Raw genomic sequence first — 72,089 nt, 5'->3', positions numbered from 1 at the left:
GGAAGATGTACAAGGATATTAAGAAACATTTTTGGTGGCCAGGTATGAAAGCCGATATTGCTAAATATGTAGGAGAATGTTTGACGTGTTCTAAGGTCAAAGCTGAACATCAGAAACCATCAGGTCTACTACAACAACCTGAAATCCCGGAATGGAAATGGGAAAACATTACCATGGATTTCATTACTAAATTGCCAAGGACTGCAAGTGGTTATGATACTATTTGGGTAATAGTTGATCGTCTCACCAAGTCAGCACACTTCCTGCCAATAAGAGAAGATGACAAGATGGAGAAGTTAGCACGACTGTATTTGAAGGAAGTCGTCTCCAGACATGGAATACCAATCTCTATTATCTCTGATAGGGATGGCAGATTTATTTCAAGATTCTGGCAGACATTACAGCAAGCATTGGGAACTCGTCTAGACATGAGTACTGCCTATCATCCACAAACTGATGGGCAGAGCAAAAGGACGATACAAACGCTTGAAGACATTCTACGAGCTTGTGTTATTGACTTCGGAAACAGTTGGGATCAACATCTACCGTTAGCAGAATTTTCCTACAACAACAGCTACCATTCAAGCATTGAGATGGCGCCGTTTGAAGCACTTTATGGTAGAAAGTGCAGGTCTCCGATTTATTGGAGTGAAGTGGGGGATAGACAGATTACGGGTCCGGAGATAATACAAGAAACTACCGAGAAAATCATCCAAATTCAACAAAGATTGAAAACCGCCCAGAGTCGACAAAAGAGCTACGCGGACAGTAAAAGAAAAGATATAGAGTTTGAAATTGGAGAAATGGTCATGCTTAAGGTTTCACCTTGGAAAGGCGTTGTTCGATTTGGTAAACGGGGGAAACTAAATCCAAGGTACATTGGACCATTCAAGATTATAGATCGTGTCGGACCAGTAGCTTACCAACTGGAGCTACCTCAACAACTCGCGGCTGTACATAACACTTTCCACGTCTCAAATTTGAAGAAATGTTTTGCTAAAGAAGATCTCACTATTCCGTTGGACGAAATCCAAATCAATGAAAAACTTCAATTCATTGAAGAACCCGTCGAAATAATGGATCGTGAGGTTAAGAGACTTAAACAAAACCAGATACCGATTGTTAAGGTTCGATGGAATGCTCGTAGAGGACCCGAGTTCACCTGGGAACGTGAAGATCAGATGAAGAAGAAATACCCGCATTTATTTCCAGAAGATACGTCAACACCTCCAACTGCTTAAAATTTCGAGACGAAATTTATTTAACGGGTAGGTACTGTAGTAACCCGAACTTTTCCATGTTTATATATATATTAAATGAAATTGTTATTTACATGATTAAGTGTTTCCAACATGTTAAGCAATCAAACTTGTTAAGACTTGATTAATTGAAATAGGTTTCATATAGACAATTGACCACCCAAGTTGACCGGTGATTCACGAACGTTAAAACTTGTAGAAACTATACGATGACATATATATGGTTATATATATAGTTAACATGATTTTATTATAAGTATGTATCTCATTAGGTATTTTAACAATGAGTTATATACATAAAAATGAGACTATTAATTTAAGAAACTCGAAAACGATATATATAACGATTATCGTTATAACAACGTCTTACTAGGTACATATGAATCATATTAAGATATTGATACACTTGGTTAATTATGTTAAATGATAAGTAAATATATTATTAAGTATATTAACAATGAAATACATATGTAAAAAATAAGACTACTAACTTAATGATTTCGAAACGAGACATATATGTAACGATTATCGTTGTAACGACATTTAACTGTATATATATCATACTAAGATATATTATATATCATAATATCATGATAATATAATAATTTAACATCTCATTTGTTATAATAAACAATGGGTTAACAACATTCAATAAGATCGTTAACCTAAAGGTTTCAAAACAACATTTACATGTAACGACTAACGATGACTTAACGACTCAGTTAAAATGTATATACATGTAGTGTTTTAATATGTATTCATACACTTTTGAAAGACTTCGAGACACTTATCAAAATACTTCTACTTAACAAAAATGCTTACAATTACATCCTCGTTCAGTTTCATCAACAATTCTACTCGTATGCACCCGTATTCGTACTCGTACAATACACAGCTTTTAGATGTATGTACTATTGGTATATATACTCTAATGATCAGCTCTTTGCAGCCCATGTGAGTCATCTAACACATGTGGGAACCATCATTTGGCAACTAGCATGAAATATCTCATAAAATTACAAAAATATGAGTAATCATTCATGACTTATTTACATGAAAAAAAAAATTACATATCCTTTATATCTAATCCATACACCAACGACCAAAAACACCTACAAACACTTTCATTCTTCAATTTTCTTCATCTAATTAATCTCTCTCAAGTTCTATCTTCAAGTTCTAAGTGTTCTTCATAAATTCCAAAAGTTCGAGTTTCATAAAATCAAGAATACTTCCAAGATTGCAAGTTTACTTCCAAGTTTTCTAAATCCATTCCAAGTAATCATCCAAGATCAAGAAACCTTTGTTACTTACAGTAGGTTATCTTTCTAATACAAGGTAATAATCATATTCAAACTTTAATTCAATTTCTATAACTATAACAATCTTATTTCGAGTGGAAATCTTACTTGAAATTGTTTTCGTGTCATGATTCTGCTTCAAGAACTTTCAAGCCATCCAAGGATTCTTTGAAGCTAGATCTATTTTTCTCATTTCCAGTAGATTTATCCAAGGAACTTGAGGTAGTAATGATGTTCATAACATCATTCGATTCATACATATAAAGCTATCTTATTCGAAGGTTTAAACTTGTAATCACTAGAACATAGTTTAGTTAATTCTAAACTTGTTCGCAAATAAAAGTTAATCCTTCTAACTTGACTTTTAAAATCAACTAAACACATGTTCTATATCTATATGATATGCTAACTTAATGATTTAAAACCTGTAAACACGAAAAACACCGTAAAACCGGATTTACGCCGTCGTAGTAACACCGCGGGCTGTTTTGGGTTAGTTAATTAAAAACTATGATAAACTTTGATTTAAAAGTTGTTATTCTGGGAAAATGATTTTTATTATGAACATGAAACTATATCCAAAAATTAAGTTTAAACTCAAAGTGGAAGTATGTTTTCTAAAATGGTCATCTAGACGTCATTTTTTCGACTGAAATGACTACCTTTACAAAAACGAATTGTAACTTATTTTTCCGACTATAAACCTATACTTTTTCTGTTTAGATTCATAAAATATAGTTCAATATGAAACCATAGCAATTTGATTCACTCAAAACGGATTTAAAATGAAGAAGTTATGGGTAAAACAAGATTGGATAATTTTTCTCATTTTAGCTACGTGAAAATTGGTAACAAATTTATTCCAACCATAACTTAATCAACTTGTATTGTATATTATGTAATCTTGAGATACCATAGACACGTATACAATGTTTCAACCTATCATGTCGACACATCTATATATATTTCGGAACAACCATAGACACTCTATATGTGAAAGTTGGAGTTAGCTATACAGGGTTGAGGTTGATTCCAAAATATATATAGTTTGAGTTGTGATCAATACTGAGATACGTATACACTGGGTCGTGGATTGATTCAAGATAATATTTATCGATTTATTTCTGTACATCTAACTGTGGACAACTAGTTGTACGTTACTAACGAGAACAGCTGACTTAATAAACTTAAAACATCAAAATATATTAAAAGTGTTGTAAATATATTTTGAACATACTTTGATATATATGTATATATTGTTATAGGTTCGTGAATCAACCAGTGGCCAAGTCTTACTTCCCGACGAAGTAAAAATCTGTGAAAGTGAGTTATAGTCCCACTTTTAAAATCTAATATTTTTGGGATGAGAATACATGCAGGTTTTATAAATGATTTACAAAATAGACACAAGTACGTGAAACTACATTCTATGGTTGAATTATCAAAATCGAATATGCCCCTTTTTATTAAGTCTGGTAATCTAAGAATTAGGGAACAGACACCCTAATTGACGAGAATCCTAAAGATAGATCTATCGGGCCCAACAAGCCCCATCCAAAGTACCGGATGCTTTAGTACTTCGAAATTTATATCATGTCCGAAGGAGGATCCCGGAATGATGGGGATATTCTTATATATGCATCTTGTTAATGTTGGTTACCAGGTGTTCACCATATGAATGATTTTTATCTCTATGTATGGGATGTGTATTGAAATATAAAATCTTGTGGTCTATTGTTACGATTTGATATATATAGGTTAAACCTATAACTCACCAACATTTTTGTTGACGTTTAAAGCATGTTTATTCTCAGGTGAATTCTAAGAGCTTCCGCTGTTGCATACTAAAATAAGGACAAGATTTGGAGTCCATATTTGTATGATATTGTGTAAAAACTGCATTCAAGAAACTAATTTCGATGTAACATATTTGTATTGTAAACCATTATGTAATAGACGTGTGTAAACAGGATATTTTAGATTATCATTATTTGATAATCTACGTAAAGCTTTTTAAACCTTTATTTATGAAATAAAGGTTATGGTTTGTTTTAAAAATGAATGCAGTCTTTGAAAAACGTCTCATATAGAGGTCAAAACCTCGCAATGAAATCAATTAATATGGAACGTTTTTAATCAATAAGAACGGGACATTTCATCATCCAATCAGCCATCCCCAATTCATCTGATGGGTTCGTAGCCGACTTAGTCAATGGAGACGCGAAGAAGGTGATCCCTTCCACCAACCAAATTCACCTCTTGGTGAAGAACCGGAAGCACTTACCGGCGAACCTATCCGAAACACCATTTTCAACCTCATTTCCAGAGTAGCTCGACAAGATTATATTCTATCCACAATTCTAAACCTTATTCATTCGCTTGTTCTGACTGATAATCATCCCGGAGTAATCGAAGAAGTCAACGAACTTCGCGCCCGAGTTGTAGCCTTGGAAAATATGGTTCAAAACTTACCAGCACCAACATTGTGACGACCCAGAAATTTCTGACCAAATTTAAACTTGATCTTTATATTATTCCGACACGATAGGCAAAGTCTATAATGGTGAGTCTTGAAAATTTTGAAACTATGTTCATATAATCATTTACCCTTTGACGGTGCTCGGCGATTCACGAACATTTATGTGTATATAGATGTGTATATAATATATAATTATATTAATTGAAAATGTTAACAAATATTAGATGTATAACACTTTACATGAACGTAATTGTTTTAATATATATTTAATATATTTATCGACGGAATTAAAAGATATTAGCAAATGATTGAATTATCGGATGTATTGTGTTATTATGATAAGTCTCTATTGAGAGGCCCATTATGATTTGAGAAATCTTTCCTTTTTAACAATATTCGGAATGAATGGTAAAGTGAATTACATGCGAGAACAAAGTACCAATTATCGATAGTTAGATAAAAGTTAGTGGTGGTTCCTGCTTAACTTTCAACGTGTGCTTTACAATAATTTCTTGTGTATATTGGTAAGATAATCATTAGAAAGGAATACGTAAAATAAATATACAAAGTAATAAAGTTACTATTAAAATGAATATATATATATATATATATATATATATATATATATATATATATATATATATATATATATATATATATATATATATTAATATTATGAATTTATATATGATTTCTATTAAATATATATAAAATGTATAAACAATAATTATTCAGTAAATGTTATCATAGAATATAATATTACATATATAATAAATAGCATTGCATTAAATTAATTACAAGTTTGAATATAATTGTTATATTAATATTAATATTATTACTGGTATTATTGTTAATATTGATATTAATAGTTGTATTATTAATATTATAATTTTTTTATATAACATATATATATATATATATATAATTAATTATATTAATATTATTATTATCATTAATGATATTAATATTATTATAACTAATAGGATTAGTATTATCATTTTTATGATTAATTATTATTATTTTTTATCATCATATGTATTATTATAAAAACTATCATTTTGTTATTAATATTGTTATTACTATTATCATTATCATTAATTTAAATATGAAGTTTAGTTATAGATATAATTATTATTAGTATTAGTATTATTTTTATTAATATTTTATTTTTTTATCATTAATATTATTATTATTTCTATATTTATTATTTTTAGTATTTTATTATTATTAATAATACTAATTGTATTATTATTATTATTAACAAATTTGCATTTATATTTAATAATTATTAATATTAATATTTAATATTTAATATTAAATATAATATAAAAGGACTTATATTACGCGTGATCTGTTAGACTTTAGCAGAATTATTTTTTTTTTTTTTGTTTCCTTCCTTCTACTCGTTCATGAATGAAAGGACCCGTTCATATACATTATAAATGATTCACAATAGTTGATTACATTGCGAGGTATTTGACCTCTATATGATACATTTTACAAACATTGCATTCGTTTTTAAAAGACAATCTTTCTTTACATCAAAAATTGACAGGCATGCATACCATTTCATAATATCCACTATCCAACTATAAATTGATTTAATAATAATCTTTGATGAACTCAATGACTCGAATGCAACGTTCTTCGAAATATGCTATGAAAGACTCCAAGTAATATCTTTAAAATGAGCAAATGCACAGCGGAAGATTTCTTTAACACCTGAGAATAAACATGCTTTAAAGTGTCAACCAAAAGGTTGGTGAGTTCATTAGTTTATCATAATCATTTATTTCCATCATTTTAATAGACCACAAGAATTTCATTTCCAGTTCTCATAAATATACGTCCCATGCATAGAGACAAAAAATAATCATTCATATGGTGAACACCTGGTAACCGACATTAACTAGATACATATAAGAATATCCCCTATCATTCCGGAATCCTCCTTCGGACATGATATAATTTTGAAGTACTAAAGCATCCGGTACTTTGGATGGGGTTTGTTAGGCCCAATAGATCTATCTTTAGGATTCGCGTCAATTAGGGTGTCTGTTCCCTAATTCTTAGATTACCAGACTTTAATAAAAAGGGGCATATTCGATTTCGATAATTCAACCATAGAATGTAGTTTCAATTACTTGTGTCTATTTCGTCAAACATTTATAAATGCGCATGTATTCTCAGTCCCAAAAATATAAAGGGTAAAAAGGTAAATGAAACTCACCATACTGTATTTCGTAGTAAAAATACATATAACGTCATTGAACAAGTGCAAGGTTGGCCTCGGATTCACGAACGTATCAATATTGAGATTCAATATTGCAGGAAAGGTACGTAGATGTAACGGAGATGATAAACACTATATTGACCTCACGAGCATACCCATGAACCATACCCAATCACCTCCATAGCTATAACCCATAATTTCCTTAATCCAATCCCATTCAAAAAACGATTTCGAAATCACTCGGACAGCACTCTGACGTAATATTTTATGTATACTAATAATATCTTGAAATAATACGGAGTAAATATATATATGTAAATCGATTGAGAGAGTTTAGAGAAAAATATTTTCAAGTTTCTATGAAATAATGAAACCTATTGAATTCTATTTATAATAGATTTTTAAATTATTAAAGTGAATTATTAAAGTATGAATTATTAAAGTGAATTATTAAAGTATGAATTATTAAAGTGAATTATTAAAGTATGAATTATTAAAGTGAATTATTAAAGTATGAATTATTAAAGTGAATTATTAAAGTATGAATTATTAAAGTGAATTATTAAAGTTAAAGTAAAGTAAAAATAAAGTAAAGGTAAAGTTTAAGTATAGTAAAAGTATAAAACTATGTACGTATAATACGCGTATAAATATATATAATATTAATTTAAATCGTTATATATATTTAATAAAATAAAATATAAATATCGTTATCTTTATCATACTGGTTAAGTAATGAGTTATCAAAAGTGGTTCTAGATATTTATAAAAGTTATATACGTTTTAATAATAAAGTTCTTTTTAAACTGAAAATATTTTTGTACGTTTGAAACTAAATCAAATAAATATAATAATTTTGTTTTCCAAAACCAAATATATTTTTAAGAATCATTTTGTTTAAAGGTTAAAATAATGGAAATCGTTATATCATAAAATGTTTTAGAAAAGTAGAATCATATATATTCATAATAGGTTTCAAGTTTTTAAATTACAGTTTGTTGGTGAAGCATGAGATAAAGTTCAAAGGTTAAATAAACGTATGAAATCATCTTAATGAAAAATGTCGAGTTACTTAACTTGTCGATATCCAACATCTAAGTTATTTACACTTCACGTTCTTACTTATAAATCACTTTACCATTTTCCGAATGTTGTCAAAAAGAATAGATTTCTTAAATCACAGTGGACCTCATAACATAGACCCGTAATCATATCATAATGTATCTGATAAATCAATCATTTGATATTATCTTCTAATTCCATCGATAAACATATTGAAATAAATACGTTCATGTAAAGTATTATACGTTTAATACTTTATTAATATTCTCAAGTTATAATATATATATATATATACATATTTATTTATATATAACGGTTCGTGAATCGTCGAAATTTGGTCGAGGTTATAATGAATGTATGAACACAATTTAAAATTCTTGAGATTTAACTTAACAAACTTTGCTTATCGTGTCGAAATAATATAAAGATAAAGTTTAAATTTGGTTGAAAATTTCCGGGTTGTCACAGTACCTACCCGTTAAAGAAATTTCGTCCCGAAATTTGAGTGGAAAGGTCGTGAATGATAATAAGTATGTTTTCATGATGCATACAGGCTGAAAATTAGAGTTTTATCATCAGCGAATAATTTAGATAAACAATCCATTTATATGAAGAGTACGAATGAAGCTAACATAGAAGAGTGAAATGTGTAAGTGTAGATTCATCTTATCATTTGACGTAGATATGATTGATTTCTAGATTTCAAGGGATTTGAAGAAAATCTTTGTAATAAGATTTGATTCTCCGGTAACAAAAGGAATTAGGATTCGCTTTAAATGCGATCGTCCATTTTAATTGTTCCGTCGAAGATTTTCTTATAAATTCACCTCCTTCTTTTTCTTACAACTCACACCTTCTGTTGATGCATTTTATGCAAGTCCCTAGACATCTACCCACGTCCATTGCAGGTACAACAGTTTACAGGCCACCATGATTGTTCGTTATTATCCTATCCGTGTTTGTATGTGGTTACAGCAACTGCAGGAACGAGATTTGGATGTTTGACTATGTTAGACTTAGTCAGACGTCCGAGTGAAGCCTCACTCGTACGGCTGATAGGCTCATACGCACGGTTGATACTGAGATAAGTCACAATTACAACCTAAATGAGAAGACACGAGTGAGTGATCACCCGTACGGCTGATGAAGCCAACTCGTATGTGTGATGGATGAATCGTACGGGTGAGTCAATAGCAGGGGTATATAAAGTCTTATGTTTTTCATTTTAGGTTAAGCCTCTCATTTGTTACACACACTCAGATCTGGTGAGCTCCTCCGATTCTCTCTCAACCCAAATCACCCAGGTAGTGAATAATAGCTCTAGGTGTTGATCTAATCACACTTGATTTAGTTATGGTATGACTAAATTAATCCCAAAAAGCTTAACCTATTTACTAGAGGGTTTGATTCACTTATTCCGTCATTGTGTGAGTTAAATCTGTTAATTTCTAAGTTCCTAGTCATGTTTGATCACCTTCTATTCTTTCCCCCTCAACTCATATTTTAAAGTGTTCATCAATATGCTCCATCCAGTTCTGATTCTCGATATACTTATAACTTTCATATCGGTCATTCTTCTTTTTCATCTACCGCCGGAAGAATCTATTTACTTCTACTATACTCTTGGGTTTATAGTGTTTCTAGTTCTCCCGTGTCTTTATATTGCTATATGCATCGATATATATGGTTTATAATTTTTGGTTTGTCGTTGGGCTTTATATCTTCCCTTATATTTCAAAGTCTCTGTTTCTATCTTCTATAATCATTGTCATCCACAGTTAATGCTCTCTTTTATTTGCTGCAATTTATACCCCAATTTCTATTTCGGAGTTTTGTCCTTTCATTTCTTCTTCTTGCGATTAAGCACCGCTTGTAATGGTCCAGAATTCACAGATATGAATTTCGGAATGAACATTGTTAATGTTCTAGGAAGGAAATTGTGATGGCACGATCTTGACTTGTCAAATTACTAGAATACCTTGAAAAGGGCCGAATCATCAAGAAATATTTTCTTGATATTTTAGAGGTTAAATAGAATACAAGAGTCGTATAACATGGCACATGATGATGTTATGATCTGTGAATCATCACGTTCCATTTAGAAACTCAGCATGAATTAATGTAATATAATCACGTTGATCAAGTGTCATTATATTATACTAACTCATGCGTCAGTTTCCAACACTACTTCAAAAACATTCATATTTTAAACTCAAAGGTTTACAGAGTACAGGAACTAAACAGTTGCCTTTTTGATGTAATACAGATAGCGCAAAGAGATAAATGATTCCAGATAAGAATAGTTATGGAAATATCTTCAGAAATATGGAGGATATTTATAATGAAAGATACGATGATATCTTAGAATTTCTAATATCAGAGGATGATAAAGAATATTGTCTGTAAGGGTTTAGTGTCAGGAGCAAGGTATTCGTTAATGACTTCAGCAGACACTGAATCAATTGGATTCTTTGAAGGCAGGTTCAGTCTTTGTGATTTGTCCACAGCATCCTTCATACTTTGCTCAATCCGTTTTCCAGTTCCAAAACTTCTCTATTTCTGAGCTTTGTTAATACACTAATCTTTATCATCAAACTTTTTACTGCTAAGGTCGTTTACAGTTTTTGTTGCTTCATCAGCATTTCGAGAACTAGTTCGCAGTTCAGAGTGTTTTTCAGAAACTTCACATTCGAAGTATGTAAGCCTTGGAAATAGACGTTATGTATAACTGTTGGCGTCAACATGCTGTGAGATTTCAAAATACTGATTGCTAATTCCCAATGATTCGTATGGCAATTCTCGTTACAAGAGGCAGATGAGTAAATGATGAGGTTTCGATAAATATAAAGATTCTTCGGAATGCCCAAGATCAGTGAAGTTGTTGGTAAGTTTATTGCTAATGTGGTGGAATATGAAAGGTTCTCCGGTAACAAAAGGGTAATCACATATATCAAAATTATGATAAGGCTACTCCGAATGAAAAAATTGAAGTTGTCTTGCTGGAGCTGTGATATAATTTGCTACTTTGCAAAGGAATTGCAAGGTTATTTTTTTGCTAATAAATGCCAAAAGATCTGACACAGATATGTGTTGAATTATGACTTTGGTTTCGAGAGCTTTTTAAGTACATAACTGTGGGTAATATGTGGTTAGATCATCATCTCGATTGCTCATTATTTGAAGTGTCTTCAGAGATTTTCGAAGGGTTTGAACACATATTGTAATTGTTTGTATACATTTGATGTTCTAACACACTTTTGAAGTCAAAGTATAGTTTTGAAAGATGTAGGAATCTAAAAGTGATGGTACCGGTTATATCTCGAATTGAATTCTGAGATTTTAAAATCAGAATATGTAATTGGGTTTGAATGAGTATGGTTGTTTTGATTTCTATGAAAGAATGTATATTATTGTGAAAGTAGGAAGTATAATTGATAATTTGCTTAATCAGATTCGAAGAATGTAACATATTAATTGTGAATTTATATATATCTCTCGGGTATTACCTACCCGTTAAAAAATTTTCACAATTAATATTTTGTACATAAGAATTTTATTACAGTCTTTATGAAAATATATATGTATATATTCTCCTCAGATGTAACATAGATTTTAATGAGTTAATACTAAATTAAACTCATTCGATTTACGGTTGGAACTAGAATTGAATAATTCCTTGAAGGCTTTAGAGGTTACATAAGTATTTCTTCAATAATATTGAAATTATGAATCAATACTTCGTTATTTGTTGAGATGTGATGTTGGTTTTCGTTAAATTCTTGTGAACTTCGCAAAGTACGAATGATGTTATCTGAAAAGTTTCGGTTACATCAATGATGAAGTGTAAAATCAAATATATACTTGATTTATTAGGAATTGGAATTTGTTGAATTGAGACAGAGATTGTAGTTAACGATGGTTAAGTCGCGGGCGAGGGATGTACATTATTGCATATTTGTAATATGAATTAACCGAGTAGTTAAGATTCACACACAATAGCTTAGCACGGAAAGATTTATTTTTTATTTCAAAATATATATATATAAAATATATATATAATTTCTTCAGAGGGAATGAGTTAATTCTTCATAACTTGTTGATACAATATACACGTTATTGATTCGTAATGATGTCCACAGTGATTCTTGAACTGACGGAGTTTGTGATATTACAGGTGTTGTTGATTCTGATGTTGACTGTACTGACGATGCTGGTGACTTTGACGGTACTGTTGATGCTGTTGGTAAAACATGTTTAACTTGTTAATCACACACCATTTTTGTCAGGGTTTCTACTCTTCCTTCTATCATTTTGGTTCGCTTAACTGATTTATGGTTAGTGCTAGATTAGATAATCTCTAAGACATTAGAGATTATATAATCACCGCGGAATGTTTCTCCAATAAAGTTATGAATTAATGCTTCGTCAGTTATTGTTGTTGGTACTCCTTGGTATCTATGGTGCGTATGACGTTGATGCTAGTGGGACAGATTGTGAAGTTGAGGTTTACAACGCGGTTGTGGTTGGAGGTGGTAATGGTACTGTTGGCATTGATGATGGTGGTACTGGTTATGCTGCCGGTGCTGCTGCTGGTGTTTGTAATCTCTGCACCATATTCTCCAAAGCCACTACCCGAGCGCGAAGTTCGTTGACTTCTTCTATTATTCCAGGATGATTGTCGGTCGGAACGAGAGGATAAATAAAATCTAGAATTTGATGTAGTATATAATAGTGACGAGATACCCTGGAAATAAGAGAGAAAATGGTGTCTCGAACAGGTTCGCCGGTAAGTGCTTCAGGTTCTTCGCCAAGAAGGCAATGTGGTGGATGGAAAGGATCGCCTTCTTCTTGTTTCCAATGATTGAGGAGGCTACGAACCCATCCCCAATTCATCCAGAATAGGTGATGACTGATTGGTTGATCCATTTCGGTCACACTACTTTCGGAGCTTGAGTGAGATTCCATTTCGGAATCCGAGTGACTTGAACTGATGAAAAATTCCATTTCGTAAGATTGAATAAAGGATTTTCAATATAAAATGATTTTTCGGCTATCGGGTGGTATTCTATTTACATAGGATATCTATATATAGAGATCAAAAGATTTCATAGATTATGGAGGAATTTGCGGGATATGTCAGGCAAAGTTTAAAGTAACAGATACGATAAGATATGATTTAGCAAATACGCTAAGATATGAATTTTGTCTATACACTACTCATGCAATTAATGTAGCAAGACGTGTCTAGACTAATAATAATAAGCAGGTAATTTCCTATGGATGATAAGCAGATGATTTTCGACTAGAAATGATAAGCAAAACTTTTGACATGCAGACACGGTCGAAGTCCAGACTCACTAATGCATCATAACGACTTATCAGTTAGACACACTAATGCAGACCTGGTTCGCTAAGACCACCGCTCTGATACCAACTGAAAGGACCCGTTCATATACATTATAAATGATTCACAATAGTTGATTACATTGCGAGGTATTTGACCTCTATATGATACATTTTACAAACATTGCATTCGTTTTTAAAAGACAATCTTTCTTTACATCAAAAATTGACAGGCATGCATACCATTTCATAATATCCACTATCCAACTATAAATTGATTTAATAATAATCTTTGATGAACTCAATGACTCGAATGCAACGTTCTTCGAAATATGCTATGAAAGACTCCAAGTAATATCTTTAAAATGAGCAAATGCACAGCGGAAGATTTCTTTAACACCTGAGAATAAACATGCTTTAAAGTGTCAACCAAAAGGTTGGTGAGTTCATTAGTTTATCATAATCATTTATTTCCATCATTTTAATAGACCACAAGAATTTCATTTCCAGTTCTCATAAATATACGTCTCATGCATAGAGACAAAAAATAATCATTCATATGGTGAACACCTGGTAACCGACATTAACTAGATACATATAAGAATATCCCCTATCATTCCGGGATCCTCCTTCGGACATGATATAATTTCGAAGTACTAAAGCATCCGGTACTTTGGATGGGGTTTGTTAGGCCCAATAGATCTATCTTTAGGATTCGCGTCAATTAGGGTGTCTGTTCCCTAATTCTTAGATTACCAGACTTTAATAAAAAGGGGCATATTCGATTTCGATAATTCAACCATAGAATGTAGTTTCAATTACTTGTGTCTATTTCGTCAAACATTTATAAAAGCGCATGTATTCTCAGTCCCAAAAATATAAAGGGTAAAAAGGTAAATGAAACTCACCATACTGTATTTCGTAGTAAAAATACATATAACGTCATTGAACAAGTGCAAGGTTGGCCTCGGATTCACGAACGTATCAATATTGAGATTCAATATTGCAGGAAAGGTACGTAGATGTAACGGAGATGATAAACACTATATTGACCTCACGAGCATACCCATGAACCATACCCAATCACCTCCATAGCTATAACCCATAATTTCCTTAATCCAATCCCATTCGAAAAACAATTTCGAAATCACTCGGACAGCACTCTGACGTAATATTTTATGTATACTAATAATATCTTGAAATAATACGGAGTAAATATATATATGTAAATCGATTGAGAGAGTTTAGAGAAAAATATTTTCAAGTTTCTATGAAATAATGAAACCTATTGAATTCTATTTATAATAGATTTTTAAATTATTAAAGTGAATTATTAAAGTATGAATTATTAAAGTGAATTATTAAAGTATGAATTATTAAAGTGAATTATTAAAGTATGAATTATTAAAGTGAATTATTAAAGTATGAATTATTAAAGTGAATTATTAAAGTATGAATTATTAAAGTGAATTATTAAAGTTAAAGTAAAGTAAAAATAAAGTAAAGGTAAAGTTTAAGTATAGTAAAAGTATAAAACTATGTACGTATAATACGCGTATAAATATATATAATATTAATTTAAATCGTTATATATATTTAATAAAATAAAATATAAATATCGTTATCTTTATCATACTGGTTAAGTAATGAGTTGTCAAAAGTGGTTCTAGATATTTATAAAAGTTATATACGTTTTAATAATAAAGTTCTTTTTAAACTGAAAACGTTTTTGTACGTTTGAAACTAAATCAAATAAATATAATAATTTTGTTTTCCAAAACCAAATATATTTTTAAGAATCATTTTGTTTAAAGGTTAAAATAATGGAAATTGTTATATCATAAAATGTTTTAGAAAAGTAGAATCATATATATTCATAATAGGTTTCAAGTTTTTAAATTACAGTTTGTTGGTGAAGCATGAGATAAAGTTCAAAGGTTAAATAAACGTATGAAATCATCTTAATAAAAAATGTCGAGTTACTTAACTTATCGATATCCAACATCTAAGTTATTTACACTTCACGTTCTTACTTATAAATCACTTTACCATTTTCCGAATGTTGTCAAAAAGAATAGATTTCTTAAATCACAGTGGACCTCATAACATAGACCCGTAATAATATCATAATGTATCTGATAAATCAATCATTTGATATTATCTTCTAATTCCATCAATAAACATATTGAAATAAATACGTTCATGTAAAGTATTATACGTTTAATACTTTATTAATATTCTCATGTTATAATATATATATACATATATATATACATATTTATTTATATATAACGGTTCGTGAATCGTCGAAATTTGGTCGAGGTTATAATGAATGTATGAACACAATTTAAAATTCTTGAGATTTAACTTAACAAACTTTGCTTATCGTGTCGAAATAATATAAAGATAAAGTTTAAATTTGGTAGAAAATTTCCGGGTTGTCACAGTGAATCTGGTCAATCACTTTATACTATAAACCAAGCGAATTGTGCAGTAATATGGACTACCTCATTCACCTCTTTCATCTCCATTATCAATTAACAATTACAACAGCCTCCATTATTTGAATTAAAACAAGAAAATCCTTTTAAACAGAAGCAAGCACTCTGTACCGGTAACTTTTTACTCAACTCCCAATTTTGTATGAAATTGAAAAATCCTTAAATGCAGATTTGTTAGGAATTGTATATGTAATCTGTCTGAAAACTTTCAAATTCCAATTCCTCAAATTGAGTCTTAATTTGAGAGTCAAACTTTTAATTTAAAAAGTTGAACGTAGTGTTCTTTGTAAAATTCAAGCTCATTTTTAAGGTTTCTGTTTCAATTGAGGATTTATAAAGTTTTTAAGAAAGGATTAGAACCTAGTTCATGTTACAAATTTTGTCTAAAACACCCTAGAATTCAAAAATGGATTTGATGTTCTTTGTTTTATTCGAACAACAGGTTTAGTTTTTTTATTTCTTTTGTTAATCAATAATAACCACAGTAGTTACTTCTATTTTCCTTAATAAATTAAAACATGTTTTGTTGATCTGCTGTTATGATCCTTGATTATGAGATTGATCGATTGAAATTTTAAGAGGATGAAGAGGAGAATAGGAATAGATTACTAAACGGGATAAATAAATATGGGTTTAGTAATAATCAGAAAAATGACAGTTGGAGGAGTGGTTTATGTGTGTGTCGGGGTAGCGAGAGGTCTTGGGTTCGAGCCCTGGCGATGGCGTTTATTTTTTTTAAAGCTTGTTTGAGGTAGTTCCCATTACCAAAATTTTTATTATTATTATCATTATTGTTATTATTAATTATGTTATTATTATGATAATAATTAGTGTTACCCCTAATATTAACATAATGAATGTTATTATCATTAAAGTAAATAATATTATCATCCTCATCATTCTTATTATAATTACTTATTAGTATTATGTATTATTAATTATTATCAATATTATTATTAATAACATGATTACTAAAATTATTATCATTAATATCATAACTAGTATTATCAATAGGTATTATTATTATTGTTATTATCAATATTTTTAATTATATCAGATTATTAGTAATATAAGTATTGCTATTATTATTATGAATAGGATTACGAATTGATGTTATATCAGCTTTAGTTATTAGTTTAAAATTTAAACATGAAGACTATGATTATAATTAACATAAGTATTGTTATGAATATTGCTTATTATTATGTATTGTGTGTTATCATAAAAGTTACTATTTTCATTATTATTACTATTAAAATTTTCATTTTATTAAAAATTACTGTTATTATCATTATTATAATATTTATTATTAAAATTAACATTAATATTATTATTAATTGAATCATTAATATTATTATAATTAATATTATTATAATTAATATTATTATTATTCTATTCACTACTAATATTATTTGGTATCATTATTACTACTATTTTAGCAAATGATATATATATATATATATATATATATATATATATATATATATATATATATATATATATATATATATATAATATTTAATACACATAACATAATAAAATTTATATTTTTATATATAAAAATGAATATATAATAATAATGAAATATATAAGTTATTAATATAAAAATTATATCACTATTAATAATAATAATATATAAATTTGTTCGATTACAAGTATATGTTTTAATATATATATAGATGATATAGGTTCATGAATCCGAGGCCAACCCTGCATTGTTCAGTTGTTCAATATCTTCATGTGTATTTTTACTACAAAATACAGTATAGTGAGTTTCATTTGCTCCCTTTTTAAATGCTTTTGCAATATATATTTTTGGGACTGAGAATACATGCACTGTTTTTATAAATGTTTGACGAAATAGACACAAGTACTTAGAACTACATTCTATGGTTGGATTACTATACCGAATATTGCCCCTTCAAGTCTGGTAACCTAAGAATTAGGGAAATGGCCCCTAATTGACGCGAATCCTAAAGATAGATCTATGGGCCTAACAAACCCTATTCTGAAATTTGGAATGCTTTAGTACTTTGATTAAATGGTGATTGCGATTGCCAATATTTATGGCACACCTGCGAGTATGCGGGGGATATTCTATATGCATTATGTTAATGTCGGTTACCAGGTGTTCATCATACGAATGATTTTTATACACTTGAGAGTGTAAGGTTATTTAATTGAAATGAAAATCTTGTGGTCTATTAAAATGATGGAAATGAATGATTATGATAAACTAATGAACTCATCAACATTTTGGTTGACACTTGAAAGCATGTTTATTCTCAGGTATGAAAGAAATCTTTCGCTGTGCATTTGCTCATTTTAGAGATATTACTTGGAGTCATTCATGACATGTTTCATAAGACGTTGCATTCGAGTCGTTGAGTTCAACAAGATTATTATTAAATCATTGATAGTTTGGATATATTATGAAATGGTATGCATGCCTGTCAACTTTCGATGTAATGAAAGTTTGTCTTTCAAAAAACGAATGCAATGTTTGTAAAATGTATCATATAGAGGTCAAGTACCTCGCGATGTAATCATATGTTATTGTATTCGTCCTTATGGATTAGGACGGGTCGTCTCATGTGATATCAGAGTGGTGGTCTTAGCGAACCAGGTCTTGCATTAGTGTGTCTAACTGATAGTTGTTTAGATACATTAGTGAGTCTGGACTTCGACCGTGTCTGCATATCAAAAGTTTTGCTTATCATTTAGTGTCGAAAATTACATGTTTATCATTCTTAGGGAATCACTTGCTTATCACTCTTATTCTAGACACGTCTTACTGCATTGATTGCATAAATAGTGTATAGACAAAAATTCATATCTTAGCGTATCTGTTACTGCAGACTTTTCCTGACAGCTTCTGTAGATTCCTCCGTAACTTATGGGATTTTAGTATTATATATGGATATGTCAATCATGTATTGCAGGGTACTAATCTACATCCTATAATCTATTTCATATTGAAAATCTTTTATCTGATCGTACGAGATGGATCCCTCCACCAGTTCGAATTCCTTAGATTCCAACAACCATTCCAATATGAATTTTCACTCGAGCTCCGAAAGCAGTGTAACCAGAATGGAACAACCAATTAGCCATCATCAATTCTGGATGAATTGGGGATGAGTTCGTAGTCGACTTAACCGATGGAGACTAGAAGAAGGCGATCCTTTCCATCCTCCACATTCCCCTCTTGACGAAGAACCTGAAGCACTTACCGGCGAACTTATCCGAAACACCATTTTCAGCCTCATTTCCAGAGTATCACGTCATGATTATATACTATCTCGAATTCTAGATCTTATTCATCCACTCATCCGAACCAACAATCATATCAGTATAATAGAAGAAGTCAACGAGCTTCGCGCTCGATTAGTGACTCTGGAGAATATGGTGCAATATCTACGAGCATCAGCAGCACCAGCAGCATAACCACTACCACCAACAGCAACATCCTCATTCCACACTTCAACATCACAATCTATACCTCGAGCATAATTTTCGTTCAACATCTTGTTCTACATCAATTATCTTCGTTCTACATGAAGATTATATGATCTCTAATGTTTTAGAGATTATGTATTCTAGTTCTAACGGTAAATCAAATGAGGTTAATATCATAATTGACTCATTAAATCAATGATTACATCTGAAGAAAATATATATGTAAGTATATTTTCATAAAGGTTGTAATTAAAAATTCTTTTGTACAAACTGTTAATGGTGAAAATATTTTAACGGGTAGGTAATACCCTAGAAATATTTAGATTTCACATTAACAAGTTACACTGTACGTTCTTCCAATTTGATTCAACAGTCATTTACTATCCTATTTACATCCACAGATATACGTATCCGTTCACCGCAGAATAAACATTTTCATTCAATTTCATATTTGGATTTTGACCTACCAGAATTCAACAAGTGGCATAATGAAGAAAACATTGGACAAAATAAAATTTGTTAGAAACAAACAATTGAACTGTGAGAAATTTTGTTAAGAAACCACGCTAACTGTTCCTAGCTAACTAATTACATTTATTTATCGCAATTTTAATTCTTGCAATTTTATTTATTGTCATTTAATTTCTGTTATTTATTTTCCGCACTTTAAATATCGGGACACGTATACAAGGTTTTGACATATCATATCGACGCATCTATATATATTATTTAGAATCACCATAGACACTCTATATGCAGTAATGTTGGAGTTAGCTATACAGGGTTGAGGTTGATTCTACAATAATATATATACTTTGAGTTGTGATCGAGTCTGAGACACGTACACGGGTCACGATATGTATTAATTAATTCGAATATTATATATTAATCTATATATGAATTTTTGGACTGTTAACTGTGGACTATCAACTGTGGACTTCCAATATTGGACAATTAAAATGAATTAAAATATTGATTATAACATATGAAACTAAACAATTCTTCAAGGTTGCCACTTGATTTCATCTTAAACCTCATTTGTATCTTGACGATTACAATCTGCGTTCAAACCTTTCATAATTCTTGAAAACACCACAATCGAGAGGATGAACCACACTTCATCTACGAAATAAGAGATTGATGCATATAGTTATGAACTTGAAAACACTCGGAACCTGAGTAAATGTTTAACACGTATCTGTGCTAGCTTCTTTGGCATGTTATTACCAAAAATAACCGTGCAATCCCTTTCGAAATTAGCCAATTTTGTCACAGCTCCAGCAAGACAACTTCGACTTTCATTCGGATTAACCTTATTATAACTGTGATATATAAGTTACCTTTCATTATCGTTAACGGGGAACCGTTTATATCTCACCACATTAGCATAAACCCACCAGCAACTTCATTACTTATCGGCTTAAGTCTCTCCAAAGAACCATTATATTTGTTCGTTAAAACCTATTCATATACTCATCCACATCTTATAACGAGAATTTCCACATCAATTACTGGGAATCAGCAATCAGTATTTTGAATCTCGTAGCATTTCCACATCAACAATTATATGTATACATATAACCTTTATCTCTTAGAATTATGACCTTCCATTTTGAAATTCTGAAAAGCACCCCAAACTACGAATTAGTTCTCCGAATTTTTGGAAAATGCTGATGAAGCAGCAAAAACTGTAAACGACCTTAATAGTCAAAAGTATGATGGAGTGTTGGAAACACTCACTAGAAAATTTAATACCGAAAGGCGGATTATACGAAATTATGAAGAAGGCTATAGACAATTCACAGAGACTAAACCTGCCTTCAAAGAATCCAAATGATTCAGTACCTGCTGAAGTCATTAACGAATACCTTGCTTCTGACTCTAAACTCTTGCGGACAAATTTTCTTAATCATCCATCGATATTAGAAATTTTAAGATATCATCGTATCTTTCTTTATTAATATCCTCGATATTTTTGAAGATATTTTCATAACCATTCTTAGCTAAAATCATTTATCTCTTCGCGATATTAGTGTTACATCAAAAAGGAAACTGTTTTTAGTTTCTAAATTCTGAAAGATTCGAATTTAAAATATGAATGTTTTTAAAATAGTGTTGGGAACTGAAGCATGAGTTAGTATAATAAAATGACACTTGATCAACGTGATTATATTACATTAAGTCATGCTGAGTTGCTAATGGATCTTGATGATTCACAGACCCTAACATCGTTATGTGCCATGTACACGACTCTTACATTCTACCTAATCTCTAAACATATCAAGAATATATCTTCCTGATAATTCTATTCTTTCTCCTGAATTGTGGTAATTTAACCAATCAAAATTGTGTTATTACAATCTCTCTCTTTGAGCAACAGTCATGTTCTTTCGAAACTCCATACCTACGAATTCTGGACCACTATTTGCTTGACCTAAAGTCGGGAAGAGAAAACAAAAGGATGGAACTCCATAATATAAAGGAAATGAAGAGGGTGGATTTATAGTGAAATATCCGACAGAGTAATCGAAACAGATTATCGAATTTAACCAAAGAGGATCTTAATGTCCCTAATTTTCGAAGAACAAAATCTCATTACGAAGATTTTCTATAAATCCCTTAAATTTCGAAAAGCAACCGTGACTACGTCACCGGTTAAGTCAAACCTACAATTACTCATTTCACTCTTTCGTGATAGCTTCACTCGTACTCTTCACATAAACGAATTGTTTTATCCATATTACTCACTGATAATAAAAACTCAAATTTCTAGCTTGTATGCGTCGTGAAAACATACTTATTGTCAGCCATGACCATCCCAATCAAATTTCGGTACGAAATTTCTTTAACGGGTAGGTACTGTGACGACCAGGAAATTTCCGACCAAATTTAAACTTGATCTTTATATTATTCCGACAAGATAGGCAAAGTCTATAATGGTGAGTCTTGAAAATTTTGAAACTATGTTCATATAATCATTTACCCTTTGACTGTGCTCGGCGATTCACAAACATTTATGTGTATATAGATGTGTATATAATATATAATTATATTAATTGAAAACGTTAACAAAGTATTAGATGTATAACACTTTACATGAACGTAATTGTTTCAATATATATTTAATATATTTATTGACGAAATTAAAAGATATTAGCAAAGGATTGAATTATTGGATGTATTGTGTTATTATGATAAGTCTCTATTGAGAGGCCCATTATGATTTGAGAAATCTTTCCTTTTTAACAATATTCGAAACGAATGGTAAAGTGAATTACATTGTGAGAACAAAGTACCAATTATCGATAGTTAGACAAAAGTTAGTGGAGGTTCCTGCTTAACTTTCAACGTGTGCTTTACAATAATTTCTCGTGTATATTGGTAAGATAATCATTAGAAAGGAATATGTAAAATAAATATACAAAGCAATAAAGTTACTGCTAAAATGAATATATATATATATATATATATATATATATATATATATATATATATATATATATATATATATATATATATATATATATATATATAGTAATATTATGAATTTATATATGATTTCTATTAAATATATATAAAATGTATAAACAATAACTATTCAGTAAATGTTATCATAGAATATAATATTACATATATAATAAATAGCATTGCATTAAATTGATTACAAGTTTGAATATAATTGTTATATTAATATTAATATTATTACTGGTATTATTGTTAATATTGATATTAATAGTTGTATTATTAATATTATAGTTTTTTTATATAATATATATATATATATATATATATATATAAAATTTGATATGTATAATTAATTATATTAATATTATTATTATCATTAATGATATTAATATTATTATAACTAATAGGATTAGTATTATCATTTTTATGATTAATTATTATTATTATTATTTTTTATCATCATATGTATTATTATAAAAACTATCATTTTGTTATTAATATTGTTATTACTATTATTATTATCATTATTTTAAATATGAAGTTTATTTATTAATATAATTATTATTAGTATTAGTATTATTTTTATTAATATATTATTTTTTTATCATTAATATTATTATTATTTCTATATTTATTATTTTTAGTATTTTATTATTATTAATAATACTAATTGTATTATTATTATTATTATTATTAACAAATTTGCATTTATATTTAATAATTATTAATATTAATATTTAATAGTTAATATTAAATATAATATAAAAGGACTTATATTACACGTGATCTGTTAGACTTTAGCAGAATTATTTTTTTTTTTTTTGTTTCCATCCTTCTACTCGTTCATGAATCTGGTCGATCACTTTATACTATAAACCAAGCGAATTGTGCAGTAACATAGACTACTTCATTCACCTCTTTCATCTCCATTATCAATTAACAATTACAACAGCCTCCATTATTTGAATTAAAACAAGAAAATCCTTTTAAACCGAAGCAAGCACTCTGTACCAGTAACTTTTTACTCAACTCCCAAGCACTCTGTACCAGTAACTTTTTACTCAACTCCCAATTTTAAGTTACATGTCAATTACTAAAGAGGTAGTCATTTTCGTCGATAGAACGACATCTTGATGACCATTTTGAAAAACATACTTTCACTTTGAGTTTAACCAAGATTTTTGGATATAGTTTCATGTTCATATGAAAAATCATTTTCCCAGAAGAACAACTTTTAGATCAAATTTTATCATAGTTTTTAATTATCCAAACCAAAACAGCCCCCGGTTTCACTACGATGGCGTATAACTGATTTTATGGTGTTCATCATGTTTCCAAGTTTTAAATCATTAAGTTAGCATATCATATAGATATAGAACATGTGTTTAGTTGATTTTAAAAGTCAAGTTAGAAGGATTAACTTTTGTTTGCGAACAAGTTTAGAATTAACTAAACTATGTTCTAGTGATTACAAGTTTAAACCTTCGAATAAGATAGCTTTATATGTATGAATCGAATGATGTTATGAACATCATTACTATCTCAAGTTTTCTGGATAAAACTACTGGAAATTAAAAAAATAGATCTAGCTTCAAAGGATCCTTGGATGGCTTGAAAGTTCTTGAAGCAGAATCATGACACGAAAACAGTTCAAGTAAGATTTTCACTCGAAATAAGATTGTTATAGTTGTAGAAATTGAATCAAAGTTTGAATATGAATATTACCTTGAATTAGAAAGATAACATACTATAAATAACAAAGATTCCTTGATCTTAGATAATTACTTGGAATGGATTAGAAAGCTTGGAAGTAGACTTGCAAACTTGGAAGTATTCTTGATTTTTATGAAACTATACTTATGGAATTTATGAAGAACACTTAGAACTTGAAGATGGAACTTGAGAGAGATCAATTAGATGAAGAAAATTGAATAATGAAAGTGTTTGTAGGTGTTTTTGGTCGTTGGTATATGGATTAGATATAAAGGATATGTAATTTTGTTTTCATGTAAATAAGTCATGAATGATTACTAATATTTTTGTAATTTTATGAGATATTTCATGCTAGTTGCCAAATGATGGTTCCCACATATGTTAGGTGACTCACATGGGCTACTAAGAGCTGATCATTGGAGTGTATATACCAATAGTACATACATCTAAAAGCTGTGTATTGTACGAGTACGAATACGGGTGCATACGAGTAGAATTGTTGATGAAACTGAACGAGGATGTAATTGTAAGCATTTTTGTTAAGTAGAAGTACTTTGATATGTGTCTTGAAGTCTTTCAAAAGTGTAAAAATACATATCAAAACACAACATGTATATACATTCTAATGGAGTCGTTAAGTCTTCGTTAGTCGTTACATGTAAGTGTTGTTTTGAAACCTTTAAGTTAACGATCTCAATTAATGTTGTTAACCCAATGTTTATTATATCAAATAAGATGTTAAATTATTATGTTATCATGATATTATGATGTATTAATATCTCTTAATATGATATATACATTAAAATAACGTTACAACGATAATCGTTACATATAAGTCTCGTTTCGTAATTCTTGAGTTAGTAGTCTTGTTTTTACATATGTAGTTCATTGTTAACACACTTAATGATATATTTAAATATCATTTTATCATGTTAGATATAGTGTATCAATATCTTAATATGATACATATGTATTTAGTAGACGTTATCATAACGATAATCGTTATATATATCATTTCGAGTTTCTTAACTTAGTAATCTCATTTCTTATGTATATCACACATTGTTAATATACTTAGTGAGATACTTACTCATCATAATCTCATGTCACCATATATATGTCTATATATACCACAACATGTAGTTTTTATAAATTTGTAACGTTCGTGAATCGCCGGTCAACTTGGGTGATCAATTGTCTATATGAAACTTATTTCATTTAATCAAGTATTAACAAGTTTGATTGCTTAACACGTTGGAAACATTTAGTATTGTAAATATCAATCTCAAATAATATATATAAACATGGAAAAGTTCGGGTCACTACAAATAGGTATTATTATTATTGTTATTATCAATATTTTTAATTATATCAGATTATTAGTAATATAAGTATTGCTATTATTATTATGAATAGGATTACGAATTGATGTTATATCAGCTTTAGTTATTAGTTTAAAATTTAAACATGAAGACTATGATTATAATTAACATAAGTATTGTTATGAATATTACTTATTATTACGTATTATGTATTATCATAAAAGTTACTATTTTCATTATCATTACTATTAAAATTTTCATTTTATTAAAAATTACTGTTATTATCATTATTATAATATTTATTATTAAAATTAACATTAATATTATTATTAATTGAATCATTAATATTATTATTATTATTATTATTATTATTATTATTCTATTCACTACTAATATTTTTTGGTATCATTATTACTACTATTTTAACAAATGATATATATATATATATATATATATATATATATATATATATATATATATATATATATATATATATATATATATATATATATATATATATATAAAATATGTAATACACATAACATAATAAAATTTATATTTTTATATATATAAATGAATATATAATAATAATGAAATATATAAGTTATTAATATAAAAATTATATCACTATTAATAATAATTATAATATATAAATTTGTTCGATTACAAGTATATGTTTTAATATATATATGGATGATATAGGTTCGTGAATCCGAGACCAACCCTGCATTGTTCAGTTGTTCAATATCGTCATGTGTATTTTTACTACAAAATACAGTATAGTGAGTTTCATTTGCTCCCTTTTTAAATGCTTTTGCAATATATATTTTTGGGACTGAGAATACATGCACTGTTTTTATAAATGTTTGACGAAATAGACACAAGTACTTAGAACTACATTCTATGGTTGCATTATTATACCGAATATTGCCCCTTCAAGTCTGGTAACCTAAGAATTAGGAAAATGGCCCCTAATTGACGCGAATCCTAAAGATAGATCTATGGGCCTAACAAACCCCATTCTGGAATTTGGAATGCTTTAGTACTTCGATTAAATGGTGATTGCGATTACCAATATTTATGGCATACTTGCGAGTATGCGGGGGATATTCTATATGCATTATGTTAATGTCGGTTACCAGGTGTTCATCATACGAATGATTTTTATACACTTGCGAGTGTAAGGTTATTTAATGGAAATGAAAATCTTGTGGTCTATTAAAATGATGAAAATGAATGATTATGATAAATTAATGAACTCACCAACCTTTTGGTTGATACTTGAAAGCATGTTTATTCTCAGGTATGAAAGAAATCTTTCGCTGTGCATTTGCTCATTTTAGAGATATTACTTGGAGTCATTCATGACATATTTCAAAAGACGTTGCATTTGAGTCGTTGAGTTCAACAAGATTATTATTAAGTCATTGATAGTTTGGATATATTATGAAATAGTATGCATGCCTGTCAACTTTCGATGTAATGAAAGTTTGTCTTTCAAAAACGAATGCAATGTTTGTAAAAGGTATCATATAGAGGTCAAGTACCTCGCGATGTAATCATATGTTATTGTATTCATCCTTATGGATTAGGACGGGTCGTCTCAAACATCAATACCAGTACCACCAACAAGCTAAGTTTCAACATCACATGTCTCAATATCACAATCCATATCTCGAACTTAATCATTGTTCTACGAATCGTTCTACATCATTTATCTTCGTTTTACATGGCGATTATGTAATCTCTAATGTTTTAGAGATTATGTATTCTAGATCTAACGGTAAATCAAATGAGTTTAATATCATATTAACTCATTTAAATCCATGATTACATCTGAAGAAAATATATATATAAATATATTTTCATAAAGATTGTAATTAAAAATTCTTTCGTACAAACTGTTAATGGTGAAAATATTTTAACGGGTAGGTAATACCCGAGGAATATTTAGATTTCACATTAATAAGTTACACTGTACATTCTTTCAAATCTGATTCAATGGTCATTTACTATCCTACTTACATCCACAGATATACGAATCCGTTCACCACCGAATAACCAGTTTAATTCAATTTCATATTTGGATTCTAACCTATCTTAATCCAACAAGTGGCATAATGAAGAAAACATTAGACAAAGTAAAATTTGTTAGAAACAAACAATTTAACTATGAGAAGAATTTTGTTAAGAATCCACGCTAACTGTTCCTAGCTAACTTATTACATTTATTTATCGCAATTTAATTATCGCAATTTTAATTCTCGTAATTTTATTTATCGTCATTAAATTTCTGTTATTTACTTTACGCACTTTATTTATCGTCATTTAATTTATGTTATTTATTTTACGCACTTTAAATATCTGGACACGTATACAAGGTTTTGACATATCATATCGACGCATCTATATATATTATTTGGAATAATCATAGATGAAATATCCCGTTCATATGGATTATAAACGTTCCATATTAATTGATTTTGTTGCGAGGTTTTGACCTCTATATGAGACGTTTTTCAAAGACTGCATTCATTTTTAAAACAACCATAACCTTTATTTTATCAATAAAGGTTTTAAAAGCATTACGTAGATTATCAAATAATGATAATCTAAAATATACTGTTTACACATGACCATTACATAATGGTTTACAATAGAAATATATTACATCGACATATGTTTCTTGAATGCAGTTTTTACACAATATCGTACAAACATGAACTCCAAATCTTGTCCTTATTTTAGTATGCAACAGCGGAAGCTCTTAGTATTCACCTGAGAATAAACATGCTTTAAACGTCAACAAAAATATTGGTGAGTTATAGGTTTAACCTATATATATCAAATCGTAACAATAGACCACAAGATTTCATATTTCAATACACATCTCATACATAGAGATAAAAATCATTCATATGGTGAACACCTGGTAACCGACATTAACAAGATGCATATATAAGAATATCTCCATCATTTCGGGACACCCTTCGGATATGATATAAATTTCGAAGTACTAAAGCATCCGGTACTTTGGATGGGGTTTGTTAGGCCCAATAGATCTATCTTTAGGATTCGCGTCAATTAGGGTGTCTGTTCTCTAATTCTTAGATTACCAGACTTAATAAAAAGGGGCATATTCGATTTCGATAATTCAACCATAGAATGTAGTTTCACGTACTTGTGTCTATTTTGTAAATCATTTATAAAACCTGCATGTATTCTCATCCCAAAAATATTAGATTTTAAAAGTGGGACTATAACTCACTTTCACAGATATTTTCTTCCTCGGAAGTAAGACTTGGCCACGGATCGATTCACGAACCTATACAAATATGTACATATATATCAAAGTATGATCAAAATATAATTACAACCATTTTTATTATGTTTTAAAGATTTGAGTATATTAAGTCAGCTGTCCTCGTTAGTAACCTACAACTAGTTGTCCACAGTTAGATGTACAAAAATAAATCGATATATATTATCTTGAATCAATCCACGACCCAGTGTATACACGTCTCAGGCTAGATCACAACTCAAAGTATATATATTTTTGGAATCAACCTCAACCCTGTATAGCTAACTCCAACATTACTGCATATAGAGTGTCTATGGTTGTTCCAAATAATATATATACATGGGTCGATATGATATGTCAAAACATTTGCATACGTGTCTATGGTATCCCAAGATTACATAATATATTAGAATACATGTATAATACAATATAAGTTAGCTAGGATATGATTTGTATAGATTTGTTAAACATTTCCCGTAGCTAAAAAGATCAAAAATATCCAATCTTGTTTTACCCATAACTTCTTCATTTTAAATCCGTTTTGAGTGAATCAAATTGCTATGGTTTCATATTGAACTCTAATTTAAGAATCCAAACATAAAAAGTATAGGTTTATAGTCGGACCTTTTAAATTAGCCAATTTTATCACAGCTCCAACAAATCAACGTCGACCTTTCATTCGAATAAGTCTTATTATAACCTTGATATATAAGTTTGTCTTCCGTCATCGTTACCGGAGAATCGTTTATATTCCCCCACATTAGCAGTAAACTTACCAACAAATTCATTAATCTTTGATTTTTTTGAAAAATCGTTATATTCATTGAAACCCTATCATGTACTCATCTACATCTTATAACGAAAATTGCCATACCAAAAACTGAGAATCAGCAAATCAGTATTCAGAATCTCGCAGCGTTTCTACGTCAACAACTATATGTATACATATAACATCTATCTCCTAGAATTACGATCTTCAATTCTGAAATTCTGAAAAGCACTCTAGTCTACGAATCAGTTCTTTGAATTTTGAGAAAGCTGGTGAAACAGCGAAAACTGTTGATGACTTTAACAGTCAAAAGTATGATGATAAAGAATGGAGTGTTGGAAACGCTCAATAGAAAATTTAGTACCGAAAAGCGAATTATGCAAAACTATGAAGGAGGCTGTGAACAAATCACAAAGACTAAATCTGCCTTCAAAGAATCCAAATGATTCAGTAATTGCTGAAGTCATTAATGAATACCTTGCTTCTGATTCTAAACCTTTACGAACAAATCTTATTCATCATTCATCGATATTAGAAATTCTAAGATATCATCGTATCTTTCATTATAAATATCCTCGATATTTCTGAAGATATTTTCATAACTATTCTTATCTGAAATCATTTATCTCTTCACGATATCAGTGTTACATCAGAAAGGAAACTAATTTAGTTTCTAAATTCTGAAAAATTCGAATTTAAAATTTGAATGTTTTTGAATTAGTGTTGGGAACTGAAACATGAGTTAGTATAATATAATGATACTTGATCAACGTGATTATATTACAGTAAGTCATGCTGAGTTTCTAATGGGACGTGATAATTCACGGATCATAACATCATCATGTGCCATGTTACATAACTCTTTCATTCTGCTTAACTTCTGAACATATCAAGAAAATATATTCTTGATAGTTCTATTCTCAGTGATTCTGGTAATTTAACAAATCAAATCGTGCAATTACGTTCTTTCTTGTTTAGAACATTAAGTTCATTCGAAATTCCATACTTACGAATTCTGGACCATTACTCGCTTTACTAAAGGTCGAGAAGAGAATAAAAAGGCAAAGAGCTCCAAAATATAAGAGAAAATATAAAGCCCAATAACAACACAGAGGTTACAAACCGTGGATATTAATACGAATAGCAGTATAAAGACACGGTGGAATCAAGAATAGTATCACCCCAAGGTAATAGTAGAAGTAAACAGATTTTTTCTGATGAAAGATTGAAAAGAAGGATGACAGAAATGATAATTAGGAAAATATCAAGGATTAGAACGGGATTAAGCATTTTCACAATCTTTTGAATGTATGAACTAAGAAATAAAGTATAGAAATGGTGAAAGTAATGGAACGGAAGAAGTAGATTTATAGTGAAAATATCCGATAAGAGCAATCAGGACTGATAACCGCATTTAATTATAGAGATCCTAATTTCCTTAATTACTGAAGAATCAAAATTTTTAGATTTCGAAGATTTTATTTTAAATCCCTTGAATTTCGGAATTCAACCCTAACTACGTCAAAAGTAAAGACGAATATCTATTACCTTATCTCACTCTTTTGTGATAGCTTCACTCGTACTTTTACATAGTCAAATTGTTTTATCCATATTAATCGATGATGATAAAACTCTATTTATCAACTTATATTCGTCATAAAAACATTTTTATTGTTAGCTATGACGACCACGATCAAATTTCGGGACGAAATTTCTTTAACGGGTAGGTACTGTGACGACCCGGAAATTTTCGACCAAATTTAAATTTGATCTTTATATAGTTTCGACATGATAAGCAAAGTCTATTTAATTGAATCTCAAAATTTTGAACTGTTGTTATACATTCAATTACCCTTTGACTATTCCCGACGATTCACGAACAATTGTTTGTAACTAATTCAATACATAAATAATATTATATATATTGTAATATATATAATTTATAAATATTAAATATTCAAAATATTATAAAATTGTAATATTAATATAGTAAAAGTAATTATAAGTTAAAATATATTTGTTATAATAAGATTATTATTACTTTCATTATTATTATTAATACTAATATTAATATTAACAATTAATATCAGTATTAGTTATACTATTATAGATAATAAATAGATATAAAATTTAATGCATTTAATTTGTTACCTTTATTAATATTTTTATTACTTCACTACTATTATTAGAATAAGTATTTAATATTAATAACAGTGTCATTATTATTATTTTGTATAATACATAAATATGAAAATTGATACAATTGATTTGTTATATAATTACTATTATTATTAGTATTGTTGCTATCATTATTTATATTGTAATTAGTAGTGAGATTACAATTTTAGTTACTATTAATGATTATTATTATCTTTATCAAGATGATGATTATTAATATCATTATTATATTAGTATTTATTAATAGAAATTAATACAATCTATTATTTTTATCAATAATAATATAATTATTATAATTTTTAGGATTATTAGTATCTTTAATATTTATTATTATTATTAATATAATTGTTATTATTAATAATACAATTACTAATTATTAGTAATTCTATTATTATTACTTAGTATTCTTAATATAATTATTAACTTGTATTAATATTACTAATATATTTATTTATTTATTAATAATAATTATAAAAGAAAATTAGAAAAGGTGTACGAATCAGTTGCACATAACTATCACCATTGTGTTAATTTCTTGTTTCTGTCGAATTGTTATCTGTCCACTTCAATTCTTCACTAAACAATAACCTGGAGCAATTATATATACAACATTCAATTTATCTGTGAAATAAATAAAAAAATAGAAAACTGATTCCTTTTCCCACTGTTCTTGTTTCATTTTTACCAAATCTCGAATTTGAATCATATTCTAAAATGTAAAAATGCAGAGTTGTTAGGAACATTTTACTCAAACTTCCTGCAAAAATCGTAAGTTCCAATTCTTCCTAACGAATTTTAATTTCGAAGTCAAAGTTAAGTTTTCAAAAGTCAACTGTTTTGTTCTTGAAGAAATTCGAATTCGTGTTTATGTTTCAAGTTAAATTGTTAATTCAGAAAGTTTCCAGGATTGATTTAGAACATATTTCATGAAGAAATCGTGGTCTAAAACAATCTTAATTTCATAATCAAGATTTGAGTTTTAGTGTTCTTGGGTCAAATATTCAAAAACTAGAAATTCGAATTCAATTGCAAAAATTAATAATGTAGTGTTGTTAGAAATCATCCACTTAAACTATCTGCAAAGTTTGAGCTTCCAAATCCTCGTAACGATTTCCAATTTTGGAGTCAAAGTCAAAATTCAAAAAGTCAAAGATTTTGTTCATAGCGGAATTCGTAATCGTGTTGAAGTTTTTAGATCAATTAATGATTCAAGGAGTTTCTAGGAACGATTTAGAGTATAATTCATGTTATAATCTTAAACTAAAAGCGACTAGAAATCGAAAACAAAATTTATTTATTTTCTCAACAGCACCGAAGCTGTTTTCATTTTTTTTTTTTTTCGTGTACCTTGTTGATAAACTTCACCACTTGATAATTCCTGGATTGTTTTAAGTCTTAAACAAAACTATAAACTCGTTCCTATAGCTTTGGTGTTTGATAGATAGAGTAATTAATTGATGAAGATGAAGATCACAGAAATAAAAAGGGTTAAAGATAAATGGGTTTAGCTTTATATCAGAAAAACAGAATTGGTGCTATGGTCTAGAGTGTTTGCGGGTGTGCGAGAGGTCTCGGGTTCGAGCCCGGGCAATGGCTAATTTTTTTAAGGAAGCTTATAGGATCATTTTTAAGGTAGTAATATATCTCTTATAATCATTATTATTATTATTATTATTGTTATTGTTATTATTATTATTATTATTATTAGTATTATTATTATTATTATTATTATTATTATTATTATTATTATTATTATTATTATTATTATTGCTATTATTAAGTTAATGGTTATGACAAACATTAGCAATATGATTATTAGTATAAGTAAAAAATTTATCATTATTGTTATTATTAGTTATTGTTAATATGATTAGTATTATTAATCTTATTATAAATGATACAATTTATTAGTACTTTCATAAATATTAGTATTTATACCATTTTATAAATAATAGAATTATTATTATTAACATAAGTATAATATTAATGTTATTATCATTATATTTATCATTACTAATATTAACTTAGTATAATTAGAACTACTGTTTTGATAAACAAATAAAATATATATATAAATATATTAAACACATATAACATAACAAAATATTTTTAAAAGGAATATATGAAACATAAATATACTATTAATATAAAAATGATATAACTAATAAGTTATATATATAAAAACTTATTCGATTACGATTATGTGTATTAATACATATATGAATAATATAGGTTCGTGAATCCGAGGCCAAACCTACAGTTGTTCAATGTCGTCATATGTATTTTTACTACAAAATACAGAATCGTGAGTTTCATTTGCTCCCTTTTTAATTGCTTTTGCTATATATATATTTTGGGCTGAGAATACATGCAATATTTTATAAATGCTTTACGAAATAGAGACAAGTGATTAAAAATAATATTCTGCGGATTGATGTGCTAGGTAATTTAGTTATATGTTATAAGAGCATATAAGCGCGAATCCTAAAGATAGATCTATCGGGCTTAACACCCCCATCCCGTAGGCTGCACTAGACATAAGAGCTAGTGGGCGGATGTTTAGTACTTCGAGAATTATTTATATACTTGCAAGTGTACATATCCATCTTTACGAAGATGACTTATTATATTATTGTTAAGGTTGGTTACTGAGGCCTCAACATAAGCAGAACGGTTTTATACACTTGCGAGTGTACATATATTTATAAACGGAAATCTTGTGGTCTATTAATATATTGAAATGATTGTTATGATAAACCTATGAACTCACCAACCTTTTGGTTGACACTTTTAAGCATGTTTATTCTCAGGTATGAAAGAAATCTTCCGCTGTGCATTTGCTCATATTACATGGAGTCATTCATGGCATATTTAGGACAGCACCTCGCAATGGAACCAAATGTTGATGACTTCGTCCAGGTGGATTAGGACGGGTCGTTAGATATACCTACTCAATTCACTCTTTTGGTGATAGCTTCACTCGTACTCTTCACAAAAATCAAATTGTTTTATCCATATTACTCAATAAAGATAAAACTCTATTTATCGACCTATATTCATCATGAAAACATTTTTATGGTTAGTTATGATGACCATGATCAAATTTCGGGATGAAATTTCTTTAACGGGTAGGTAATGTGACGACCCGGAAATTTTCGACCAAAATTAAAATTTAATCTTTACATCATTCCGACACGATAAGCAAAGTTTGTTAAGAATTTTAAACTATGTTCATACATTCATTTAACCTCGACCAAATTCCAATGATTCACGAACCATTAGATGAACAGATATGATTATAGATATATATGTGTGTATATTATAACTTGAAAACATTAACAAAGTATTAGACGAATAATACTTTACATAAACGTATTTGTTTCAAAATATATTTAGAATAATTATCGATGGAATTAAAAGATAATATAAAGAGATTGAAATATTAGATACATTGAATTATGATTACGAGTCTCTGTTAAGATGTCCACTTTGAATTAGAAAACCTTTTCTTTTTAATGGTATCCAGAATATTTGATAAAAGTGATTTACAAAAGTGTCATTAACTAGAGTTAGTCAAAAGTTAGTAATCATTTCCGTTTAAATTTCAAAAGTGTACTTTACCTTGATTAACTAGTGTCCCTTGATAAATCAACCATTTAGTTTTTCATATTAAAAACATTGTTTGGTAGAATAACTACTAATATTTAAAAAGAGTTAAATTATATAAAACGAACTTTGAAATATAATTGGTTTTGAAAGACTAAATATTATATCATTAGATAAATATTTCGAACATATATATTATGTACAAATTTACAATTTTAAATAAATATATATATATATATATATATATATATATATATATATATATATATATATATATATATATATATATATATATTTTAACTTAGTCATAAAACGTCCTGATTTAAAATAATATATTTTGATAAACAACGAGTCACTGATTTATAGAAGCAAATGACCACAACGCTCAATTTTATAAACTACATTTTTTATAAGGTAATTTATTGATGAGTAAGTCAAATTATTAATAAGGGTACACGTCGCGTAACGTAACAGGCTAGTTTTCTAAACATACGAAAGTGCGCTCGAAAAACCGAAAGTGGAACATGAGTCGAGTGACAATGTACGAGTCATTTGAACAAAAATTACATTTTTTCTATGCACGTAAATATAATATAATATTTAATTAATTCTAAAGATTAAATATATTATATATTAAATAATATATATATATATATATATATAACTTAAGTTACAATGAAACCGTCGGTGGATGAAATGAATGCGTGTGAGCTGTTATGATGTCTCATGCACTCGCATGAGCTCTCCACACACTTCTCATGCGAGTGCATGAGGGGTTAGGTGTGGTTCACTCCTTTTAAAATTCGAACGTTTTCATTTCTTTGCACACACACAAATATCACAACTATCTCTCTGTCTATAATACTCCGTAATATTTATGTTATTTATATTATTATTATTATTATTAATATTAAATTAATATTATTACTAATCGTATTAGTAGTATTATTAGTATTAAGTATTATACATAAAATATTACGACGAGGTCATGAGCAAGTTATTTCGAAACGGGTTTTATGAGTAGGATATGGCTAAGGAAATTATGGGTATTAGCTATGGAGATGATGGGTAATGTTCATGGGTATGCTCGTGAGGTCAAACTAGTATTTATCATCTCTGTTGCGTCTACATACCTTTCCTGCAATATTGAATCTCAATATTGATACGTGAGTACTCATAAATTAACTTTTATATATTAATAGTGTATCCCTGACTAGTACTCGAGAATATAGGATTATGCATGCTTGTACTTTTGATATTGCCATTAGATAGGATATGTTGAATCCTGAATTAGTTATATATGCGGTTGAGATAAGGTATAAGATATGCATGTCGTTGGAAAGCTAGAGAAAAATTAAGAACTTTTCATTAAGATATCGAATGGTTTCGATGAACGGATTTGAAGTTATAGTCAATTGAAATTTGGTATTATTATTAAAAATGATTATTATTATCATAGTTATTATCGTCGTTATAGTTTTTATCTAATTATTATTATTAGTATTATTATTATTATTATGATTATTATTTTTATCATTATCCATAAAAAGTATTATCATTAAAAAATTTATTTTATTATTATTAAGTCAGGACAGAGACTCTTAGCAAGTTCATTGTAACAACCCAAACCGTAACCGACCAAACACGACGAAATTTCAAACAAAAAAAAAATTGTTGTTCCAGGCCATCGGCGCGCCGCGCCAAAAGGGCCGCGCGCCGCGCCAAACCCCTGCTGTTGCCGGAAAGTTTAAATGCGAAAAAGATGAACGTGTTCCCGGCATATTTAACCAAAACGCTTTTAACCATACATTCATATATGTAAAACTAGCACATAACTAAGGTATGAACAAGTTTTACAAGGTGGGGCCCACACGTGCCCAAAACGCCACTAAGTTTAAAATACAATGTTTAATACAAATTAGAGTTTCGACCACAAAAAGTTTAATTGCCAAACGACACAACGAGCATGGTGTTTGGGGTTAAACTACCCAAGTCTCGGTCAAACTCCAAGCCATAACCCAAAAGTGCTTCCTAATCATCGAAGCGGGAAACTCAATCCAAGGTAATGCCCTTACCCTTATCCACACACGAACCTATAAAAAGGTAAACAACGAGAGGGTAAGCAAAGCTTAGTGAGCACAATAATTATACATACACATATATAATCTACTTACTCGCATCACTTACACAACATCATATTCGAGTTTAACAATTCATCAAGCATGCTACATTAATAAGCATATACCAATAATTTACAATCCCACAAGTAGCTAATAGTACAATAGCATACGATTCATAGATTAATACTTCCAATACATAATTCACATAACCTTGGTTAACCAATTCGAACACGGGAAGCGGTACTTACAAGACCGTTGGAGTTCATAACGTCCACTAGTGTTACTTACACACCGCGTAATCACTAGTCCCCGGGTGATGTCTTAAACACCGCGACTAACTCACCCTTACAACAATGTGGCGTCTTAAACACCGCGACGAATCCACACTTCATTCGATACAATGAGTGGTGTCTTAATCACCGCGACACTTCCACTCCCATGACATTGTGGTGTCTTAAACACCGCGACAATACCACAAGTCAATCATACCATGAGTAGTGTCTTAAACACCGCGACAATGCTACTCGTTACTTAGAATGTGGTGTCTTAAACACCGCGACAATACCACATTCGTGCAACACAAATAAATACATTATATACACATACGCATAATTATTCCACTCACCTTATGCCTTCGGTGATTATTAAACCAAGCTTGAATTCCAAGGTAACGTACCTATTTCACAAGCATAATTAATCAATCAACTTGGTCTAATCTCATAACACACACCATCCTAGGTCATCTTGACCCATTTTGACAACTAACCCTAAATTGGGTCGTTTTCACCAAAAACCCTAACACTTGGCACTCATGGCCTTCACGCACAATAGAACACTAGGTTTTAGCACAAAACACTAATATTGACCCATCTTGGTCCATTTTGACCCATTTGACTCGATAAAAGTCAACACACCCATTTTTGGGTCATTTATGCCCAAATCACACCCATTTACACTTCCTCAAGGTGTTCTAACAACTTACTAGCCAATTAGGGTTTCATAACAACAATTTATACATTTAAAACCCTAGCTTACACATAATTGAGTCTACATGATCCAAATTACCCAAGAACACCCAATTTACTTAAAATGGGTCTTAATGTTCATCTTTAACACAAACCCTAACCCATACACAAAATCAAAACAAGAATTGAAAGTTAAGGCATACCACAACTATCAAGATGTAGCAATTGACGAGATGAACAACTTTAGAACTTGGACTTTAGCAAGAAACCTTCTTCTTCTTCTCCAAAATGGGATCTCTCTCTCTAGAACTCACTTCTCTCTCTAGAATTGAATTAGGAAGATAAGGTTGGTGAAAAGGGGAGTAAATGAGCTCCCAAACAACTGAACCAAGCCTTAAAGTCGGCCTTGAAGTGAATTTCCCAAAATGCCCTTGATTTAAATTTAAATAAACAAGAGGGGCTGTCTGCACGATTTTGCGCGGCGCGCCATTAGGCCGCGCGGCGCGCAAATGGGCAGAAACTGGTTCCTAGCTCCTTTTGAAATATAAAACCAATCCCACAACAAAGTTAACTTCTATACATTATTTACAATAATTACACGGGTCTTACAACTCTCCTCCACTTATTCGGATTGCGTCCTCGCGATCCAAGCCGCATGACAAGCGGGAAGATAAACCAACACAAACTCTTCGGGCTCCCATGTAAACTCGGAACCCTTATTCCGTCGCCATTGAACTTTGTAGGTCCTAACCTCCTTATGTCTCGATCGTTTGACCTTCTCATCAAGTATGGCAATCGGCTCTTCAATATACTCCAACTTATTGTTTAGTTCGATCTCATCTAAAGGCATCCATGAGGAATCATCCGCAAGGCACTTACGGAGGTGAGAAACATGAAACGTGTTATGGATCCCCGCAAGCTCTTCGGGCAATTCCAATCGATATGCAACTTCACCAACACGAGCCAAAACTTTAAACGGCCCAATAAACCGAGGACCTAACTTTCCCCGTTTTCGAAACCGAATAATACCCTTCCATGGCGAAACCTTAAGCATAACCATGTCGCCCTCTTGGAATTCGATCGTTCGTCTACGTTTATCGGCATATGACTTTTGCCTATCTTGAGCCTTCTTCAAATGCTCCCGAATAATATCAATCTTGTTATTCGTTTCTAAAACCAAATCGGTACTTCCGATTTCTCTTTGACCCACTTCTCCCCAACAAATGGGAGTTCGACACCTTCGACCATAAAGCATCTCGTACGGTGGCATCCCGATACTAGTATGAAAACTATTATTGTACGAAAATTCCACCAAAGGTAAATGCTCATCCCAACTACCACCGAAATCGATAATGCACGCCCGTAACATATCTTCCAAAGTTTGGTTCGTACGTTCGGTTTGACCGTCCGTTTGGGGATGATACGCCGTGCTCAACTTTAATTGTGTACCCATATCTTCGTGAAACTTTTCCCAAAATCGAGATGTAAAACGGGTATCTCGATCCGAAATAATAGATATAGGAACGCCATGTCGCGAGACCACTTCCTTGATAAACAACTTAGCCAAGGCCTCCGACGATATTGCTTCTTTAATAGGAAGAAACAAAGCGCTTTTCGTCAACCGGTCCACGATCACCCAAATCGAATCATATTGAGTTCTCGCCGTCTTAGGTAATTTAGTGATGAAATCCATGGTAATGTGCTCCCATTTCCATTTTGGGATCTCTAACGGTTGCAACTTACCATACGGCTTTTGATGCTCGGCTTTAACTTGCAAACAAGTAACACATCGTTCAACGTATTTTACAACATCGCGTTTCATGCCCGGCCACCAATAATCTTTCTTCAAGTCATGATACATTTTCGTCGCACCCGGATGAATGGAATATTTCGACTTATGTGCTTCATCGAGTAGCACCCGTCGGTAATCACCCGCCTTAGGCACCCACACCCTTCCTTGAAACGACAATAAACCCCGCGGGCCCATTGTAATGAACTCCGATTGGCCCACAATTCGTTCCGCGTGCTTATCGTGAACATAAGCCTCTATTTGGTCTTCAACCATCTTTTCAAGAAAGTCATTAGTGATAATCAAACGTAACGATGCTACACGTATCGCCGGATGTTGAGTCTTCCGACTTAACGCATCCGCGACCACATTCGCCTTACCCGGATGGTAAAGTATCTCACAATCAAAATCCTTCACCACATCCATCCATCTACGTTGACGATAGTTCAAATCTCTTTGAGTAAAAAGGTGTTTCAAATTTTTATGATCCGAATATATCGTACACTTGACACCATACAAGTAATGGCGCCAAATTTTCAACGCATGCACAACCGCCGCCATTTCAAGATCATGAGTCGGGTACCTCGTTTCGTGTTCCTTTAATTGCCGAGAGGCATAAGCAATGACTTTACCCCTCTGTATAAGAACGCACCCGAGCCCATTTAAGGAAGCATCACAATAAACCACCATGTCTTCAACGCCTTCCGGTAACACTAACACCGGAGCTTGACACAACTTCTCTCTCAATAATTGAAAAGCAGTTTCTTGCTCGTTTTCCCAATTGAACTTAGCACTCTTCCTCGTCAACTTTGTTAATGGAGAAGCAATCTTAGAAAAGTCTTGGATAAACCGACGATAATAACCGGCCAATCCGAGAAAACTTCGGATCTCCGTGGGCGTAGTCGGTCGTCCCCAACTCTTCACCGTCTCAATCTTCCCCGGATCCACTTGGATACCGCTTTCGTTCACAATGTGACCAAGGAATTGAACCTCCCTTAGCCAAAATTCACATTTAGAGAACTTTGCATACAACTTCTCTTTTCTTAGCGTCTTCAAAACTTCACGCAAGTGACGTTCATGTTCATGCATACTTTTCGAGTAGACTAGTATGTCGTCAATGAACACAATAACCGACTTGTCCAACATAGGTTGGCACACCCGGTTCATAAGATCCATGAATGCCTCCGGTGCATTCGTAAGACCGAAGGGCATAACTACAAATTCATAATGCCCGTAACGCGTTCGGAAAGCCGTTTTCTCAATATCTTCCTCACGGACCCGCATTTGGTGATAGCCGGACCGTAGGTCGATCTTAGAGAAATACGTTGCGCCTTGAAGTTGATCAAACAAATCGTCGATCCTAGGTAGTGGATAACGATTCTTGATTGTCACTTTATTCAACTCACGGTAATCAATGCACATACGCATACTACCGTCTTTCTTCTTCACAAATAAGACCGGAGCGCCCCATGGCGAAGCACTCGGTCGGATAAAACCCTTCTCGAGCAATTCTTGAATTTGATTCAATAACTCTTGCATCTCCGTTGGTGCTAAACGATAAGGAGTTTTAGCAATGGGGGTAGCCCCCGGAACCAACTCGATGCGAAATTCGACTTGTCTTTCCGCCGGGACACCCGGTAACTCATCCGGAAAGACATCTTCAAACTCATTAACTACCGGAATTTCACGAATTGGTGGTGGCTCATTACGAGTGTCGACAACATGAGCAAGGAAAGCCATACCACCGGTAATAACGTGACGTCGTGCCCGAGCAAAAGTGCATATCGGCACCGATCTCCTTCGTTTATCACCATGAATAATCATCTCTCCCCCACTTGGAGTCTTTACACGAATAAACTTGTCGTGGCATGCAATATCGGCTCTATAACGATCGAGCCAATCCATACCAACGACAACATCAAAATCACCCAAAGTCATCGGAATAAGATCAATTTCGAAACTTTCGGCGCCAAACACAACATTGCAATTTTTACACACATCAACCACTAGCGCCGTCTTGCCATCCGCTATTTCAACTTCTACTGGACGACTCAACTTTACTAGCGGTTTATTTAACTTAGGCACAAATCTTGGAGATACGAAAGACAAATTAGCACCGCTATCAAAAAGTATCCGAGCCGGATTAGAGTTAACCATGAAAGTACCTGAAACGACTTCATTGGATTGTTTAGCTTCTTCATTAGACATCAAGTAGTTACGACCCCTAGCCGTACCCGCTGCCTTCTCTATCCGCTTAGCATTATCATTACGCAACTCGGGACACTCGGGTTTCTTGTGTCCCTCCTTCCCACAATTGTAGCAAGTGAATTTTGTAGTAGAAGATGGTTTGGTACAATCACGAGCCATATGCCCCCTTCGCCCACAATTATGACAAGTATAGGGGAAATCCCCCGAGGCACCTTTCTTCACACTCCCCACACTCTCGGTTGGGCCTTTCTTTGACTTCTTGCTTGAAAATTTTGAGTGACTCGAACCTTCATACTTTCTCTTCCTCAACACAATCGCTTCAAACCCTTTCGCCATATTAAACAACTCATCGAAGCTCTTCACCACGTTTACGCTAATCTTTTCTTGATAACTATCATTCAAGGTTCGATAGAAATCTTCTTTCAACATTTTATCATTCCCGACATACTCCGGGCAAAATTGCGTCTTGGACAAGAACACGGATTTGAGAGTGTTCAAGTCCATCGACCCTTGCCTCAAGGTACGTAGCTCGTCCTTAAGTCTTGTAAGATCTGCCGAAGTTCGGTACTCATCGAAGAACTCCGCTCTAAATTCCTCCCAAGTGAAGTCCATACATTGTTCTTCACCATAGAGTTGGATCTTAGCATCCCACCACAATTTCGCGTCACCCCTTAACATGCTACAACCATACCTAGTCTTCTTGTCGGGTGGACACTCACAAGTACGGAAGGCCCCCTCCATATCGGAGATGAATCGGGCACTCTTGAGTGGGTCCCGATCGCCCTCAAAAGTAGGAGGTTGAGCATCCCTAAAGTTCTTGAAGAAAAAGTCACGCCTTCCCCCATTTTCTTCTTGAAGAGCAATCTTAATTTGCTCCTTAACCAAAGTGACGACTTGTTCGTCAATCATCTCGAGAAACATCTTCTTAACATCTTCGCGAAACTCCGCCTTTTGGCGTTGAAAGATGGCCTCAACCTTGGCCGTGAACTCGGGGTCCTCGCTCGTGCCCCCAATATCGGTGTCGTGTCCGTTTCTCATCTTCATTCTATAAAACGGAAAAGATTAAACAACGAAACTAAAGACATGACACATATATACATATACACCATACCACTCCATCTCGCTCGTCAATCGTCGTACATCGCTTGTTTGACACGATTTGCACCCGTAGTAAGGGTAGCTAATCATTACTACACGAGCACGTCGCGTTAACTCGCTAGTACAACGTTCATTTCGCTCGATGATTGCTATACAACACAAACAATAACGCATGATTAGTTCATATAAACCTATGCGCTAACCAAGACCCGGTCCGACCCAAAGTCCTATAAGTCCGCACAATGCACACACAAAAGTCTAAGTCTAGGCGCCTATCTCAAGTCACCTAAATCCCTTAGACCATGCTCTGATACCACTTGTAACAACCCAAACCGTAACCGACCAAACACGACGAAATTTCAAACAAAAAAAAAAATTGTTGTTCCAGGCCATCGGCGCGCCGCGCCAAAAGGGCCGCGCGCCGCGCCAAACCCCTGCTGTTGCCGAAAAGTTTAAATGCGAAAAAGATGAACGTGTTCCCGGCATATTTAACCAAAACGCTTTTAACCATACATTCATATATGTAAAACTAGCACATAACTAAGGTATGAACAAGTTTTACAAGGTGGGGCCCACACGTGCCCAAAACGCCACTAAGTTTAAAATACAATGTTTAATACAAATTAGAGTTTCGACCACAAAAAGTTTAATTGCCAAACGACACAACGAGCATGGTGTTTGGGGTTAAACTACCCAAGTCTCGGTCAAACTCCAAGCCATAACCCAAAAGTGCTTCCTAATCATCGAAGCGGGAAACTCAATCCAAGGTAATGCCCTTACCCTTATCCACACACGAACCTATAAAAAGGTAAACAACGAGAGGATAAGCAAAGCTTAGTGAGCACAATAATTATACATACACATATATAATCTACTTACTCGCATCACTTACACAACATCATATTCGAGTTTAACAATTCATCAAGCATGCTACATTAATAAGCATATACCAATAATTTACAATCCCACAAGTAGCTAATAGTACAATAGCATACGATTCATAGATTAATACTTCCAATACATAATTCACATAACCTTGGTTAACCAATTCGAACACGGGAAGCGGTACTTACAAGACCGTTGGAGTTCATAACGTCCACTAGTGTTACTTACACACCGCGTAATCACTAGTCCCCGGGTGATGTCTTAAACACCGCGACTAACTCACCCTTACAACAATGTGGCGTCTTAAACACCGCGACGAATCCACACTTCATTCGATACAATGAGTGGTGTCTTAATCACCGCGACACTTCCACTCCCATGACATTGTGGTGTCTTAAACACCGCGACAATACCACAAGTCAATCATACCATGAGTAGTGTCTTAAACACCGCGACAATGCTACTCGTTACTTAGAATGTGGTGTCTTAAACACCGCGACAATACCACATTCGTGCAACACAAATAAATACATTATATACACATACGCATAATTATTCCACTCACCTTATGCCTTCGGTGATTATTAAACCAAGCTTGAATTCCAAGGTAACGTACCTATTTCACAAGCATAATTAATCAATCAACTTGGTCTAATCTCATAACACACACCATCCTAGGTCATCTTGACCCATTTTGACAACTAACCCTAAATTGGGTCGTTTTCACCAAAAACCCTAACACTTGGCACTCATGGCCTTCACGCACAATAGAACACTAGGTTTTAGCACAAAACACTAATATTGACCCATCTTGGTCCATTTTGACCCATTTGACTCGATAAAAGTCAACACACCCATTTTTGGGTCATTTATGCCCAAATCACACCCATTTACACTTCCTCAAGGTGTTCTAACAACTTACTAGCCAATTAGGGTTTCATAACAACAATTTATACATTTAAAACCCTAGCTTACACATAATTGAGTCTACATGATCCAAATTACCCAAGAACACCCAATTTACTTAAAATGGGTCTTAATGTTCATCTTTAACACAAACCCTAACCCATACACAAAATCAAAACAAGAATTGAAAGTTAAGGCATACCACAACTATCAAGATGTAGCAATTGACGAGATGAACAACTTTAGAACTTGGACTTTAGCAAGAAACCTTCTTCTTCTTCTCCAAAATGGGATCTCTCTCTCTAGAACTCACTTCTCTCTCTAGAATTGAATTAGGAAGATAAGGTTGGTGAAAAGGGGAGTAAATGAGCTCCCAAACAACTGAACCAAGCCTTAAAGTCGGCCTTGAAGTGAATTTCCCAAAATGCCCTTGATTTAAATTTAAATAAACAAGAGGGGCTGTCTGCACGATTTTGCGCGGCGCGCCATTAGGCCGCGCGGCGCGCAAATGGGCAGAAACTGGTTCCTAGCTCCTTTTGAAATATAAAACCAATCCCACAACAAAGTTAACTTCTATACATTATTTACAATAATTACACGGGTCTTACATTCATTAAGTGAACCAGGGAGTAGATTCAATGAGACTCTGAAGCGGAATAACATCTTTTTACCAGAATAGACTGCTAATTATCGTTAAAGTTATAATTAGTATTATCATTAATATTATCGTAATATTTATTAACATTAGTATTATTATAACTAGAAACTAATATTAGTAACACCTAATAATTATGATTACTATTATTATTATTAACATGAACACGATATAATAGACGATTAAAAGCTATTAGACGAATCGATTAGGAAATAATGAGTATGAGTATCATGGTGAAATTAAAATAATGTAAGATATTGATTTAGATAAAATTATCGTTCTTATTATTTTTATCATTAATATTATTATTAAAAGTATCGTTAATATTAAAACTATTATTTTAACAAAAATTATCATTTTAATAGAAATGTCATTGTTATTATGAAATATCATTATTATTATCATTTTAAATAAAATTATTATTTTAAAGTTAATATTAAAAAGTATCGTAAATATTAAAGTTATCATAATTAGAGTTATCATTTTATCATAATATTATTTTTAGTAAATATAAATATTGAAATTTTTGTTAATAGAATAATAATAATTATTATTACAAAATAATACAATTTTTACTTATTAATATTATCAATGTTATTTTATCAAATAAATATGTAATACAAATAATATAATTACCTTAATAAAACCTATCATAATAATATTTTTTTGATATTAAATGAACTCTATAAATTTTATTACTTAATATATATAAAAGTATATTTTATTATATAAATTTTAATATAAAAATTTTTATTTATTAATAAATGAATTATATTATTTACTCTAATAAATCTTTTAAAAATATTTAAAAATATAAAACGACGATATTTAAACTACATATTAATCATGTATAGATTTTGGAAATCATTTTGAGTCAAATTGACTTTTGTTGACCTTTGCATATTAGTCTCGAGCATTAGGATTGAGATACACTATGACTTGACCTAATTTGTTAAGACAAATTTTGACCAACATATAAATATATATACTTAATTTAGATTCGTGAATCTGAGGCCAACCTTGCACTTGTTCAATGATGTTATATGTATTTTACTACGAAATACAGTATGGTGAGTTTCATTTGCCTTTTTACCCTTTATATTTTTGGGCTGAGAATACATGCGCAATTTTTATAAATGTTTTACGAAATAGACACAAGTAATCGAAACTACATTATATGGTTGAATGATCGAAGCCGAATATGCCCCTTTTTGCTTGGTAACCTAAGAATTAGGGAACGTCACTAATTTTGAGAATTAGTGCACGCCTAATTGACGCGAATCCTAAAGATAGATCTATTGGGCCTAACGAACCCCATCCAAAGTACCAGATGCTTTAGTACTTCGAATTCGTTTTTATCATGTCCGAATGATTTCCCGGAATGATAGGGGATATTCTTATATGCATCTTGTTAATGTCGGTTACCAGGTGTTCAATCCATATGAATGATTTTTGTCTCTATGCATGGGACGTATATTTATGAGAACTGGAAATGAAATTCTTGTGGTCTATTAAAATGATGGAAATGAATGATTATGATAAACTAATGAACTCACCAACCTTTTGGTTGACACTTTAAAGCATGTTTATTCTCAGGATTGAAAGAAATCTTCCGCTGTGCGTTTGCTCATTTTCGAGATATTACTTGGAGTCTTTCATGGCATATTTCGAAGAACATTGCATTCGAGTCATTGAGTTCATTAAAGATTATTATTAAGTCAATTTATAGTTGGATAGTGGATATTATGAAATGGTATGCATGCCTGTCAATTTTCGATGTAAAGAAAATTTGTCTTTTAAAAACGAATGCAATGTTTGTAAAATGTATCATATAGAGGTCAAATACCTCGCGATGTAATCATATGTTATTGTATTCGTTCTTATGGATTAGGACGGATCTTTACATCAATTGTGTGACACATGCATTTTTGGTGCGTACACCCTATAAGCTATAGCCACCAATTTAGATCCATGGCCCAGATTATTTTGATGATGTTTGGGCTCCAATCAATAATTTCTTGATTAATAATCAACAATGAAATAGAATCAGTCTGGCCCAATGACTAATCTAGGCCCAGGTTGACCCAGATGTAACAGCCCACTTTAACGGCATAAACTCTTAGCCCAAGTAAATTGTTTTTTGATGCATTCTGTTCAGCCATTGTTCTGTCTCCATCTCGTTATCAGTTCCGAATCTCAAAACTAATCAAAACGAAGATTGTAGTTCTTTAAGTTGCCGACGTCTGGCCTTTTGATTCACTTAATCAGAGGCGTAGCCACCTTGTGAAGAATGGTGGCCAATGCACCAGTGAATGGGGCTGGACACAATAATTTCTATTGGGCTTTGCATAAAGGATGGTCTAATTATATACTGTGTAACCATCTTGTACCATCTAATTTATGCACAACACTGAAACATCCCTTATTATTAATTTAAAGCTGAAATCGAGAATCCATAAAAAAAAAAAAAAAAATTTTTTTTTTTATTTGGCAATGTATAATTTATATATATATATATATATATATATATATATATATATATATATATATATATATATATATATATATATATATATATATATATGTAAATAAAATAAAATAAAAAGCCCTTTGGCCAGTAAAGTGTGCAAGTATAGCCGTGTTTTTTGAGTCATGTAAAAAAAAAATTCAAAAGTAATTTTAAGAATTTCCTAAATTTGCCAACGATGTTTAGTGTTTTAAGTAGGGGTGTAGCTCGGCTCGCAAAAGTAATTTTAAGAATTTCCTAAATTTGCCGTGGTCTCGAGCTCGGCTCGTTTATAATTCACCAAGCTCGAGTAGCTCGGCTCATTCACACCCATAGTTTTAGAGAGGTGATCCTCACACACCACTTTTTGATTCATCTACCCCTAATTTACTATTATATCCTTAATTATACTTAGAATAATAATATAAATTCAATTCCCTATATAAATTTAGGAGTATAATTGTGACTTCATGAGTCAAAAATGTAGATGGATCAAAAACTAGTGTGTGAGGATCACCTCCCATAGTTTTAAGTGTTTGGTAATATAAAAAAAATTGTAACAAATTAACGTAAGAAAAGAAACATATTGTTTTTTGTGCTACCAGTGATAAGATTTTATGGCTCCGCCCCTACACTTAATTCCGACTTTGCATGAGTAAATTATGGTTGAAATTGTAACAGCACGCACGATTTGTAAAAGCATCACTTTTCAACATCTTTAGCCCAAAAATCGATCTAACGTGTCAAGCATCAAAAACACATCAAAGTAACTATTTTTTCATCTAAACACTGAAAAGTTTATTACTTTAACATGTAAATAACCCTATCAAAAAACGACCGATCAAGAACGAATTAATAAAATTACATTTTCACACTTACGTGTTTTGCATATAGTTAGAGTTAACGTAACTTTTTAATGGACGTTAGAGATATAGATCATATACGTGCACTTTTAAGTCTATTGGAGATGATCCATGTAATCTTTTATAAAAAAATCTAGACATAGACCTTATGACTGTGCGTAAGAAAATATTCTAAGCTTAAGTGATACTACATTATGGTTAGTTAAGTAGTTTTTAGGAAGTTAGTGGTTATTTACAAGTTACAACAAAATTAAACATGTCTTAAAATCTTAAGCATAACCTTTAAAGTTACGTTTATTTTAGAAATAAGGACTATCAATAGATAACTTTGCATAAAAGTATGAACATTTATTTATTTTAATTTACAACGTGGGACATGGTCTTAATTTGCACCTTAACGTAATATATCTTCGAAGTTGTTTTACTGATAGAATTAGAGTACATTACATCCAACACACAGCGGCTATCCATCAACCCATGGAAAGTTGATGAATCATGTTGCAACTTCAAATGTGTAGTCTATAGAAACCTGAACAAAAAAAAAAATGCTTTGTGTTGGTATAACCAATAAAGAGGCTTCCGTCATAATTATATGGCAAACAATTATTTGATGGGCTTGTGGCCCAAGTCAATATTGCCCGATTGGGCCTTAAATATTTGTTTGAAACTAAAAATCAACCACTAATTTTTTTTTATGGTAAGCAAGGAAACCCTACTATGAACGAGCACATTGGCTTCCCCATAAAAGGTAAAATATGAGGTAATCAAGCCCCCCGAGCGCGATACCTGATACCGGGTGAATTGCGCATTATTCGCACCCTCTAGTCACACTCTCATTTTGAACAATTTGACATAGCCAGGAATTGAACTCGGCTGATGTGTTTCATTGGACAACTCGGTGGCTACTCAGGCAAGTTTGCCTGGTTAAATCAACCACTCATTACATTACATTATATTTATATGTTGATATTATTGTATGGTGGTTTACCGACGTGAATTGTAATGAAAATGTATACTAAAATTACTAATAATTTCGAACCCAATACAAAGTGATTTCTCTTAACATTGTTCAACCTTATATCGATTAGTTCGTCTCGTGTACATTAATACATATATACATACAAGTATTATGAAAAATTTAAATCAAAAGTTCACGATATGTTACCAAAGAGTCAATGGCTTGGCGGTATCGAGTTCACCCTTACAACCTTGAAGTTGGGATTCGAGTCTTGCTTGGGACATTTCTTTGTGTATATATTCGTATTAGTATTGGGTATGTGTGTGAGTTTGTCTTTAAAAAAAAAATTCACTATATGTTAAGCACGAATATAAAAAATAAAAACCAACACATGATCTCACTATCTTCATCCTCTCGGCACGTGTAAAGTACAGACAATGTATGTTGTTTGTTAATTTAATGGATTAAAGAACACTCAATTTAGAAGTTAAAACTAAATACGTTGTTAGAAATATGATTCAATAAATGAGGCAATTTTCGGTTGGTAGTGGTCTTAATCGACATGTGATCATTGATTGATATGAATAAGATTTTTTAAAAAGTTTTATATTAAGGTTTTATAGTTTTATCGTAGCTTCCAATAATCCAATGTTTCATAACGTATAGCCTAACATGATCTCTGTTATACTTGGGTCAATGGTTATTGAAAGTTGAACAATCTGAACTTACAAGATTCTTGAGAACAAACTTATATATTTTTTAAATGCAAATACTTCTTCCGTATCCCTCTGTTTTGGTCTAACAAAAGGTTCAATTGCGTACCACACGATTGTAAAATTATGTGCATTTTCAAATTAGATATTTATTAAAGACAAACTCAATACATATAAATGTTTACGCATGAACTTGAACTCATAACTTTTTTTGTTAGAGGGGCTAGATTTATGGCCTTTAGATTTCCAAATTAGACATTTAATTGATGATACGTGTGAACAGTGGTGGAAGTAAGATTTTTTTCACGGGGAAAAAAAAATCGTAGCAATTTTTTGGGGCAAAATTTGGAGGTTTTGAGGCAAAAAATTGAGGTTTTTAGGCAAATTATGGAGGTTTTTTTGACAAAATTTGAAGATTTTTGGGCAAACTTTGAAGGTTTTGGAGCAAGAGTTGAAAAATTTTTGGGGAAATTTGAAGGTTTTGGGGCAAAAAACAAAAAATTCACCGGAGGCAAAGTCGAAAAACCCAAAATTTTTACACTGAAATTTGCAAATCCACTGGGGGCGGGCGCCTACCCTGCCCCCAAATAGTTTCGTGTGAAGTAATAGATAACGATATAATTGGTTATCTCTACCGAAGGTTGTTCATCGGTTCGATTTTCGATTCTCAATTTATTCGGTTCGATTTGTTTGGTTTTTAAAAATTTTAATAGAAAAAACAAAATTGAATTAGATTGTCCCGGTATCCTACTAAATTGGTACATAATGATGGTTAAATAATGGGGTGAATGTTTGGTACACAATTGACCTCGTATCCTTCTAAATGTTATCTCATATTTCGATAAGTCAATGTCTTGAGTAATTTTGAAGGCTACACTACATGGTCAGAAACTACATATTGAGAATTGAGAGTATGGAAAATAACTCTTCAATTACCTTCATGAACATTTTAATCACGTTTACACCACTTGTTATGGTGAGCATGAATTATGACTTATGAGTGACGTGTAGTTGTAACGGAAATTTTACTTGCATGACACTGTTATGTGAAATGAGGTTTGTTATGGTAATGTTTTGAGAATGTTGAGGCCTTTTAGGGGAGTGTTATGGAGAATTTAAATTAATATTATATTCATTACTCGTACTCTAAATTGAGTAAGAAAACTATAAGCCATACATAAGTGAAGCACGAAAAGGCTCAATATGCATCTAAACCAGAGTAAGAACAAACTAGCTCAAATCGAGCCTAAACCGGGAACAATAGCTGAACATAAACAAAACTTAAGGGACTAAGGGTCATAAAGAAAAAAAAAGCAAACACCATAACCGAAAAATATACAACAAGCAAAACGAAACCATCAAATGAAACAAAACGGAATTAGTCGGCTTTAGAATAACCCTTACGATTCCTTTCATCTGGCCGATAAGTCTTTACGTCCTCTATATCAACACGAACATCTTTTTCTTTCCTAGATGTAAAGGAATACGCAAGAACATTGACCGACTTACTACTAATAAGGGTACCCAAATACAGTGGGATTAACCCACGGTCCGTCAAATCTTGAGAAAAACCTTGATGATTAACATCCGAAGTACCACCTTCATCTTCGTCCCGTAACACATGATGATCGATCCTTATTCTTCTGTTTATCCTTCTTGGGGCGATATTGTTACGGCAGTTTGTTACACTCACAAATGGTACGCGTGCCACGCCAGTCATGTGAATAACAAGCTTTCCCATCTATAAATACCCCATTGGACTATTCATTTGCAACAACTCTGATATTGTAAACTTACTCAGTAAAAATTACGTCAGTTTACTTATATTCTGATTGAATTCCGATCACTGTCTGAATTCGATCATCTCATATATTAATGACTCAGTCTTATTGAGTATGTTAATCTGGTTGATTGTTTTACGCCCTCACGAATTTTTAGATTTCGATCGGGTTTACACGATTGCCAGAGTTAGAACAATTAGTCAATCTATTTTCACCTTAAAATTAAGCACTCAAACCTATAACTATCAGTTTCTTATCAAACTTCTGTTTTAGGTTCGATCAATAGGGGCTTTATTAATAACAATGTATATGTTTACTAGGGAATGACACCCGATATTTCAACACAATCCAAAACATCTTCGACCTAAGCAGGGTCCTCGGTACAATGAATGTTAGAATCAATTATAATATCAACACCTACATTGCCAAATTGCAGCCCGGACCCCGAATCATCTTCTGTCACCCAACACATCCACATCGACCTCGATACCATTGTATTCTTCTTCGGCAACGACACCTACACCCTCAATAACCAAAACCTCTTGAACCTTCTTGATTTGTTGCATTTAAAAATGGTGACTTGCTTGTTCGGGGCTAAATTACATTTGAGGACGCTGGAAAGATTTGACTTTGGCCAAAAAAAAGTTCGGTTAGCACGGTGTATCGGCTAACCCGCAAAAATGGGTCAGCTAAACACCGAAAGCCATTCAAAGTGGTCACTGGCGTATCAACAAGTGAATGGTCGGAGTACGTAACAAAGGAATATCTCCTCGTCGGCCAAAATTTAACATCGGTCACCGGGTCAACCTTGTCAAAAGCCGTCTCTATCATATTTTGGGAACAAGTTTTCTCAAGTATTCCGATAATAATAGTGGCACCTTCGCTGTCTAGGTATACCGATGAACCAAAGCCGATAGCTGGAGCACCGCTATACCAGACTAAGCAGGATTAATATCTTCGGCATTCTTAAGACAAATAGAAAACAAAGAGGGTTGGAAACGGGGTTTTGTTTGGTAAAAAAACGAAGCTCCGGTAGCTTAGTCTAAATTGTTTAAAATGTTTTCAGTGAGAGGACAACCGAATTTTTAAGGAGCTATGGTTGGGAATACAAGGGGAGAGAAGCTAGTCATCTCGAGATTAACTAGCTTTGAAAAATGAGAGAAATAAATGAAAGTCGGTAAAAGGGGAGCAGATTATATATACTTAAGTACTTTATAACAAATTTACTTAAGTGTTATTTATTTATGTTAAATGACACGAGAAAATGTTACAAATTATCTCGGTCATTCAAATGCTATAGTAACTGAATAAACATAATGAAAACGCAATATATTATGATTTTCATACCTTGATTCACTACATTTCGAAACACTTATATACGTTTCTTTTTATCGACCGTAATGTATCTAAGTGGTATCAAGTGATATCTACCATCTTGTTCTAAACATACAATTACTTATGATTTAAATACTAGTATCTTTTATAATTTGATTTGGTATGTTATAAAATATAAATTAGTATGTTATTATTTCAAAGAAAACGGCATCGGCATCTCATTAATTTTATTTCAATGAAATTATGATGATCAAGTTGATGCACTCAATTAGAGCGTAATACCAACGTTGTCCGATAAAGGGGATAGCGACATATGATTGAGTAACCCACAACCAAACTACCCACTTATCCTCCTAATTGCTTATTTCACTTTTATTCCTGCTATTTTTACGTTACCTTTTTCAAAAATTTTAACATTCCCCCGTAAAATTCACGTCACTTTCTTAACTTCATTCATTAACCGTATAACCTCACTCAATTTTTAACTCATATAACTTCACTCAATTTTTAAATCTTATTAGCACCCTCATCTCTTATTCATTATCCGGTATTTCCTTTTAAAATATTTTAAATTAATTATCCACTTCATTAAATAGAAAAATGAGATGTATAATTTCTATTATGTTCTTAATGGATTTGAATAGTATTAAAGGAGAAATAAAAAGTAAGGGTAAAACTGAAAAATAAACATAAAATACAATAATTTTATTATATTTTTTTAAATGTATGTTTTTTGTTTGAAAACAATTAATATGAGATGGAGAGAGTATTATTTTATTATTAATTATTAATATTAATTCGAGAATCTTTTTTTGTAAATAAGTCTAAGGGTTATTTTTAAAGAATTCTAGATGTGCATTATTTTGTTGTACTTTATAATAACTACCTATTAATTTTTCATAACCAACTTCTCCACTAATTTAACTCTGTATTGATTACTTTTTTTTTTTTTTTTTTTTTTTTTTAAAAGCAACTATATTATAAGCTATGAACAATATGTACAAGGGGAATGAATGGGTCAAAACAACCCAAACATCCTGCAACATGGACACAGCGAAGCACACTATACAACACTACACATACCTGCACTTTAACCTCCAAACTCACAAACAAAAATAGAACATAAAAAAATGCAACTCATAAAGCTATACAACAAGGCCTCCACGAACCAAAATTTAACCCGGATCAAAAACAGTGTTCGGATCTCACAACTAACGATGCCAATCAAAAGAGGTAGTCTTCAATCGATTGGATATCCATTCGAATGTTTTGAGTTGAATCTCACTTACAATTTTTGGAGCAGCCCACGAATCTTTATGAAAGACTTTGTGATTTCTATTTTTTAAGATATGGTAACCCGTCACCCACCGCACAGCTTGCCAAGTCAGTTTTTGCAACTTAGACTTGCTGTTATTCCCGTCTTCCGAGAAAAAATACGAAAGAGAAGCATTACCCGAAAGAATAGATCCCCACCAATTGAATACCCTACTCCAAACTTCCGCAACATGTTTACATAGGAAAATCGCATGATCCACTAATTCCGTATGATCATTACATAGGGGACGTAAAACTGAATCAAGGTCTACACCATGTTTGTCAAGTGTCATTCTTACCGGAATGCGATGTTTGAGAGTACGCCAAATAAATAACCCCACTTTTTGAGGTATCAATTTGTTACGCATGGTACCTTCACTGAAGCCTTGACCCGCAAGTAAAATGTCATCAATTTTTTTTGTCATGACTTTTGCTTTGTATATCCCGCTATCATCCAACTTGCAAACCCACGAACCTTATCCATCATATAAACTTGAGCATTCTTGAACCTGCAAAATTAAGCCTTCGAGTTCGCCAACGAGTCTGCCCGTAAGATTTCTGGACCATTGCCACGAGTAGGACCACGAACCATTTACGAACGCCACTCTATCTTTTACTGATGCATTCTGATTGATTTCGAACCGAAAAAGCCGAGGAAATTTTTCTTTAAGTTTCATACCTCCGACCCAGATATCGTTCCAGAAAAGCGTGTCTCGACCGTCACCTAACTTTCTTTCAAAAAATGAATTAAAGTCCAAGACAACATTAAGCAGATCCTTTTCTAGATTAATAATGTTATCCCAAACCGAATTATTGCTAGAAGAAGCCCCCTGATTATGTAAACTCAATCCCCCCTCCCGCCCGTAAATGCTTTTAATGACGTTGACCCAAAGAGTGTTGCTTTCGGTACGAAAGCGCCACCACCATTTACCCACTAACGCCCTATTTTTTGCTTTGAGAGACCTGATATTTAACCCTCCATCCCCGTATGACATTAAGATAGACTCCCATTTGACCCACGACATTTTTGACTCACTCCCCGACCCGCCCCAAAAGAACTTATGACGCAATTTCTCGATAAGGTTGATTACACTTGCGGGAGCTAGGAACAACGAGAAGAAGTAGAGTGGTAAACTATTAAGAACCGATTTGATAAGAATTAACTGTCCCCCATAAGACATCGATCTTGCCTTCCAATCCGATAACCTTTTTGTGAACTTTTCGATTACAACTTTCCAGGCCTTTAATTTACGCATATTATCTCCGATTGGCATCCCTAGATATTTGAAGGGAAACTTTCCGACCCCACATCTGATCTTATTTGCAAGCCTTTCAATGTCAGAACTTGTAACTCCCACACCAAGTAAACAATACTCATGTTTATTTTTAAGCCCAAAGCCTTTTCAAAACACTTAAGGGTTTTATGAACATTCGCTATATTTCTTTTGCCCCATTTACCGAAGAATATGGTATCATCAGCAAATTGTAAGTGTGATATGCTAACTTTATTCAGCCCAACTTCGACACCTAGGATCAGTCCTCTTTAACAGCGATATTTGTCAGTAGGTTTAAACCTTCACTCGCAACAATAAACAAATATGGTGAGAGGGGATCGCCTTGACGTATACCTCAATGAAGTGAGAATTCCTTCGTAGGGGAGCCGTTTACCAAGACCGAAACGGAAGCTAAGCTAAAGCAACTCTTAATCCATTTGATCCACTTGGCACCAAAACCCATGTTCGTCATACTATCAAACAAAAATTTCCATTTAACGCTATCGAATGCCTTTTCAAAATCCGACTTGAATAAAAAACACTTGGAGCTCGATTTCTTGACATCAGCTACAACTTCGTTTGCTATGAGTATACTCTCAAGAATGGATCTACCTTTGAGGTATGCTGACTTCTCGATCCCAATAAGTTTATAAATAACTTTACAAAGCCTGGAGGCCAATTTTTTTGCAATGATTTAATAATAACTCCTAACAAGCTGATCGGACGATAATCACGAAGGCTAACAGGATCTTTTATCTTTGGAATTGAGGTAATAAATGAAGCGTTGCAATCCGGAGAAATCTCACCACGATCCCATAACCACTTGACAGCTGCCATTAAATCATCTTTAATGATCCACCAGAATTTTTTATAGAATTTGAAATTGAAACCATCCGGGCCGGGTGCCTTGGAAGATCTGCCCTCTTTTATCGCGGCCCAAACTTCTTCTTCTTCTTCAAAAGGGAGTTATAAATTCATGGCATCTTATGACGAGATTTCTTGAATATCAAAACCAAGTATATTGAACCCCCTTGTGTCATTATCCACGTATAAGTTCTTGAAATACTCAAACACTTTGTCTTTAATTTCCTTTGACCCTCCTGCCACACACCATTTACATGTAATCCTCTGATATTGTTTTTGATGTACCTGCATTTAATTGCCGAATGAAAGAATTTGGAGTTCTAATCTCCCCCAACCGCCCATTTAATGCGCGCTTTATGTTTGAGCAAGTTATTTTTGACCATATCCTTTTTGATCCAATTACACCTAGCATCTAACCATTCCGCTCTCTCACTATCCGATCGAGTAAGTCTATGAGACGACCCGTCCTTATCCACCTGGACGAAATCATCAACATCTGGTCCCATTGCGATGATCGACTCCAAGTAATGTCCTTATAATGAGCAAATGCACAGCGGAAGACTTAATTTGTACCTGAGAATAACATACTTTAAAATGTCAATATAAAGTTGGTGAGATATAGGTTTTATTGCAAGCAGCGTTATAACTATGGACCACAAGATTTCATGTTTATACATAATACACTCCTCGTGTATGAAAAGTCGTTGAGCACTTGGTAACCATACTTAACATTTAAATCACAGCAGCATATTCTTAAATAAACCCTACACTGTACCAAGTGTAGTAACGAAACGAAGTACTGTGCAACCGTTTAAAACTGGTCGTCCAGCCCGGTTGGGGTTGTCAGGCCCGATAGATCTATCAACAGGATTCGCGTTTACGCTCCTCACGTAAATATTAGCTACCAAGTATAAAGAAATATGTCATGGTACAACTCAACGTAGAATTTATTTTTGATCACTTGTGTCCATAAAGTAAATCATTTATAAAAAAAACAGCGCATGTATTCTCAGCCCAAAAATATTTAGAGTTTAAAAGGGACAATATACTCACCTAATGTATTTTGTAGTAAAAATACATATAACACCATTGGTCAATTATAAGGTTGCCTCGGATTCACGAACCTATATCATTTATATATATATTAACACACATAATTGTAATCGAACAAATTTATATAATATGTTTTAAATTATATATCTTATATATATTTAATTTGTAATAATAATATTGTTAATATAAAAATAATAATGTTAATAATAATAATCTTAAATGATAATTTTAGTAATATTGGTAACTTTAATAGAAATGTTAAACCTTAGTTGTAATGATATTTTAATAAAAATGATAATGATAATATAATTAAAATAATACTTTTAATTTTAATGTTATAATGATAACTTTTAAGTAACTAAAAATGTTAATTTTAATAATAATGTATAATAATAATAATAATTCTAAAATTAATGATTTTACTAACAATAATAAAAATGATACCTTTGAAAATTTTACTAATGATAATATTTCTATTAATACTTTTAATAGTTCTTTTAATAGAATAATAATAATAATAATAATAATAATAATAATAATAATAATAATAATAATAATAATAATAATAATAATAATAATAATAATAATAATAATAATAATAATAATAATAATAATAATCATAATCATAATAGTTTTATCAAAAACTACCTTAAAATGCTAAAAAGAAATTAAAGTGTCCGAGCCAAGACTCGAACCCGTGACCCCTCGCTTGCCCGCTAACACCCTAACCATTCAGGCTATTGCCTATTTCCTGATTTTATATCGTATCTGTAATTATATAACTCGTTTCTGTCTATCACCTCTTCACCATCCATGATACAACTCGTAGTCTAGCAAGATCACAAGTTGGGTCGGCCCAAAAGAAAATTAAAAACTCTCGGCCTATTAACAAACGAAATTAAGGCCCAACAAAAAGTTCGTGGCCTTTTGTTTATATCTGGTAACGTGAATTTGGAATGGCAGGAACTTGAATAAAAAAAACAGTCGCTATCTATCTAACTTTATAGGCCATCTCTACACCGAAATTATTATCATTATCCTCTCAATAATATCTTCGTTTTTAGTAAAAAAAAATGTGCAGCTACAATTGTCTACGGCGGTGGTGGTTTCTGAGTGACGGTTTGCAGTGGTTCGAAACAGGAAAAAGAAGCATAGCAACCCGTAGTGGTGAGTGGTGGTGTTTGTTGACGGTGATGATAATCATGATGGTTGTAGTGGTGGTCTAGTGGTGGTGACTTGGTAGTTGATATGGGTGTCGGTTGTGTAGATTATACATGAAAATAATATGTTAGTGATTTATGGTGGCGTTTGGTGGTGAGATATTATAAAGATGAAGGTGTCGGTTGGTTGTTCTTGGTGGTGATAGTAAAACGAAGATGGTAAGGATGGTTTCGGGTTGAGGTGGTGATGAATAGGGTGGCGGTTATGGTGCTCCGATGGTGTTAGTCGGTGGTGATACTTCAACGGCAGTGGGATGGTAGTTTGTGGTGGTTGAGTGAATTTGATCAAACAAGAAACAAAAATAATCGAGCTTGTGGGTTTCGGTTATGGTGAGGGTGTGAGAACAAGGGTGGTGACGGTTTGTTGATGGAGAGGAAAAAGACCAAGGTGGCTCTCGGTAGTGGATGATAGCCGTGGTGGAGAGTGGTGATTGTTATGGAAGTAAGATGGTTTGTTCATGAAGAAGAAGAACAATTTAGTAATGGGTGTAAGGTGACCAATGTTTGTGTTAATGTCAGTATATATGTGTGTGAACATTCATATTCATATTCCTATATATGAATATATCTATATTATAGAATTAGATATGGAGAAGACAAAACACGTAATTACTTCAATTAGCAATAGTAAAAAGTAAAGTGTAATAGCAAAGCCGCCTGATTAATTGTTTTTATGTACCGACACTTTTCAGAGCCCGTGTATCGTGCACTATTTGAAATTAGGGACGGATAAAAGTCTTCGGAAAAATCCCAAAATTTTAATTTGAGTAACTTTATTTATATAGGTCATTATGGTATAAAGTTTGGTCATTAACTATTAAAAAAAATACATTAATTAATCACTCCCAACTCCCAAGCAAAATATAAAAGTTTTAAAATTTGACAAACAACATCTTAATATATTATTAATAAGCCTAGAATTTATAGAACTCATTTTCGGACCACCGTTCATTTTAAAATCTTATAAGTTCGAATTAAACTTCTCTAAATAATAATCGAAACGTCCAACGAGTATTACAATTATTAATTAATTATATTTAATATACCCTATACATATATTTATATTTATTTTTATATGTATACATATTTATTTACAAATAATAGTTCGTGAATCGTTGAGAATGGTCGAAGGTCAAATGAATATATGAAACAGTTCAAAATTTTTGAGACCCAGCATTACAGATTTTGCTTATCGTGTCGGAAACATATAAAGATTAAAGTTTAAATTTGATCGGAAATTTCTGGGTCATTACAGTACCCACCCGTTAAAGAAATTTCGTCCCCGAAATTTGATAGAGGTCATCATGGATAACAATAGGTATGTTTTCATGACGAATATGAGGTAATAATGGAGTTTTATCATTATTGAGATATATAGATAAAACGATTCGATCATGTGAAGCGTACGAGCGAAGCTATCATAAAAGAGTGAAATGTGTAATATGGAATTGTTTTAACCGATGACGTGATTAGGATTGATTTCCGGATTTTAAGGGATTTTGGGAAAATCTTACGTAATAAGATTTGGTTCTTCGACGATCATGATCTTCTTTGATTTAATGTGGCAATCTGTTTCGATTTCTCTGTCGGATGTTTTTCTATAAATTCACTCCTTCGTTTCCTTATTTTCCTCAACTCACATCTTCTACTCTTTCTCCTTAATTTCTATTTTAAGACATTTGTCAATATGCTTCATCCTATTCTGATCCTCGATATATTCTTAATTTTCACATCTGTCATTCTTCTTTTTCATCTACCACCAGAAGAATCCTTTTACTTCTACTATACTCTTGTGTTTATAGTGTTTCTAATTCTTCCGTGTCTTTATATTGCTATCTGTATCGATATACACGGTTTGTAAATTCTAGGTAATTGTTGGGTTTTATATCTTCCTTTATACTTCGATGCTCCTGCTTCTGTCTTCTATAATCATTGTCATCCACAGTTAATATCTCATCCTATTTGCCGTGACTTTTACCCTAATTTCTATTGCAGGGCTTTATCCATCCGTTTCTTCTTCCCGTTCTCGAGTCAAACGAGCAATGGTCTGGAATTCGTAGGTATGAAATTTGGAATGAACATTGCTAATGTTCTTAGAAAGAAATGATAATGGAATGGTTTCGAATTGTCAAATTACCAGAATATTCTGGAAAGATAGAACTATCAAGATGATATGTTCCTAATATGTTTGGAGATTGGATAGAATGTAAGAGCCGTGTAACATGGCACATGATGATGGTACTGTGAATCATCACATCCCATTAGAAACTCAACATGACTTACTGTAATATAATGAAGTTGATCAAGTTTCATTATATTATACTAATTCATGTATCAGTTCCCAACACTGCTTCAGAACATTCCTATTTTAAACTCGAAGGTTTTAGAACTTAGAAACTAACAGTGTTTCTTTTATGTTGTAACGCGAATGTTACGGAGAGATAAATGATCCCAGATAAGAATAGTTGTGAAAATATCTCCAGAAATATGAAGAATATGTTTAACGGAAGATATGAAGGTTTCTTATAATATCTAAGATTTGATGATGATGAAGAATATCTTCTGGAAAGATTTAGAATAAGGAGTAGAGTTTTCACTAACGGTTTCAGCAGGCACTGAATCATTTGGATCCTTTGAAGTCAAACTTATTCTTTGTGATTTTTCTACGGCTTCCTTCATAGTTTCGCATAATCCGCTTTTCGGTACTAAATTTTCTATCGAGCGTTCCTAACCCTCTTTTCTTTATCATCTACTTTTGGCCATTAAGACCATCTACAACATGCTGCTTCGTCAGCATTCTCAAAGTTAACGGATCTAGGTCATTGGTTATTAAACCGAGGTGGTTTCGGGAGAATTGTGTTTTTAGATGATTAAACGCTGATGGTAATATGGTGGAATATAAAAGGTTCTCCGGTAACGACGGCGAAAAAAATTACGTATATATATATATATATCGAGACTAACCTTTCTGAGAAGTCGAGGTTAACTTGCTGGAACTGTGATAAAATTGGCTAATTTGGAAAAGGATTACAAAGTTATTTTGGGTAATAATAACACTAAAGAAATTAACACTGCTGCGTGTTAAACGTTGACTCAGTCTCCGAGAGTTTTCGAGTGCATAACTATATGCAAGAATCTTTTCTTCCAGAGATGAGGTGCGGTTGGTTCATTCTCTCGATCGAAATGTTTTTAAGAATCATGGAAGGTTTGAGCGCGGATTGTAATCGTCAAGATACGAATGAGGTTTAAGATGAAATCAAGTGGAAAACTTGAAGAATTGTTTAGTTACATATGTTATAATCAATATTTTAATTCATTTTAATTGTCCAAAGTTAGCAGTCCAATAGTCCGATAGTCCAATAGTTCAATAGTTCAATGATTCATATATATTTTAATATACATAATTAATTAATACGTATCGTGACCCGTGTACCGGTCTCAGTGTCGATCACAACTCAAAGTATATATATATTTTGGAATCAACTCCGACCCTGTATAGCCAACTCCCACCTTCACATATAGAGTGTCTATGGTTGTTCCGAAATATATATATAGATGGGTCAATATGATAAGTCGAAACCTTGTATACGTGTCCCGTTATTTAAAGTGCGTAAAATAAATAAATATATATCATGACCCATTGCACAACGTGTTGTCTCAGAATTAATCCGACGTATTGTTGTACATGTGTCCCGACGGTATGTAAAGTGCGGAAATTAAATAACAATAAATAAAATTGCGAGAATGTAAATTGCGATAAATTAAATGTTAATCAGTTAGCTGGGAACAGTTAGCTAGGAACAGTTAGCATGGAACCTTAACAATATTTCAATTAGTTAATCCGTTTGTTTCTAACAAATTTTATTATATCCAATGTTTTCTTCATTATGCCACTTGTTGGATTTTGATAGAGAAAAAAATCCAAATATGAAACTTAAATGGAAATGATTATTCTGTGGTGAACGGATACGTATATCGGTAGTCGTAAGTAGGATAGTAAATGATCGTTGAATCAGATTCGAAGAATGTACAGTGTAACTTATTAATGTGAATTCTAAATATTCCTCGGGTACTACCCACCTGTCACACCCCCAAAATGGACCAGGGGTAATTGTGACCAATCATATCATAACACAGTTGTATAAGCGAGAACGACTCTAAATGAGACGTTTTATTTATTAAATAAACAGCGAAAGCATTATTCAAAGTTTTACATCATAAGAGTACAGTAAATGGAAAATGTCTTAAACAAAATGATAAATATGAATGATGGACTCCATGCAAGCAGCAAAGCATACATCAATCATCTAGTAGCAAGTAGCAGCTAGCTCAATCATCACCTGAGACAAAACACGCTTAAAGTGTCAACCAAAAAGGTTGAGGGAAATTCATAGGTTTATAAATAATATCCAAAGTTTTAGACCACAAGATTTAGTTTAAAGTTAATTGATATAGAAATATCAATCTAAAAGTGTTGCTGCATTTTGTAATATCGCTACTAAACAAGTTTACCCTATGACACCTTGTACTGTCAGTGTCGTGGAATCATTATTATGTAACCAAAGACCAACGGTCGAATGGTTAGAGACGTTACTCTCAATAGGCCTACTCACAATAATTAAGTTTGCATTTAAACGTAGCAATTAACGATATTACGGTAGGGATTTAGCATGAATTAAAGCATGACAGCATAGTTAACAGTTTAGTACTTGTGTCTAAGCATAAAACAGTTATAAAGCAAGCATGTGTCTCACCCCAAAAGTTATAAAACAGTTATGAAACAGTAAAAAGTGGGGCTATGAAGTTCACCTTAGTAGCACACGAAAGAATTGAACGGAAGGACGTGACCGAGATCTCAACCTAGAGATAGAACGTATGATCAGACATTGCCTAACGGACAATAGTATATAGTACTATATTGATAGTAATGGTTCACTAAAGAATTTCCATTTTCAGAAGGTTAATATTTATGGAAAGTTTCCACTTATAGTAATTTTCCAATTTTAGAAAGTTCGGGTTAATCTTTAGCAAGACGTTGTATAACTTTACTCAAACTTCGTTGCTATCAAATAAGTCAGGAATGACCAGATGTAACCGGGGGCCCAGGATTCTTGACCAGAATATAAGTCATGGCATTCGAGATCCACAAGCTTACCCATAAATGGCAACCTAGACATCATTCACTTACGACCATGAGTAGCGATGAAGTTCACATGAATTATACATTATCTTTGATTAACCTTCACTTTAGGTGTATACACACAACGAATTATTAATGTACTTAATAATTATATATGTGATAATATAACCTAATTTTTATTTAATATTTAGTTATTATACCTTAGTATGTCTTATATATATTAAATATAATTATCTTTAAATAAATACCTAAATTACTTCAAAAAAATAATAGTGTTTTATTAATCGAACATTATCCAAAAATGTCTAAATAACTAATTAAATATCTAAAAATTATATACATAATTTTTATAGTCTTAGTTAATCATATAGATTAGTAGAAAAATTTAAGAAAATATTTTTATTATATTTTTGTATTTATTTTTGTTTTTACCCTTAATGTATTCACAAAACAATTTTAATTTTACATAATTACTAAATAAACCCAAACAATTATTTTTATAAGTTTTATAAGTTTATATCAGTCTAATAACCTGTAGAAAAAAATATTTAAAAAAAATTTATTATTTTATATTTATTCTTAATTTACCTTCAAATTACATAATAATAGAGTTTAATTATATAATAATTACCAATTCGACCCAAATAATTATTTTTATAATTTTCGAAGATCTATATAAGTTTTATAAACTCAGAAAAAAATTATATATATTTTATTTTTGGTTAAAAGTATTTATTACGAATTTTACATTGTTTTTATGTTTAAACACTACATAATTCGTATTTAATTATAAATAATATTTCATAAATTATAAAAATTATTTTTATACATCATAATACTTATAATACTAATTATGACATATAAACATAATTAATTTCAAATTTTACAAAGAATATACAATAAATATAAATATAATCGAAAATATTAAAAAAAATAATAAAAATAGAAAGTACCTCAAATTTTCTTCAATGCTTTGAGAGAACATCTTAAGTTTTTGTTTTTGGCAAGAAAATATGAATGAGGAGCCATGTATTTATAGGTAAAAATGGTTGGTGAAAAGAAAAAAAAATTAATAAAATAAAGGTGCCAATTTTGACAAAATAATAAAAACATGTTAAAAATGTTTTTAATAAGTTTTTGTTTTTGAAAATATTTAGTCAAAATTCATGGGCTCTTTATTTAATTTAAAAAAAAATTCTTATTTCTTTTTTTTATAAGCTAAAATATAAATATAATGATTAAAATAACTTATCATTTAATTAATAATTATGTTACATATAGTTTTAAATATAATACACATTAATATTAATATTAACTAAAGTTATTTTATATAATTAGTGTAAACTTTAGTTAACAAAAAGTGTCGACTAAAAATAAATATTTGATCAACGTCGAATTCAATTATATATTACGTATGGATAACAACCCTATAGGCAAATTAGTCAATTCAAGTATGGAAATATGAGGGTTGTTATAGTACCTACCCGTTAAAAGAAATTTCGTCCCGAAATTTATTTGTTGCCATCAATCGGCGTTGTTCGTACATAGACGAGGATATTTACGTTTTATTTGGTTTTCACGTTCCCAGGTATGCTCGGGGCCTTGCGTGAATTCCAACTGATAGAATATTGTTTTGTTTCAAGAATTAAAATCATACAAACCATAATTTCTACAAGTTCTTCTACGATGTGCATTTTATTATTAATGCGGAGATCATTCAAATGATGATGTTATACAAGTCATTTCAGTAAATTGGATACATAAAATGTGTTATGAATAGTGTTGAGCTCATTTAAAACCTTGAGCGTTTATGCCACAATATTAGGGCAGAAAAATAGAGAGGTGTTCATGAAAATCATAGTCATGAAGTTTGATAGAGATTTTCATTTTTTTACAACAAAAATGATGAATATGAGTTGAAAAATAAAGTTTTATCACTATTGAATAATATGGATAAAACGATTCGATTATAGGAAGCGTATAAACGAAGCTATCGTAAAAGAGTGAATGAAAAAATTAAATGTTCGCCTTAACTTTTGACGTAGTCATGATTGATTTTCGGAATTCAAGGGATTAAAGCAAATCTTCGTAATCTTTATAAGATTTGATTCTCCGGTAATTAAGGAAATCAGGATTTTCTTTGATTAAATGCGGTAAACTGTCTCGATTGCTGTGTCTGGAATTTCGCTATAAATTAGCTTTTTCCGTTTCATTATCTTCACCACTTCTATATTTTCTTCCTCAATTTATACTTCCAAAGATTGTGAAAAATGCTCCATCCAGTTCGTATCCTGGATATTTTTCTGACTATCGTTTCAGTCATTCTTCTTTTTAATCTACCACTGGAGGAATCTGTTTACTTCTACGATTACCTTGGGGTTATAATGTTTTTAATTCTTCCGTGTCTTTACGTTGCTATACGCATTGATATACACGGTTTGTAATTTTCGTGTTGTTATCGGGCTTTATATTTTCCCTTATATATCGGAGCTCTATGCTCTTGTTTTTCCTTCCCGACTTCAAGTCAAGTGAGTAATGGTCCAAAATTCGTAGGTATGGAGTTTCGAATGGACCTATTGTTCCAAGCGTAATATCATGATTTGATTTGGTAAATTACCAGATTTACTGAGGATAGAACTATCAAGAATATATTTTCTTGATATGCTCAGAGATTAAGTAGAATGTAAGAGTCGTGTAACATGGCAAATGATGATTATAAAGTCTATGAATCATCATCTTCCATTAAAAATTTAGCATGACTTACTGTAATATAATTACGTTGGCCTGACGTCATTATATTATACTAACTCATGCTTCAATTCCCAACACTTCTTCAAAACATTTATAATTTAAACTTGAATTTTACAGAATATAGAAACTAATACAGTTTCCTTTATGATAATAAACATATCGCAAAAAGATGATTAATTGCGGACAAGAATCGTTATGAAGATATCTTCAGAAATATAGAGGATATTTATAATGAAGGATACGATGATATCTTAGAATTTTTCTAAGATCAAATGAAGAGGAAAATTCTTCTATAAGGATTTAAGATAAGTAAGGAGCAAGGTATTCATTAAGGATTTCAGCAGATACTGAATCATCTGGATTCTTTGAATATAGGGTTTGGTCCTTGTATTTGTCCTTGGTCTCCTTCATGGTTAGCTCAATCCGTTTTTCAGTTCCAAATCTGAGCTTTTTCAGTACATCATTCTTTATCATCAAACTTTTGACCATTAAGACCATCTATAGCTTTTGCTGCTTCGTCAGCATTCTCAAAGTTAACGAATCTGAATCATTGATTATCAATCCGAGATGGTTTCAAGAAATTTTGTTTTTAGATGATTAAACGCTGATTGTAATAGTCAATGGATCTAATGGTTGACGAATAGGCGTTGTTGACTTCAAAAGTAATGAATGATAATTTCGGTGGTTTGATGTGATAATTCATCACATAATGCGAATGAATATAATTCAAGAACGTAGTGATCTTTAGGAAGATAACACTTGCTAAAGCTTTAATTGGATTCTGATATGTCAAAATATGTATTGGTTGTTCTTTAGTGAACGGATACATATATCTTGTGAATGTAAGTAGTATAGCTACTGTTTATTGAATCAGAATTTGAAGAATGTACAATGTAACATATTAATATGAGATATAAATATCTCTCGGGTATTACCTACCCGTTAAAATATTTTCACAATTAACAACTTGTACAAAAGATTTTTTTTTTTTTTAATTACAATCTTTATGAAAATATACGTACATATATATCTTCCTTCAGATGTAATTATGGATTTAATGAAGTAATATAATATTAAACTCATTTGATTTACGGTTGAAGCGAGAATATATAATCTCCAAAACCTTAGAGATTACATAATCGTCGCGGAATATTTCTCTAATGAAGTTATGAATCAATACTTCATCATTCATTGTTATTGATATACCTTGGTATATAATGTTGGTGCTCGTGGAATCCTTTTGAACTTTGCAAGGCACGAATAATATTTTCAAAAAGGTTTCGAGTACATCGAAAATGAAAGTATACAATCAATCATGTAATTGAGTAATACACTTGGTTTATTATGGATGGAGTTTATTGTGCTGAAGTAGTGATTAACGATTGTTAAGTCATTAACGAAGGGTGTACATCATAGCATATTAGTGATATGAATTAACCAAGTAGTACATACTAGTTAAGATTCACACGTAATAGCTTAGTACGAAAAGATTTATTGTTCTTCCAAACCATATATATATATATATATATAAAGTATACATATATAATTCTTCAGGAAGAATGAGTCAATACATCTTAACTCATTATTACTAATATTCCTTGGTATCTATGGGGCGTATGATGTTGATGTTCGAGGTACAGATTGTGGTGTTTGTTGTTGGTGAAGCTGTTGGTGGTGATTTTGATGATACTGGTGGTACTGGTTATGCTGCTGGTGCTGCTGCTGGTGCTCGTAGGTTTTGCACCATATTCTCCAAAGCCACTACTCGAGCGCGAAGCTCGTTGACTTCTTCTCTTATTCCGGGATGATTGGCGGTTCGAACAAGGGGATGAATAAGATCTAGAATTCTAGATATTATATATTCGTGACGGGACATCCTGGAAATGAGGGTGAAAATGGTGTTCCGAACGGGTTCGCCGGTAAGCGCTTCAGGTTCTTCGCCAATAGGGCAATGTGGTGGGTGAAAAGGATCACCTTCTTCACTTCTCCATTGATTAAGTAGACTACGAACCCACCCCCAATCCATCCAGAAAAGATGATGGCTAATAGGTTCGTTCGTTCCGGTTACGCTGTCCATGGAGCTCGAGGAACTCGAGGAATCAAGTGAAAAATCCATATTATGTGTTTGGGATAGGTTTGATATGAAATGGGTGTTGAATATTGAATGATATATTCGTCTCCTTGAATACGTATTTGTAGCAAAAAGATTTCTGTAATTTACGGAGGAAATTTAAGAAAAGTATTAGACAAAGTCTATTGGGATAGATATGATAAGATATGATAAGATATGATTTGTCTATACTCTAATAATGGTAGTATGACGTGTCGAGATCATAAAATGATATGTATGTAATCTAATAATCCTTCGATTAAAGTCTTTCAATTCGTATACTGTGATAATCCAAATGACATTTTCCGGTTCGCAAACCGATGCATAAATGCACAAGGCATATAGGTACGTGATATATAACAGGGAGTTATATACGTTTGAGTATGAATAGTAACAGTTATAAGAGTTTCAAAAATCATGGATAATATTTCATGTAATACATATGTAATACACAAAACCATGATAGATGACTAAGTGAGTTGTTCTTAATAAGTTCACCACTTGTTAAGTGCGTAAGTGACTAAGTGTTGTATGATCACTATAGTAGGGTTTGATATTGTGGATCGTACCCAAACATCTATGCCACCGCCGAGTCACCAAGATGAACTATTGATACCGGTTGGCCCAGGATTTCTTGACCAAAATCTAAGTTTGGCATTCGTAATCCACAAGCGTCCCATAATGGTACCGATGAACACCTTAGGCCTTAAGCAACGTTGACGTTCGAGTAATTTCACATTATCGTGTAGGTTATAATCTTATAATATAAGATTTAAGCATAGTTTCTAAGGTATAGTGTAGCATTTATCAGTTAAAGGTAACAATTAAAGGCACTATGGTCAAGGAAAGTTGTAGTCCTACATTGCTAAGGTACCTAATTGTATAAGGCACACATAAAATGCAATCCTGGTTCTCTACAACAACCTGCTCTGATACCAATCTGTCACACCCCCAAAATGGACCAGGGGTAATTGTGACCAATCATATCATAACACAGTTGTATAAGCGAGAACGACTCTAAATGAGACGTTTTATTTATTAAATAAACAGCGAAAGCATTATTCAAAGTTTTACATCATAAGAGTACAGTAAATGGAAAATGTCTTAAACAAAATGATAAATATGAATGATGGACTCCATGCAAGCAGCAAAGCATACATCAATCATCTAGTAGCAAGTAGCAGCTAGCTCAATCATCACCTGAGACAAAACACGCTTAAAGTGTCAACCAAAAAGGTTGAGGGAAATTCATAGGTTTATAAATAATATCCAAAGTTTTAGACCACAAGATTTAGTTTAAAGTTAATTGATATAGAAATATCAATCTAAAAGTGTTGCTGCATTTTGTAATATCGCTACTAAACAAGTTTACCCTATGACACCTTGTACTGTCAGTGTCGTGGAATCATTATTATGTAACCAAAGACCAACGGTCGAATGGTTAGAGACGTTACTCTCAATAGGCCTACTCACAATAATTAAGTTTGCATTTAAACGTAGCAATTAACGATATTACGGTAGGGATTTAGCATGAATTAAAGCATGACAGCATAGTTAACAGTTTAGTACTTGTGTCTAAGCATAAAACAG

The 72,089-nt window shown here is 31.7% G+C and overlaps 2 protein-coding genes across 2 annotated transcripts; both read right to left on the bottom strand.

Moving 5' to 3' along the window:
- Positions 1 to 53,035: 53,035 nt before the first annotated feature.
- On the bottom strand, positions 53,036 to 57,361 carry LOC139854253 (uncharacterized). Its single transcript, XM_071843569.1, has 4 exons — positions 56,767 to 57,361; positions 56,063 to 56,562; positions 55,857 to 55,868; positions 53,036 to 53,398 (listed from the first exon to the last, which is right to left on the bottom strand). Exons 1-4 carry the CDS (start codon positions 57,359 to 57,361, stop codon positions 53,036 to 53,038), a joined length of 1,470 nt encoding a protein of 489 aa, XP_071699670.1.
- A 355-nt stretch (positions 57,362 to 57,716) lies between these two features.
- Positions 57,717 to 58,198, bottom strand: LOC139854247 (uncharacterized). Its single transcript, XM_071843565.1, has 2 exons — positions 58,106 to 58,198; positions 57,717 to 57,989 (listed from the first exon to the last, which is right to left on the bottom strand). Exons 1-2 carry the CDS (start codon positions 58,196 to 58,198, stop codon positions 57,717 to 57,719), a joined length of 366 nt encoding a protein of 121 aa, XP_071699666.1.
- Between the last annotated feature and the right edge of the window lie 13,891 nt (positions 58,199 to 72,089).

The sequence above is a fragment of the Rutidosis leptorrhynchoides genome, chromosome 1, assembly GCF_046630445.1.
Source record: "Rutidosis leptorrhynchoides isolate AG116_Rl617_1_P2 chromosome 1, CSIRO_AGI_Rlap_v1, whole genome shotgun sequence".
Lineage (NCBI taxonomy): Eukaryota > Viridiplantae > Streptophyta > Magnoliopsida > Asterales > Asteraceae > Rutidosis > Rutidosis leptorrhynchoides.
Note: the sequence above shows the minus strand (reverse complement) of the source record. Positions and strands in the feature narration are given on the sequence as shown.

What these genes read in the sequence shown, in the direction of transcription:
- LOC139854253 (XM_071843569.1), bottom strand. Translation starts at nt 57,361, where the DNA reads ATGCCAATCGGAGATAATATGCGTAAATTAAAGGCCTGGAAAGTTGTA. An exon ending in GAACGATATCTGGGTCGGAG is followed by an intron (nt 56,563 to 56,766) that starts GTATGAAACTTA and finishes ATGATGGATAAG; the next exon opens with GTTCGTGGGTTTGCAAGTTG.
- LOC139854247 (XM_071843565.1), bottom strand. Translation starts at nt 58,198, where the DNA reads ATGGCAGCTGTCAAGTGGTTATGGGATCGTGGTGAGATTTCTCCGGAT. An exon ending in TTCCAAAGATAAAAGATCCT is followed by an intron (nt 57,990 to 58,105) that starts GTTAGCCTTCGT and finishes GGGATCGAGAAG; the next exon opens with TCAGCATACCTCAAAGGTAG.